Here is a 72,089-nt window from a genome sequence, read left to right as displayed (position 1 = left end):
TGTTTGGAGCTTAAGAATATGATGGAAATTCTATAATGCACATTCTCTAGATCAATCATTATATGGTGATGCATTTCAGAGACCCCTAACAGAGATCATGAATTAGGAGTATGCATAGATTTGGAATCGATGGTGACAGAGCACATGGTTTAAGGATAATACTAACAACTTGTATATTGCACTTAGTTAGAAGTATATGGATTTTGTAAACACATGGAGCATTGTGTGCATTGAATGTGAATTTCTCAAAGATCAATCCAATGTATGAAGTGCATATGCATAGGTGTAAATGGCACAGTTCATGTAGTTGTTTAGTGAATTTGGACTAGATTCAACATGTTGTTGTTTGATTGCAACAGGAAGATGTCGAGCACACACCTCCTGTAGAACATGTTTTGAGCCAAAACTTGGTCCATATTACACCAACATATGAGGACTGTAATCTGAAGCATGATCAATGTGGAGTTTGACAGAGTATAGAGATGGTGCGATTATATAGTTGACAGAAGACAAAGATTGATGGTTGATTTATGTGTTAACAATTGTAGTTGCATGGATTGTTATCTTTATGGTTGATATTATGTGAGCGGGGGTCATATATCAATGTCATATGGCTATGCATAATGGATGTCGAGTAATGTATGCTACTATCTGGTATATTGGGGAAAGATGACGATGTATGAGCTAGGGTTTGGCAACATAATGATCTACAAGTGGTGTATTATTGTCATTAGAGTTGAGTGTTATGTATTGACTAAGTAAGATGTTGTATGATAGTCAAATATGTGTTTTCAGTTGAGTTGACGTATGAATGAGGGATAAGTGCTTGATGTTCTAGAAAGATATTTGGTGAATTAAGGTTTATTCAATATTATATGCTTCTAGGGTTTGTGGCAATTAATTGTATTGCAGGGACAAAGATATATTATGTTATTTTGCAATTGATGAGAGTGTGTATGGTTGAGTATGTTGAGGGCAGAGCGATTGGTTATCATTGAAGCTACTATTAGGGTTTGTTCATGGATGAGATGTTGCAAGTTGTTAAATCATTGATTTATTGTATGTTGATGATTATGCCAAGGTTGAGAACTTGTTATCTTGCATGTTGAGGTTGAAAACGTTTGTTGTTATGAATATTTCCATATATATGATGCTACTACATCTTGTATGGTGAGTTGAGTTTGATTGTGTTGCAAGATTGATGATGAAAATGAGATGCCATTATGGTTTGGTATTATGTTGATGTTATATCTGATTGTATGAGCAATATTGGTGAGTAGACTTACTATTTCTTAGGTTGTGTATTCAGTTATTGAGTAGAATGTTACAAGTGGGTCCAGTTTGAAAATTATGAAACATGGCCTACAAAATTTGAGTTTGTTGTACGTGGATCTAGTGCGAAAGATTCTGAAACAAGGTCCAAAAGAGTCTAAAGGTTGGAGACTTTAGTAAGGGAGTCGTAGCTTCCTTCTGGTGGTGGCTAAAGAACTTGTACATGGAGTGTTGGCTTCCTTCCAGTAGTAGTTGGAGAAACAATTAGAGGTGGTGGCTTCCTTCCAATAGTAGTTGGAGAAACAATTGGAGGTGGTGGCCTCCAACAGGTAGGAACCTGTGCATATACAAAATGAGAAAATAGTCATTGGCATGAAGTAAGTGTTATAGGTATGTTATATGGTGAGAGAAATTTCAATTTTTCACATTAAATCAATATCAATTCCAGATTAGCAATCACATTTAGCATGATAGTAAAATGCAGATAGAACATAAACATAAATCGCAGAAGACAAGCCAAGACAAGAGGACACAAGGTGTTGCGCCAACGAGGGACAAACCCCAATGTGGGGAAACCCTTGATCAATTCTTCTTATATGTTCTTCAATAGTTCATCAAAGAGAGAGAGAGAGACAGTATGTATACATCAGAAGTCAACATTTTGACTTGTCATAATAAGAGCAGAGATCTTCTCTAAGAAGATGACACATGAGGTAGTTGATCCGAACACAAGTGATTCCATCACCTTGTTGTACCTATCACTGTGTTGCACCATGCTGCACCATCATACCATGTCCATCATCACTGTGTTGCACCATGTTGCACCATCACTGAGTTGTACCTCATCATGTTGTACCCAACATGTTGCTCTTCATCATCATGCTGCACTATGCATCATTGTATTGTGCACTATGTTGCACCTATTCATTGTTGTACCCATCACTGTGCACTATGCTACACCAATGATTGTTGTACCCATCACTATGCACTATGCTGCACCCATCATACACATGTTGCATCCTTCATGCTACACTTCAATACATTCATGTTGTTGTACCCTATTACTATGTTGTCCCATCATATCATATTGTTGCACCATTCCATCACTGTTGTACCCAACACCAACAAGATGCTGCAATATCGAGCTGTTGCTATACATCCATGCCCATCATCATGTTGTACCATAGTGTTGCACCATGCTGCAGCAATAAACCATGCTTCTGCAATATACCATGCTGTTGCATCCATCACATCATGTTGTCTTCAAACTTTACTTTCATCAAACCATGAAAGAGTACACACACACACACACACATATATATACATTGCAAGAAGGCAGATCCATATATTGTCTGAACTCTGAAGTCTTTCCTCCGAGAGATCATCTTGTTGTGGCTAGGTGTCTTCAGATTGTTGTACATAACTCTTCAAAACAGTGATATAGGATTGTTGTAGATAACTAGGACAGCGAATAGCCTTCCTTTTGACAGTGTCTTAAGGTCTCTTATTAGACATGCTTTCAGCGTTAGATAGGCTGTACATATGTCTCCTCTTTCTGTTAATAAATCTTCTCACAACCCTGCGGCCATAGTTACCAAGTTCGGCCGTATTAGGCCAAAAAAATTCGAAAATTCGCCGGTACGGTTCGATTCGTGGAAAAATACGGTAAACTTAATACGATACGGACATGTTTGGTTTATGGTAAGTTTTATATTAAAAAATCAAAAAAGCAATGTTTCTATATTAAAATATTACTCGATTCGTGGAAAAATACTGTAAACTTAATATGATACGGACATGTGTGGTTTATGGTAAGTTTTATATTAAAAAAACAGAAAGGCAATGTTTCTATATTAAAAAGATTATTGAAATTTTATGTTAAAAATTTGCAGCTACAGAATGGTAAGTTTTATTAAAAAATAGGAATGAAAATGAATAGTTGCTATTCGAGACGAATTGTGGATTTAAGACTCACTATGCTTTATTGGTAACTGTGATTGTGATGGTTGCGGGCTTTCTCGTGTCTATCCACACATCTAGCCATCGTCTAGCACGGTTCGTAAAGCAGCACTTAGTTGTAATCTCAGTAAAGCATGGGTAAACTTTTATATTCAAAAATTATTGTTAAAAAATGGTAAGTTTTTAATTAAAAAATAAAAATAAAAATTTATAGTTTTATATTAAAAAGATTATAGAAATTTTATATTAAAAATTATAGTTAAATTATGGTAAGTTTCTTATTAAAAATATAAGTTTTTTTTAATATTGTAGAGAAGAATGATATTTATATTTTTAAAAAATATAAAAATTTAAAACTTATTTTTTTAGTTTTTTAACTTTTTAGATGATAGCAATTACCATAGCATTAGGTCTACCACAAAAAAGAGGAGCAGTGCATTAGAAGGGTTTTTTTTTTCTGTCCATATAAAGGATATCTTCATACACACTTATTGTCAAATAAGTTTGATATGATAGGAATAGTGATTAAAACATAAATTCAGTGGTGTGTGGAGACCACTTCAAATTTACTAACATAAATTCAGTGGTATGTGGAGATCACTTCAAATTTACTTTTAATATCCCGTGTTTTATTTTTTACCTTGAAATTGAGATTTGCAATTTTGTTATTTATGTTATAAGATTTTACTTATTTAGGTTTCTAACTTCGCAATTTTAACACATTTGAGAATTTTGTCTTTTGTTATATTTGGATCTTTATAAGAGAAAATAACAAAGAGTATCTTTATAAGAGAAATATATAATGAATTTTCTTTGAATTTTTTAATATAAGAGAGAATTAATGATTTTATTTTTTAAAATTTTGAATATAATGATTATTTAGTTCAATTGTTTTTTTAAATTTAAAAAGAAAAAATAAACAATATGTTAATCATAATTGTATACTCTCAAATTTTTTCCGTATTGAATTTTAGATAGACGAATCTTTTATGTATCGAATAGAATTCGAACTCAAATTCGAATTCGGATTTGGTAACTATGCCTGCAGCTAGGGCACATTGATAGCAGATTTAGGGTCTCATAGATCAGCGTCATAGGGTCTCTTAGACCTGCGTTTAGGACTTCACCATAACTACGTTTATGGTAGCTTCATCATGAACAACGTTTAGGGCAGCTTCATTGTGGACAACGTTTAGGGCAGCTTCATTATGGACAGCATTTAGGGCAGATTTATTGTGGACAGTGTTTAGGGCAGCTTCATTTTGAACAGCGTTTTAGGGCATCATCTCCATGACTGTGTTTTAGGGCATCATCTCCATTAGGGCAACATTGTCTTCTTAGGATCTCTCCTCCCACCAAAACCCAAGACAAATGGAGAGGAAGAGATCAAAAGAAGTGTGTGTACAAATGACCTTCAAGGCACCTCTATTTATACTAAAACGTTGAGCACAAGTGGGGGCAATTTGGTCACTGGCCGACCTTGACGAATTGTCCCATAACACAAATAAATTCATATCTCCATGAATACTTGTCGGAATCGGATGGTCTTTAGATCAATCCTACACCTCTCAACGAGAGGAATCCAAGAAAAATCTCAGCTTCCATAAATAAGATGACTCACATGGAGTTTGGCCCTAGTTGCCAATTTTAAAAGTAAGGAATTGAAAGTGTTTTGCGTACTTGTAGATGATGTTCATCTCCTTTGTCGCTGAATATTCAATGTACCTATGTATATGATATGGCAAAGAGGGTTGGTACATATATGGATAGAGAATGAGTTACACATTATGTCCCTGAACATGAAATTTTTGTGGATCAATCATGAAAAGCCAGTGCATTGAGATCAAGTCAATAGTGCACATCTCAAAAGTGGAAATGTATATTAAACGAGTTAGATTTGTAGCAAAGCATTTAATTGTATGTATTGAAAATGTGATTTACCTATGCATCAATGTGTTTGAAGTTGAAGAATATGATGGATAGTCTACATTGTGCATTCTCCAGATCAATCATTATATGGTGATGCATTTCAGAGACCCCTAGTAGAGATCATGAATAAGGAGCATGCATAGATCTAGAATCAATGGTGATAGGGCACATGGTTTAAGGTTGATTCAGAGAAATTAATATAACAACTTGTATGTCGCGCTTAGTTAGAAGTATACGAGTTTTATAAACCCATGGTAGATTGTGTGCATTGAATGCGAATTTCTCAAAGGCCGATTCAATGTATGAAGTGTGTATGCATAGGTGTAAATGGCGCAGGTCCTGTAGTTGTATAGTCTATTTGGACTAGAGTCAATGTCTTGTTGTTCGATTGTGAGAGGAAGCTTCAGAGTGCACACCTCTTGTAGAATGTGTTTTGAGTCAAAGCTTGGTCCAGTATTACACGAGTATATGAGGAGTGCAATCTAAAGCATGATCAATCTGGAGTTTGACAAAGTATAGAGCTGGTGTGATTAGGTAGTTGACAGAAGACAAAAATTGATGGTTGATTTTTGTGCTAAAATTTCTGGTTGTAGGTATTGTTATCTTTATGGCTTATATTTTGTGTAAAGGGGTCATATGGCTGAGCATAATGATTTCTATTTATTTATTGAAACCTGTAATGTTGAGTTGTGTGTGAGAGATTATTGCTAGATTTTCCAGTATGTTGATCATCATCAAGAAAGTATGTTTGATGAGGTTATGGTCATGTAATATGAGTGAATATGTTGTTGAGATGTATAAGATTTTGATGTCGAGTGATGTATGCTATTTTCTGGTATATTGGGCAGAGATGATGATGTATGAGCTAGAGTTTGGCAGCATAATGATATGCAAGTGTTGTATTATTGTCATTAGAGTTGATTGCTATGTATTGATTAAGATGTTTTGTGATATTCAAATATGTATGATGTCAATTGAGGTGGTGTATGAATGAGGGGAGAAGTGTTTGATGTGTTAGAGAGATATTTTGTGAATTAGTGTTTATTCAATAGTATATGCTACTAGGGTTTGTGGTAGTGAATTATATTACAAGGACAAAGATGTTTTATGTTATTGTGCAATTAATGAGCGAGTGTATGGTTGGGTATGTTGAGGGAAAGATGATTGGTTATCATTGAAGTATTATTATTAGAGTTTGTTCATGGATAAGATGTTTAATGTATTGTGTGCTGACGGTTATGTCAGGATTGAAATCTTGTTATCTTGCATGTTGAGGTTGAAAAAGTTTGTTGCTATGAATATTGCCATGTATATGATGTTGCTACATCTTGTATGGTAAGTGGAGTTTGATTGTGTGTTACAAGGTTGATGATGAGAATGAGATGCCATTAGGGTTTGGTATTGTGTTAATGTTATATTTAATTGTATGAGCAATGTTAGTGAGCGGATTTACTATTGCAGAGGTTTTGTATTCAATTATTGAGCAGAATGTTACAAGTGGGTCCAATCTAAAAAAATGTGAAATGATACCTACCGAATTTGAGCTTGTTGTAGGTGGATCTAATGCGAAAGAACCTGAACAAGGTCCACAAGAGTCTGAGGGTTGGATCCTTCAGTAAGGGATTGGTAGCTTCCTTCCGATGGTGGATAGAGAACTTGTATAGGGAGTGGTGGCTTCCTTCTAGTAGTAGATGGAGAAATAACCGAAGGTGGTGGCCTCTAGCAGGTAGGAGCTTACACACTAGTAAAAACATTTTGTCTCAGTGGTATCATGATGTTGACCGCACCTATACTCCCTTATAGTGATGACATTATGAGGAGAATCTTCGGATTGAAAGTGGACACCTTTCAAGATTTGGATAACAATCATTAGAGAAATTTTGAGGTCTAAAATGGGCCTCAAAACAAAAATGTACAACCAAAAGCAACTTCATAAGAACCAATAGGATTAAAGATGATGATTTCAACCATGGGGGGTGATTCACCATATTGGAAGTTAAAAAGTCAAAAAATTACAAAAATAAAATAAACTATTTTTTCAATTTGTATTTTCAACTTATCTCCCTATGGTTTTACTCAAATTTCGAGAGGGAGCACTCGTTTGATGCGGATTTTAATTCCTCATCCAAGGAGTACCCATGTTGCATACTTTCAATGGACCATGCTACACGGAAAATGAGAAATGCATGAAAAATGTGATTTCACATTTTTCATGTATTTCTCATTTTCCGTGTAGCAGGGTCCATCGAAAGTACGCAACATGGGTACTATTTGTTATTTTTTTGTAGCATAAGAGTTGTTCTAGTCTTGAAACTTTGTGGAGAGACTAAAACACATTAGATCTCCATAACCTAGAAATCATTTCAGTAAATTCCACCTAGAAGTGTCTCAATTAGATTATTAGCAGATTTTTTAATATTTCCTAAGTCTCAACTTAAGGAATAAGGATAAGTAATTAGTATTAATTGAGATAAGGTGTGAATCATCTAGAAACTCACATAGATCGACTGGGAATTAATCTGGGCTCTTGATTAAGTTTTAATCTTCGTTATTGGAGGTCCAACATAAGATTATAAGAAGTTGATGGGTAGATGGAGAACACACTTGTGGGTTTCGATTTATTTGGCTTTCTGATTTCCAGAGAGCGGCAGTAATTGTCAAAAAGTTAAAGAAGGAAGAAGAAACAATGAGCGGCAGAGACAGCGAGGCCGGAGGAATAGTTTCAGATCCAGTAAGTGCATTTGCAAAGAGGTTGAAATTTCTCGAGGAAGTTGTGCAAAGGCAACGCAAAATCTTCATTGGGCAGTTCGATTTGCTAGGGAAGGAAGACATTTTCAGTTCGAGAGGCAAGCAGAGGTTCCAGAGTGTCGGTGAAGCATTTTCCCAATCAGTAGCAGGTAGGACGGCTTGATTAGTAGATGATTCGGAAAACACGTGTGGAAGGAAACTTCAGGATGACGTAGGGTCTGCACATACCCAGTTGGACGACTTGCTTTTCAGAGGCAGTCCAGTGCTGGAATTGCCAAAGTGGGGGTAATTTCCCTCATCTTATTTTTGCCAGTGTTTTCTCAGCATAATAGCAAGGATTTGGCATCCAGATTGTACTCAGAATTTCTCACAGCTGCATAATAATAAAACTCTCAGCAACTGCACCGATTTTCCCAAGTTGGGCTTTGCCGGGAACATCTGTCCAAAAATAATTGCTTCATATTTTATGTGTGTGTGCTAGAATTTTCTCAATTTCGAGCGAAAGTTGCAGTAAGATTTATTCAGTATTTGTCGTAGCAAATAAATTGTTAAATTAATTAACAATTAAAAGAATAATTTCTAGTTTATGCAATAGGATTTCAGTTTTGAAATTTTCACATGAGAGACTAAAACACATGAGAACTCCATAACCCAAAATCGTTTCTAGAAATTCCACCTAGAACTATCTCAATTAGATTATAAGCCGATTTCTAAATATTTCATAACTCTAAACTTAAGGAATATGGTTAATTAATTAATATTAATTGAGATAAGGTGTGAATCATCTAGAAACTCACACAGATCAACTGGGAATTAATATGGGCCCTTGATTAAATTTTAATATTGGTCATTGGAGGTCCAACAAAATATTATAAAAAGAAGTCAATGGGTAGATGGAGAACACGCTTGTGGGTTTCGATTTCTTTGGCAATACGATTTCCAGAGAGCAACAAAAGTTTCCGGAAAGCCAGAGAAGAAAGCAGAAACAGTGAGGGGAAGAGACAGTGAGATCAGAGGAATATTTCCATATCTGGTGAGTGCATTTGCAGAGAGGCCGAAATTTCTCTAGGAAGTTGCAGAGACACAACACATAAGCTTCATTGGGCAGTTTGATTTGCTAAAGAAGGAAGACGTTTTCGGTTCCAAATGTCAGGTAGAGGCTCCAAAGTGCCAGATAAGCGTTTTCCCAGTGAGCAATAGGCAAGACGGCTTGATTAGAGACGATTCAGGTAGCACTTGTGGTAGGCAGCTTTAGGTTGACCTGGGGCGTGTGTAGACCTAGTTGAACGACTTTCTCTTCTTAGGGAGTCCAATGCCGAAATTTCCTGGAGTGAGGATAATTTCCTTCAAATTATTTTTGCCAGTATTTTCTCTACAGGATAGCCAGGATTTGGCATCCAGATTGTACACAAAATTTCTCACTACTGCATAATAATAAAACCTTCAGTTGTTGCACCGGTTTTCCCAAGTTGGGTTTTTCCAGGGACATTTGTCCAAAAATAATTGTCATATTTTATGTGTGTGCTAGAATTTTCTCAGTTTCGAGTGCTATTTTTCGCAGTTTTATTTGTGAATGTTGCAGTGTGATTTATTCAATGTTTTCCATCGCAAATAAATTTTTAAATTAATTAACAATTAGAAGAATAATTTCCATTTGCTGCAATAGGATTTCAGTTTTGAAATTTTCACATGGTATCAAAATCAGTCAAGAAGCTCAGAAGCGGAGAAGAGATTTTTTTTTTCAGAGGGAGCAGCACGCCGAAATTTTGAAAGGTTGTATAGTACCTAGACAGGTAGTGCAAATTGTTGGGCAAGGTTTCGATTTCCAGTTGCAGGTTGGCAAAAAAGTCGATTTGTCCATAATAGTGATTCCAACGGTCAAAGGGAGCAGCAACAACTTAGATTTTTGTTGGGCAGATTCCTTGGTTGGACGTAGAAGGGTTTTATAGCAGAGAATCAATGTCGGATGGAAGAGAAAAGAATACACAGCAGAGGGAAAATTTCTCTCAGGGGGCTTTAAGTTTCAGAAATTTGTTTTTTTTCCAGCAGTAGATTGGCAGTAGTTGAGTGCATATTTTCTCACTCCAAAAGGGAGTGCGTGCATAGCAAAAGCAACAACCAAAAAGAGGAAAAAAGGAAGTTTTAGACAGATTCAGAGATGACCACAACAAGGCTCAGAGATCAGGACAGGTTGGAGGGAGCCTCCAACTGTCATTTGGAAGGCTAGAATGTCCTTCCTTCTGGATGAACATGGCCTGAATGTCAATGCAGAAAACGTGGTGGAAGTTCCCTAGGACCCTGATCAGCAGAAGGAGTACAAGAAGGAAATGGAGAAGACAAAGAGGATGGTTTTGGATGGAGTCCGAGATCATATAGTCTTACACTTGGCAGACAAAGGGATGACCAAGGAGATGTGGGATGCTTTGTTTGAGCTATTTCAAAGTTCTTCCAAGCAGCGGAAGATTTTTCTCCAGGAGAACCTGAGGAGTACCAAGATGCAGAAGGACAAGAGCATAGATGTCTTTCTCACTAGGATTCAGGAAGTCCTATATCATCTAGCAGTCGTTGGGGAGGCACCCCAACCCATAAAACTTGTAATATTAACACTAAATAATGTCTCAGATGATTGGCAGGGATTTGTTCAGAGTATTTTGGGCAGAGACACCTTGCCGAAATGAGATAGTGGTATGATATACAACCGGAGGAGTTGAGGTGAGCTATGCTAAAGAGTACCATTAGCGGCAACAACAACAAGGGACTGAAGAGTGAGAAGGAGAATGTGGCCCTAGCATCTAAGGGTCCCAGTCAAGGGCAGGGGAGCATAAAGAAGAAGAAGGAGCCGTTAAAGGTCAAGTGCTTCAGATGTCGTGAGTTTGGTCACTACAACATGCAGTGTCCTCTCAGGAAGAAGGACAAGACAAAGAAGCAAGACCATGCGACAACATCTGCAAAGATTGACAAGTTGTCCTTCAGGCTGGAGGAACGGTTTGCCATGTTTGCCACCATACCTCAAGGAGAGAGGTCGGACGACTTGGAGTTGTAGTCCCAGAGATTGCAAAGATTAGGCAGGGGCCATTGAGGAGTCCACCTCGCGGATCATTACCTTGCTACAAGGGCCCATAATATTCAGTAGCAGGATGAATTAGTGTCATAGACGCAATCATATTCCAGAGTGAGAGTTGCAAACTAGTAGCAGTCATATGCTAAGGAGTGTAGAGCAGTGTTGATGGTAGAGCAGGTAGCTGAGTGCAGAGTTAGCAGCATCGCAAATTCTTCAGTCACAATGCAAAGGCTAGTAGCAATCTAGACTTGGGAGATAGATGCATCATATTGAACACAGTTGATTCAGTATTTTGGATGCTTCTCAATTGTAGTTGTTGCAGTTCCAACAACAACAGATGAGGGGGAGTTGCAATGCAAATGAAGCGCTGGCAGCAGTATGGCAGTGTCAGCAACAGCACAAATGCAACATCAAAGTTGCACAATGTTTGGTGGGAAGTGGAAGGCAGTCACAACGGCCATACATCAACAGCGGGATAGAGCGTGATATAAAGACAAATTGTTGTAGCAGCAGTAAAACACTAGAACACCTTCCTCGCTAAGAGAGAGTGTTAGTTTTTGTAACATCAGAGGTGTTCTAGTCTCGAAACATTGTGGAGAGACTAAACACATGAAATCTCCATAACCCATAAATCATTTATGGAAATTCCACCTAGAAATGTCTCAATTAGATTATTAGTCGATTTTTAAACATTTCCTAAGTCTAAACTTAGGGAATATGGTTAATTAATCAGTGTTAATTGAGATAACGTGTGAATCATCTAGAAAAACACACGGATCGACTAGGAATTAATTTGGGCCCTTGGTTAAGTTTTAATCTTGGTCGTTGGAGGTCCAACAGAAGATTATCAGAAGAAGTCGATGGGTAGATGGAGAACGCACTTGTGTGTTTCGATTTATTTGGCATATCGATTTGTAGAGAGCAGCAGTAGTTGCCGGAAAACCAAAGAAGGAAGTAGAAACAATGAGGGGCAGAGACATTGATACCGGAGGAAGATTTACAAATCTGGTGAGTGCATTTGCAGAGACAATGAGACCAGAGGAAGATTTCCAGATCCGGTTAGTGCATTTGCAGAGAGGCTGAAATTTCTCTAGGAAGTTGCGTAGAGGCAGCGCAAAAGCTTCATTTGGAAGTTCGATTTGCTGGGGAAGGAAGAAATTTTCAATTCAAGAGGTCGAGCAGACGTTTGAGAGTGTCGAAGAAGTTTGTCCTCACTCAGCAGCAGGAAGGACGACTTGATTAGCAGACGATTCAAGTAGCACATGTGGCAGGTAGCCAGTTGGATGGCTTGCTTTTCAGAGGTATTCCAATGTCGTAATTGCCTAGAGTGAGGGTAATTTCCCTCAAATTATTTTTTTCAGTATTTTCTCTGTAGGATAGCCAGGATTTGGCATCTAGATTGTGCTTAGAATTTCTCATTATTGTATAATAATAAAACCCTCAGTTGTCGCACTGGTTTTCCCAAGTTGGATTTTTATATGAACATTTGTCAAAAAATAATTGTGTCATATTTTATGTGTGCTGTAATTTTCTCAGTTTCATGTGCTATTATTTTTTGTAGTTTTATTTGTGAAAGTTGCAGTGTATTCAGTGTTTGTCGTAGCAAATAAATTGTTAAATTAATTAACAATTAGAAGAAGAATTCCCAGTTGCTGCAATAGGATTTGAGTTTTGAAATTTTCACATTCCTTGGATGAGAAATTAAATTTTTCATCCAACGAGTCCTCCCGCTCAAAATTTCAGTAAAACCGTAAGAAGATAAGTTCAAAATACGAGTTTAAAAAATAGTTTTTTTTTTTCCACTCTAAAATTTGGTGATGTAATCTAATCTTTTAGGAGGCCCATTTTAGACCTTAAAATGTCTCTAATGGAGGGCCCTACCTTTCGAAAGAGGCTAAAGATTCTAGAAGTTGTGGCCTTGGTTAGATCTTATGACCTCATGTTTGAGTTGGAGTGTGGTGACTTGATCATGCAAATATTCCAATGCTTCTTCAACATTAAGAAACATCATCTTGATACAGTCATAACACACATTTTTTCCTCATGTATGGGAGACCATGACGGCATTTGCAGGAGTTTTCAGTCTAAATTATTGGCCCTTTGCTTAAGAGAACAATTGGTCTCACTTACTGCTTATGAACTAGCTGAAAGTTTGGTTAAGCAGAACATTGGCATGTTCAAGAGACGATTGACCCAGGAGGAGTTGTGGAGTATTGGTGGTGAGCAACCATGTAGCAAGAATGAACTGATGAGGAAGGGCCTTTGCTTTATTTGCCAGGAATCTTGGGGATGTGACCACTCATGCTTGAGTGACACCAAGGAGATCATAGGGGTAGAGAAAGAGGAGATTCTTTTTGACTTTCAGGATGAGGATTCTTCTTTGGGTGAGTCCATGGGTTCATACAAGGATGCCTCTGAGGAGTATGAGAAGTCATGTGGAGTTGTTGACAGTAGGTCAGATCTATATTTCGATGTGTATAGTGAGCAGTCAGTGGACCCTTTGGGAGGCATTCAAGGTGATGAGTCATCAATGACGTTTCAGCATGAGCATCATATGGTGGAGCATGAGTCAACTAAGGATGACATGCATAGTATGCATGATGAGCCTTTTCTAGAGAGCAAGTTAAAGGTTCATGTTGAGCCCGTGATAGAGGAGGATGAACAACCATCTTTTGAACTACCCATTGATGAGGAGAAGATAAATGCACAGACAACCAGCAAGGTTATAGAACCTTCAGACCCTTGTCATCAAGAGGTGTTGGAGCCAAACAAGATAGTTTTGCAGGAGATTGGTAGATTGGGAGAGCATGGAGTTTCCGGTCAAATGAGGAATGATATTTTGGAGATGGTGGTGAATCCATATTTGGTCCTACCCATTGATGAGGTGCAGATAGGTGCGTTGGCAGCCAGTAGAGTTACAGTATTTCCAGGCAGCAACCCTCTTCAGGAGTACATAGACAGGCTTTGTAGCACAGGTTACCTACTTTTACGCATTATATTGAAGAATGTAACTAGGTATGGTCTTCATAATTGTATATGAGTCATAATGAAATATATTTATCAAAAGAAAGAAAAAGAAATTTTATTATTAATTAAATTGACTTATTAAAGCATGGGTTTCATGCTTGGATCAATTGTTTTTAGGCAAGGTCTCCATTGTAGACCTCTAAGGTTTATGTCAAGTGTCCTTGTCCATGTCGTATTGTAAATAACTCTTCTCGGGAATTATTTTTCAAATAAGAAAATTATTTTATTGTAAAATAGGTCATTTAGGCCTCATCCACGAAGTTGGCCTCAAGGAAGTCAAGTTGGCCTCAAATAGGGTAATTCAACCTCACTGCAAGACTATATATTGGAGCATCTCAACCTCATTTGATACACTCTCTCACATCAAGTTCGATTTACAGTAAATTATAGTAAACCGGTTGCAAAAAATAGTGTGAAGTTGTAGGAGAAGAAGGAGAGAAGATGGAAGAGAAAAATCGAGTTTTTGGGCTACCTTTATCTCACACGTGCAAAGATATTGAGCTGAAGCTAGGGCAAAAATTCTGTCTCTATTGCAAGATCAAAGTTCTGAAGCTGGGGGTCAAAAATTCTATAATAGTTGCAGTAAAATTGGATCGTAGTTTCTGGGATGTTGTTGGGCTGAAGCTGCTAAACAAAAGGAGAAGATTGAAGGTTGCTGCATAATATCAAAAGGCTGACTTCATGGAGGAGGAAGGTATTTCTAGGGTATTGGTTGCCTTAATGTCATATGAATCTACTCAAGGAAGAGTTCTTGACTATGTTTTCCCCTATATAGGAGTTTTTCCCTGGTTGTCTGCATACATCTGGTGTCTTTGAGCTTTGTGTTATTGTTTTGGTAATTTCTTGATGAACTATGATAAAAGAAGAACACAAGAAATTTAATAAGAATATCACAATTAATTATCATCATAAGAAAAATTTTATGTCTTTCTGATTTTCCAACATGGTATCAGAGTTAAGGTGAAGAAGGAGGAAAAAGGCATCATGAAGATCTACTGAAAAGAAATAAGGAGTCTTAAGAAGTTGAATAAGGGTTAAGGAATCATATAAGGGGATAAGCCTACTATCTTCAAGAACCATGTCTAACTCATTAAAGGGAGAAAACAAACTAGAAGGAGCCTCCAACTACAGGGTATGGAAAAAGAGGATAGATCTCATCCTCGAGAAGAATAAAGTTTTGGATCTAGTCAAAGGAAAAGTAAAGAAGCCTACAGATGAATCAAGTGAAGCAGAGAAAGCAAAGTTTAGAGAAACAGAAATATTGGCCATGAGCCTAATAGTGGATGGAATAAAGGACAACCTCATTCCATATATATCCAACATAGATTCCGCTCAAGAAATGTATGAGGCCCTATCCAAATTATTCACAATCAAGAACATTGGTCAAATTGCAAGCCTCAAGAATGAACTAAGAACTATGAAGATGACAAAAGATGATACTGTGGCATCCTTCTTTGTAAAGATAGCTAGAATCAAAGATGAACTCCAAGCAAGAGATGAAATAGTACCTGAAAATGAGCTCGCGATTACTTCTCTTCTAAGATTACCAACATCTTGGAGTGCCTTTGCATCAGGGATCAATAGTTGGAAGGATACTCCTACATTCGAACAATTATGGAATGCATGTAGTCAAGAAGAAGCCAGAATATCGTTAGTAAGCAACAAGGAGAATGAAGAGGAGAACATCTCAAATGCCTATTCTGCTCATCACAAGAATAAAGGAACCTTCAAGAAGTTCAAAGGGCCAAGGAAGAAAATAGACCTATCCAAGATTGAATGTTACAATTGTCACAAAATGGGTCACTATAGAAACAATTGTCCTAAGAATCCAAGGAATAAAAGGAAAGATAGGGATCAAGCAAATGTTGACGATGAAGATTCACCAAAGAAGAACAAGATGGAATAATCTGAAGTCAAAGACTTATTTGCTTGGGACTCTTAGGGACTCTATCGCATACATATCCTTCTACTCTAAGTTTTGAATGGTTTTCCTTTATGTTTTGATTTTTGGTACTTGCAGGTCTAAAATGCTTTGGAAGAACATTTTTGAATTGTTTTTATAAAGTTATAGGTATCCCTCAAGATTGGATTAAGAGGGGACCCTCAATATTTTAGGAAAGATAAGTATCTTACTTCTTGCATTATCTTTTTATATTTGGTTTCTGTCTTTTATCTAGATGTGTTTGTATTATATGCTAATAACATATCTTTTTATATTTTCCTCGTTTAGGAAATCTTGTTGATGCTCAAGGGTTATGGAGGAGACCGCAAAGGATAAGCTTGAAGCATGCTAGAAGCTCTATTGCAAAAGAAGCTCTTTGATGACAAGGTTACTGCATGTTTCAGTGGGCAGTGGGATGTGTACTAACAATACGTCAACATTTAGCAAAGTGGGGTTAACCTCAACCTATGCCAAAGATTGGATTGGAGTGAGGTGATGAGTTGGTATTTGATTGATGGAGTGAAAACTATCGCTAAAGGCAAAGCACAACTAGAGCCATGGGATAAGGATGTTATTGATTGGCCATGGTGGCATTGGGATCCAAGATGATCAGTTGATGGCAGAACGAGTCAGAGATCAGTTTGGGATCCATGTATTGAGGCATCCATTCATGTTTGGTTAGCGCAGAGGCAAGGTGTGGCACAATGGTTCATATGGGATCCGAGTATCAACTTGCAGATGCCTCTGTAGTGGACAAATATGGATTGCTTGAGGGCAAGCAATCTTGGGGTGGGAGGATTTGTCATGTCCCCATTTTTATTTTCCTCTATAGTACAATTAGGATGGATTTCCAGGGCATGGGATGGCCAGGTAACAGGAGCAGGTTTATGTCATCAAGGGTTCTAGGGGAGTTTTTGTTGAAGAATCTAGGGTGAGTTAACATTAATGATTCTTCTAACTATGATAACTGCTTGTGATGTCTTTTTACTTATTAGAATTAACTTCTTCTTATTATTATTATTGTGTGTTCAATCATCAAACAACTACCAAAAAAAGAAGATCAACAAGATATAAGTACACAAGATGTAGGCTCCAAGCCAAGGCAAAACCTCTCATCTTGAGAGGAAATCCCTTCAATCTCTTCTTATAGATTCTTTATTGATGAATACCAAGACCTTTGACCAACACTGAAGCCCTTCCAACACCAAGATCAACTTCGCAATAATATGCTTGCTTTACTGCTTTCGAAACCCAACAAAATCTCTTCCCGCAACACTTCTTCGACCTCCAGCCATAGATTTTCGGCCCTGACTGCAGATCTGCAACTTCAGCCCCCCCAAAAACAGTTGCTACTTCGCATGTGTGGATAAGAACTGCTTCTTCTTTGCCTCCAGCTACCTCGCTTGACCTAAATTGACTTTTGGATCTAGAAGGGGACTTTGTTGACCCTTCTTTCAGCGCTTTTTCATCATATCAAACCCTCACAAGGAAACCTTAGCTTGATTGTGGAAACCCTAGCTAAACACTACAAAATTTCAGCCTCCTTCATGTGTGGAGAGAAAGAAAGAGAGAGACCCAAAACACTTCTTCTTCTTCTTCTTCTGCCTTCTTCGCTATCCTTTTCTGCTTCTTCCTTTGCTTGAGAGAGAGAGAATTGATTATTTCCAAATGAGGTCGAACTGCTTCCTATATATAGGCTTCCCAGGGTACGAGTTCTAGCTTCTAGGCCAATTTGACAGGCTGGCAGGCCAACTGGGTCTTGGAGGGCTCAGTGAAATACAAAAATAATTCTTTTTACAATTTACAAGATGCCCGATGGGGTATTCATATTATGACAATGGCCCTATTTGATTTCTTGACCTAGGACAATCCTAGAAGCACTTTCAATTAGTGCTTGACCTATAAAACAAATTTCTTGGGCAAGAAACCCAAGCTCAATAATAATAATAATAATCATTTTTCTTTCTTTTACAAAATACAAGAATCAAAAGTACATTTCATATTTATGAAGACCGGACCTAGTTATACTTTCTTCAACACTCCCTCTTAACTAGGGAGGTATTCATAAATGGTACATGGATATTCTCAATACTGAAGAGATCTCATAAGAAGAGTTAGATTAGTAATCCATTTGTATAGCATCATTATAACCAACATTGTCACATAGCAAGGCCTTGACTAGCAACTCTATCTCTTAATAGATCAAAGCACAATGTTGGTGTAACCAATGATTATAGACACCTTCATCATTGTCTCTCAAGGTACATACCCACCCGGGTGTTCACCGAGTATGATCTTCTAGGACTATTCTTATCTTGGGTCCCCAGCCCTCAAAGAATATCAGTCCTCTTGCCTACTCTTATCTTGGATGCCCTACCACATCCTCAAAGAGTATCGAATGCCAGATGATTACTCAATCCTCCATTCTTTCTTCCAAAATGAAGACAAGAATGATGTGTCTATCTCTCCCTCTCAACTAGAGAAGATATGTCAACCAATCCAAGCTTGTTTCTAAAATACACAAGCTTCTTATTAGGAAGAGATTTTGTCAAAATATCAGCGGTTTGATCATCAGTGGGGATATACTCTAGCCTCAACACACCATCTTGTACCAACTTTCGAATGTAGTGGTACCTTTTGTTTATGTGCTTCGTCTTTCCATGAAATATCGAGTCCTCAGATAGTTTAATACATCTGGTATTATCACAATGTATTATGGTAGGGTCCAACGGTCCTGCAAACAGATTAGATAACATCTTCCTTAACCATATCGCTTCCCTACTCACTTCATAGGTTGCAATGTACTCGGCCTCAGTACTACTCAAAGCCACTGTCTCTTGATTTCTGCTCATTCAAGAGACCATGGAGGATTCCAGGCAAAAACATTCTCCTGCAGTGCTTCTTCCATCCTTCTCGCTGCCTCCCCAATCAGAGTCAACAAATCCTTCTAGATGAACATCTTTTCCTTTTTCGTACTTCAGGTAGTAGTGGACGGTTCCCTGCAGATATCTCAATATATGCTTGGCATTTATCCAATGATCATGTCTAGGCTCTATTTGAAACTGACTGAGAAAATCCACTGCAAAACATATGTCTAGCCGAGTATTCACCAGATACATTAGTAAGCCAATCATTTTTCTGCACTTAGTAGGATCCATTGGATTGGATTCAAAATTCCTTAACATTTTCAAGTTTGTGATCATCGAAGTTGTCATGGGTTTGCATTCCATCGTATCAAACCTTTTCAATAGCTCGATCACATACTTTCCTTGTCCCAAGTAGATTTCATTCGGTTCCTGCCAGAGTTCTAGTCCCAGATAATAATGCATAAGTCCTAGATCCTTCATATCAAATTCGGTTGCCAACAATTTCTTACATTCTTGAATTCTTTCTTCAATACCAGTTATTAGAAGAGCATCTACATATAGAAGAATGATGACAGGTTCATAATTCTCTACTTTGATGTAGAGATTGGGATTTGTCGTGCTTTTTCTAGAAATCCAACCTTTGCAAGTATGCATCCATTCTAGCATACCATGCCCTAGGAGCTTGCTTGAGGCCATAAAGTGCCTTCTTCAATTTGTAAACATGAGTTCCTCTATTCTTTACTTCGAATCCCAATGGTTTTTGTATGTAGACTTATTCATCTATGGTACCATTCAAGAATGTTGTTTTGACATCCATTTGATGTACCTTCCATCCCATTGATGCTACTAGAGATATCAGATATCGGATCGTGATATACCTTGTTGTGGGAGCAAAGGTCTCTTCATAGTCAATGCATTCTTCCTGAGAGAAACCTCGAGCCACGAATCTAGCCTTGAATTTATCTATGCTTCCATCTGCAGCATGCTTGATCTTATACAACCACTTAGGGGTTACTATTGATTTTTTTTCTAGTCTTTGGAAAATTTCCCAGACTCCATTCTTCATTGCATTCTTCCGTTCTTGGTGTTTGGCTGCTTCTTCGAAAGTGGAAGGTTCATCTTCAATGAGCTTTGACGTATATGCTGCATATCTTGAGTATCTTTTCAGTTTCTTGCTCTACCTGAATCTTCCTCTTGCGATGTGACCTTCTGCTTCTTGAAGTGTAGAAGTTAACCAATTAGGTCTCTTTCTTCTTTCAGGGAGAGAGATGGGTTCACTGGGACCTTCTTCTTCATGATGAGAGACTTGTTTAGTAACTTCTTCCTCAAACATAGGAAGATCCTCCTCATCAGAATCAAATGAGAGATCTTTGGATTTCTTGAAGACAATTCTCTCATCAAAAATTACATCTCTACTTACTTCTATGTGATGTCCTTCCTTTATGTAGATCTTGTACGCCTTGAAAGAGTTGCTATATCCAACAAATATTCCTTTCTTGCTTGTTGGATCTAGCTTCTTCCTTTTGTCCTTGGGAATGTGAATATATATAGGACACTCAAATATCCGGAGATGAACAATATCTGGTTTCTTCCCTGTGAAGGCTTCTTCTGGAGTTATATTTCCAAGTGACCTGTGAGGACTTCTATTTTGGATGTATACTGCAGTCTTCATTGCTTCTCCCCACAAAAACTTCGGTAGATCTTGATCATGGAGCATAGCCTTGACACTTTCTTCTATACCTCTATTCTTTCATTCAGCTACTCCATTCTACTCGAGATTAAATGGAACTATAAGATCCCTCTTAATCCCTGCCTCCTTACAGCAAGCAATGAGTCCTTTGGATGTATACTCGCCTCCATTATCTGACCTTAGAACCTTTATCTTTCTTTCAGTAAGATTTTCTACCTCTGCCTTCAATTCTTGAAATTTTATGAATATTTTGTCCTTGGATTTAAGTACATAAACCCATGTTTTCCTTGAATGGTCATCGATGAAAGTAACATAATATAGATGACCTCCAAGTAATTTGGACATGGGACCACTTACATCGGAGTGGATGAGATCTAGAATCTCTTAAGCTCTAGATGTAATATGTGCAAATGGTTTATTTGCATTCTTTCCTAGGGCACAAGCTTTAAAGACTCCTTCATGGTCTTCTTTGAGATTTGGTATTCCATTTACAATGGAGTTTAGAGTTAGCAAGATCTTGTAATGAAGATGGGCCAATCTTCTATGCCGAAGTTCACACGGACTTATCTCCATGTTGATAAGTGCTTGACTTAGAGGAGATGAGAGTCTATAGAGTCTTACTTCTCAAACTCCAATGGTTCTAGCTTTTTCAATGCTTGAATCTTTAGCCCAAACCACTACTTTACCATTTATAAAAGCAACTCTATCTCCTTTTTCTTCTAATGATGAAATAGAAATAAGATTTTTGCACAAACCTAGAACATATATAATGTTGTTGAGATGAATGTTACCTCCTCCTTCCAACTCAATTGATGTAGATCCAATGCATTTTACCGAATAGCTCTTATTGTCACCAAACTCCATAGAGTATGAAGACTTTTTGGATAGGGTTTTGAGTTGCTTGTGATATCCAGTCATGTGTCTTGAAGCTCCACTCTCTATCACCCATATACTTTCATCTTGAAATTTTCCGATGAGGGTTGAGAACAATCCTTCATTCTTTAAAGATTTGAGATTTTTGGAAGAGAGGAGACTATTCCATATCGCCTTGAAACTTTGCTTGATGAGACTTGCTAATGATGAACACTTCTTTTCAAGCCTTTTCGTAATAGAATTGACCTTCTTCATGCCCTGTATGAACCATAGCTCTAATACCATGTTGAAGAATCTAAGGTAAGATAACATTAATGATTCTTCTAACTATGATAATTGGTTGTGATGTCTTTTTACTTATTAGAATTAACTTCTTCTTCTTATTATTATCATGAGTTTTTCAATCATCAAACAACTACCAAAACAAGAAGATCAACAAGATACAAGTACACAGGATGTAGGCTCCAAGCCAGGGAAAAACCTCTCCTCTTGAAAGGAAAACCCTTCAATCTCTTCTTATAGATTCTTTATTGATGAATACCAAGACCTTTGACCTACATGGAAGCACTTCCAAGACCAAGATCAACTTCTCAATAATATGCTTGCTTTACTTCTTTCCAAACCCAGAAAGATATCTTCCGGCAACACTTCTTCAACCTCCAACCACAGATTTTGGGCCCTAACTGTAGATCTACAACTTTGGCCCCCCCGCAACCACTGCTACTTCGCATGTGTGGACAAGGGTTGCTTCTTCTTTGCCTCCAGCGACCTCGCTTGACCTAATTTGACTTTTGGATCTAAAAGGGGACTTTGTTGGCCCTTCTTTCAGCCCTTTTTCATCAGATCAAACCCTCACAAGAAAACCCTAGCTTGACTGCAAAAACCCTAGCGAAAAGCTGTAGAATTTCAGCCTCCTTCGCATGTGTGGAGAGAAAGAAAGGGAGAGAGACCCAAAGCACTTCTTCTTCTTCTACCTTCTTCGCTATCCTTTTCTGCTTCTTCCTTTGCTTGAGAGAGAGAGGATTGATTGTGTCCAAATGAAGTCGAACTCCCTCCTATATATAGGCTTCCCAGGGTACAAGTTCCAGCTTCTATGCTAACTTGACAAACTGGCGGGCCGACTTGGTCTTGGAGGGCTTAGTAAAATACAAAAATAATTATTTTTACAATTTACAAGATGCCCGATGGAGTCTTCATATTATGACAATGTTCCTATTTGATTTCTTGACCTAGGACAATCCTAGAAAAACTTTCGATTAGTGCTTGACCTATAAAACAAATTTATTGGGCAAGAAACCCAAGCTCAATAATAATAATAATCATTTTCTTTCTTTTACAAAATACAAGAATCAAAAGTACATTTCATATTTATGAAGATTGAACCTAATTATTCTTTCCTCAACAGTTTTGAGGAGTTTTTCTGGGATCTGATGGCATTTGCTTGGCATATTCCATCATCTGCACAGTATTTCTTTCGTTCCATTGCATTCTGACAACTTTCATAATACAGGGTTATTATTAGGCATAACTTAATTAATTACACTCAACATTGTATTCCAAGAGGAATATTTCACAAAACACCTTAATGTAATAGCTCGTTGGAACCAGAATGAGAAGATCTACAAGATGAGATGGTGGGAAGTAACTTTCAGTGGCCTGAGGAGAAATGGTGGCTGATTCACCATTTTCCCAAATTAAAATGGTATTTTAATTAAAATAAAAGGAGGGAAAAGGTGCTAAGTGATTAAAATAATAATAAAATAAAGGCTTCTAGAAGGGTCCATTGATCTATAAAAGAGGAGGAGGAGACCATTTGAGGACATCCTTGAGTTGAGTATTTTTTTGTGGAGAGGATTGGAGAACCAAGAGTTTTCAGATTACGCAATAGCCTCAGGGCAGAAACCCTCGGGTGATTTAGTGAGAATGGGTGAACACCCATCTCTTCCCTTGGTGAGTTCATCCAAAATTCACAAGAGAGCTTAGTAGTTGCACTGTCAGTTTTGAGACGACCAATGAAGCATTGGAGCAGATGGCAATCTTCTGTTAAATGAATGGAAATTTTTATTTAAAGTATTTGCTGAGTTGAATTTCAAGAAATCTCCAAATTTTCCCATTTGAAACATTACATAAATGCACATACAACTTATAAAACAATTAGCTAATTATAACTTCTACATGCGCAATTATTACTATCAATTATTCTAATTAGACGTTCCTGCATCACATACACCACAAACATGGGCACCCAGGGCACCACAACCTTTTCTACCATTCTGCCTGCATTCTACACCTAACTCAGTCAATACGAGATTTTATGCAAAATACTGTAAATTTCAATCTGGTTTATATTGACTAGTCACAGTCCCAACAACCCTTTGTCAAAGGTAAGCGATCAATCTTTATCTGGCAAACAGGTGGCATTTCTTTGGATAGATTGGAGTAGGTACCATATCAATGATGATCACAGTGAGGATTTTGGGTGGATGATTGCCTTCTGCAAGATGGCAGCAACGCAAACAGACCATTGAAAATCCCAACTGTAGAGAACTTGTAGATACAAGGCTCCAAGTGTTAGAAGGAGATAGGTATCATATTTGTCCCCAAACTGCATATGCCTATGAATCTAAAAATAATATTTCGGTTCAATGTTCCTACAGAATAAGGGTAACTTACATGGAATAATATATCAGAAGTAAAAAAGCCTATGAAAAATAGCACTGAATTTAATTTGTTTTAACATTACCGGTCAGCTGATGCACTCGGGAATCTTTGACCAGTATTTTTATTAGGTGCAGCAAAGATTGCATAATAAGTAAATCATCTAATATGAATCAACTGCTCATAAAAAATTATTCAGAAAAAGGTTTGTGAGGACCACTTTGCCTCCTTTCATGTAAGAGCAGTTAAGTTTTGATCTTATGAAGATGCAGCTTTGCACTGGACTCTTAAACAAGGCACGATGTAAAGTGGACTTAAATTAGCTGTTTTCCCATTTTACACTAGAGTAAAATACGTAATAAGATTCACTTGGTGGATACCAAACATCTTTATGTATCTCAAGTTGCTTCGCAAGCCTCGTCAAAGTAAGCTTAATTATTAGACAACAAAGAAGAACAAGAGAGCAATACATGAAATTTTAAGCAAAATATTATTGGAAAAACATTGAACGAAGTTTGATATTCCTGCTAGTAGTAACACTAATATTAATATTTCGGCTATCAGGAAGTAATCCTAATATTGTCAAATGATTCAAATTCCAAATTTAATTCAGATCACAGAAGCAACAGAAATTGTTGTTGCTTCACTTCGTATTCAGCAAAAGGCTATAAACCCAAGAACATTCAGTATTATAAATAAGGCCATCCAGATCGAAACAATACTTCCTTTTCATATCAAGAGTATGAACTAGCACCAGGTAACTTTTTTCAAAAATCCTGTGGTTTTCAGACATCTACCAGTATTTTGCCCAGCTGCACCTGTGCCTCTGTTGTCAAGTGAAGTTTTTCCTTCTTGAGGCAAAGACCTTAGGCATCCGCACAGTAAGCATTTGGATTTATAACCCCTTGGTGTGCTTTACAAGATCCAGTCTACTCTACTGTCAGATGCCAAGCGGCTTTAAGTGTCTCAACACTGTAAACGTAGACAAACAAAACAAAACAAGAAAGCATTGCATGAAGTTTTAACGAAAATAATATGTGGAAATCATTGAACAAATTTTGATATTCCTGCTAGCAGGAAGCAGGTCTAATATTAACAGATGCTTCAAACAAGAACTTTTATTCCAATCACAGCAGTGGCAGAAATTCTCGTTGCTTCCAATCACATTCAGCAGAAAGCTCTAAAGCCTGGGAACATTCAGTACAATCAACAGGGCCAACCTGAGCAAAATCAGCCTTCTTTTTTTCATCCAAAACTGCCACTGGATTACCTTTGTCAGAAATCCTGTGGCATTCATAGACATCTGCCAGCATTTTTCCCAGCTGCACCTGTGATTCCGTTGTCAAGTGCAATTTGTCCTCCTTGTGGGGAAGTCCTTTGGCATCAACACAGTAAACATTAGGGATGCTAACACCCAGCTGTGCTTCCCTCACCTTCTGCACAAATTCACTATAGGGAGGATCACCCACAGTTATTGCCACCTGCAACAGACCACATTCAAAATTACACATTAAACAAATGTATATCCAAGACATTTATGCTTTGTTGATCTTGTGGCTCCGGTGTTGGAAAATCAGAAAGACAGAAAGATTTTCTTATGTTGATAATTACTTGTGATATTCTTATGTTCTTATTAACTTTCTTGTGTTCTTCTTTTATCTTAGTTCATCAAGCAAATACCAAAACATTAGGGATGCTAACCCAGTCAAGAACTCTTCCTTTAGTAGATTCATATGACAGTGAGATAATCAAGACTCTAGACCAACAGACCTTCCTCCTCCACCAAGTCAGCCTTTTATGATGCAGAGACCTTCAATCTTCTCTTCTTGTTCAGCAGCTTTAGCCCAGCAATATTCCAGAAACTTTGATCCCAGTTACTGCAACTACTGCAGAAATTTCGATCTCCCAGCTACTGTAGATCCCCAGCTTCAGAACTTCTGCAACAGAGATAGAATTTTGGTCCCAGCTTCAGCTCAATAACTTCGCACGTGTGAGAGAAAGGTAACCCAAAAACTCGATTTCCTTCTTCCAACTTCTCTCCTTCTTCACCAGCAACTTCGCACTTTTTACTGCAACTAGTTTACAGCACTTTTGCTGCAAATTGAACTTGTTGAGAGAGTGTGACAAATGAGGTCAAGCTGCTCCAATATATAGGCTTTTGGTGAGGTCGAATTACCATGTTTGAGGCCGACTTGATCTCCTTGAGGCCAACTTGGTGGAGGAGGCCTAAATGACCTATTTTACAATAAAATATTTTTTTTCTTTGACAAATAATTTCCAAGAAGGGTTCTTTACAATATGACATGGGCAAGGACACTGGACATAAACCTTGGAGGTCTACAGTGGAGACTTTGACCTAAAAAAAATTGACCCAAGCAGTGTTACTTGGGAGCGGGAGCGGGAGCGGGGAGCGGGAGCGGAAGCGGGAGCGGGAGCGACCATTTTCAGAAGCTCCCGGTTTGGGAGCGAATCGGGGAGCGATTTTTTAAAAATATATATATTTTTTATATTTTTTAATTTTTGATACATATATGTCAACAAAAACATGTAGAATGATGAAATAGACATAAAAAACATAAAAAAACATAAATTGATCATTGAACCATATCACATCAATCATCTAGAAATTATAATCGTCATCAACCTTAGTAAAATAATAAATTAAAATAACATTCAATTCAATAACATTTATCATCATTGATCACCAAAGTAACAAGTTGTACTTGTAAGCCAAGTTTAACCATTACAAGAAGTAATATCGAAGATATTTCTAAGTCCTAACTTCTAACTGTTAACATGATATGAAATGTTAAAAATTTATAAAATGAAACATGAATAATGAGATGAAATGAAACAACTTTAGTCTTTCACAAAGCATCATATTCATAATTCACAATCATTACCAATGAGTTATAATTGCCAAGGCCCAACTTCAAACTTCAAATTTTCATTGTCACAGTCACCAGTGATATAATGTTTACAAAAAATATCATAATGTCATAATGATATGAAAGAGTCAAGAGTCAAGAGTCAAGGACTCAAAACTCAACACTGAACAGTTATGAAAACTAAAGTGACAAGTCACAAGTCTAATAGAAACTAAAAAAGACAAGTAAACTGTAAATCTACAAGTGGCCCTTGCCACGAGAGTCTCCAGGAGTATAAGTAGGTCTTGGCGGTCTTCTAGGAGTCTCCCGCCCAGACCGACGACCAGAACTAGAGCCTCCACGCGAGGGTGTCGATGGAGGTGGCGACAGCAATGGAACAAGACTCGGGCCCCGAGAACTGGATGGTGGAGGTGGAGGTGGCATGGCTGCTGCAGCTGCTTCAGCTTCATCCCGTACAAGCTCATCTTCTAGTTCTTCCATATGTACAATGCCATCTTCCAAATTGTCGTCCTCAGGGTGATTGTCCCAAATTTTATATGTGGGATCTTCATTAGCCCGATCACAGTAATGGCTCAACAACCTCAAATTGTAGTGCACATAAACCAAGCTTTCTGCTCGGTTTTCGTTGAGCCTGTTTCTTTTCACATTATGTATATAACTGTAGGTGCTCCAACACCTCTCTGCAGAAGAAGAATTTACAACCTGTGCAAGAACTTTCAATGCCAATTTTCGCAAAAGTCCGTCGCCGCCATATGTTTCCCACCATGTGAGAGAATCAAATTTATCTTTGTCGTCCATTGCATGGAAGTTACCATACAAACCACTGCCAGTGAAGTATCTGCCTATTTCAAGGCGCACAGCTGCACATTCCTCCCTGTCAGGCACCAACTTTTCTAATGCATCCAGATATCCTTTAGTTACCTCTCGATCTAAATGGGGTTTGGTCCTAACACCACCCCCTGCTGCAGGTTTGCCCAACCAAGAATCTGAGTAGTATTTTGGCGTAAGGATATACGCCAAGCAATGTAGTGGAAGGTTAAGCCTTTTCCACCGTTGACACACACAATCGTGAATCAGATTGTACAAGTCGGGATCTCTGTTATTAACAATGTCTTTTATTTCCCCCAACATGGTATCCATTTGCTCATACACCTCACCAATCACTGGTTTGTCTGTATCTGCAAACCGAATCATGTTATAAATTGGCTTGGTGAAATCCAATACCTGTCTCACAGTTGTCCAAAACTGCCCATCAAGAGCGGCCTCCTCCACCGTTTCAAAACCTGCAATGTCAGCTACATTTGTAGCCCTTTCCTTTAACACCTGCCAATTTGGACTTGATACCATGCTAGCTAAACCCTCTCTTACCTTCAAAAGGCGCCTGAAGGTGAGGTAATAGCTACCAAATCTAGTCCTCGCAATCTTCAGCAACTCCAATCTCGAGTGACTGCGGAAAAGGCCATGGGTATTGCTATGATTTGTAATAAATTTTATCATTTTTTTTCCTTTCTTGTACAAATCACCAATCCATTGGTATTGTTCATTTTTGTTTTTGACAATATCATGCAACAGAAGGTTCAATGTGTGAACCAAACATCCAGACCAAAATATGTTCGGGTATCTATCCTCAATAATTGCTCCCGCTGCCTTACAATTAGGAGCATTATCAGTGATGACTTGGATGACATTGTATGGGCCAATACGCTCAATTGTTTCAAGCAATGCTTCTGCAATGTTGATAGCGGTCTTGAACTTGTCTGAGTAATCATGTGCAGCTAGAAAAATGGGACCACTTCGGGACACAGCGAGAACACTTATCAATGGCTTGCCTTTTACATTTGTCCATCCATCAGATACAATGGACACCCCATTGTCAGTCCAAGAACTTGTCATTTTATTCAAAGAATGTGATATTTTTGCTTTTTCATGATCAAGGCCAACTGTTCTTGCCTTGTCATACCCAGGGCTCTTGTATCCTTTAGGGGCATCATTTATGGCAGAAACCATTTCGTGCCAATAAGGTGAGCGTAGAACATTGAATGGTATCCCATTTGCATAGAGGAACCTGTAAATTTTTGAATCCACATCATTCCTACACCCCTCATCAAGGAAATCTGATATGGTTCTACGGCGTAAAGATGATGACCCTGAGCCTCCATGTCCATATCCACTGCCTTGGGAGGATGCTGAAGGAGTTCTTTGTGAGCTTTCAAAGAAACCCCTTGATCTTTTTGCTTTGTATTGGGCGTCCTCCTCTTCCTTTATGTATTTGGATCTATCTTCTGTTGACACCTTGTCGCAAGTTCTGATTCCTATTTGTTTCTCTCCATCCCATGCCCTTTTCCCGCAAAGGTGTCTTCTCAAACGGGTGTATGAGCCTGTGAAATCAGAATTGCAATGGGGGCAATGAAATTTAGTGGTTCCACCCCCTCTCCCTGCTTCAGGCCTCTGAACATATTTCCACAATGGAGTTTGGTCTTGTTTAGTTTTTTGACCCTCATGTTCACCCTCCTCCACATCCTCCTCACTGGGGTTTTCACCTATTTGACTTCCTCCGGCTTCTTCATCCACCTCTTCAGTTTCAGGCCCCCTCCGTTTCCTACTCTCCACCACCATAATAACCAGAAAAGGGACCAGGAAGAGGAAAATGCCAATAAAAATCCCCAGGTCCATCGTGTTTGATGTTTGTAGGGTTTAAGTCTTGAATCTGCAAATTAATTTAGTTTATTGGGATTAATTCATTTAATTTATTAATTTAATTTAAATTAATGATCTTTAAACTCAAACAGGTAAATTAAACTAACCAAACTAACCACCTAACCAGCTAAACTAACTAAATGATTAAGTTACTTACCTCTGCAAGCTTGCTCCTCGCTCCTTGGCACTTGCTCCTCGCTCCTCAGCTCTGGCTCCTTGCTCCTCAGCTCTTGCTCCTTGCTCCTTTGCTCTCAAACTCAAGCTCAATCTCATTGAAATGATTTTGTTTTGGCCCATTGGGCTTATAAATCCAAAAAAATAAGTTAAATTTTTTGTTTTTTTCGGGTCCGCAGAATTTTTTTCCGCCAAATCGCTCCCGAATTTTTAAAATTCGCTCCCGGAGCGTTTTTTAATGCCCGGGAGCGATCAGGGAGCGATCGCTCCCCGATCGCTCCCGGGCATTAAAAAGCGCTCCGGGAGCGCGGGAGCGATCGCTCCCTGAAGCGCTCCCTCACAGACCAGGGAGCGCAAATTTTTTTACGGGAGCGCGCTCCCGAAAATCGCTCCCGTCCGGGAGCGATTTGGGGAGCGCGCTCCCGACCCGCTCCCGAGCCGCTCCCGCCCGGAGCGCGCTTCGGGAGCGGGTTCGAAGGGGGGGGGGGCGCTCCCCTGCATCACTGGACCCAAGCATGAAACCCATGCTTTAATAAGTCAATTTAATTAATAATAAAATTTCTTTTTCTTTCTTTTGATAAATATATTTCATAATGACTCAAATACAATTATGAAGACCAAACCTAGTTACATTCTTCAACACTCCCTCTTTACTAGGGAGGTATTCATAATTACACATATATACAAATTCTTGGAAGATCTCAAACCACGAAGAGTTTAGGTCTAAGTTGCAGGAAACGTTGGAGAAGGGTCCGTTTCCGGCCAGAAACGAAACGGAAACGAGGAAACTCGTACCGTACGGCTTGGAAACTCATTTCCGGCCGTAGTGGCCCATTTCTTGAGGAGGAAACGTGGCCAGTACGGCCGGAAACGCGTTTTCAGGCCATACGGTGGAGTTTCCTCTTCTAAGTTGACTTTTTCTTGTATTTTCTTTTAATTATTTCGCTTCTAATTTTTTATTGGGCGACTAAAATCTTCTGGATGCTTCTAGATGCCTCTCAAGTTATAAAAAAGAGTATTTTTTTAGTGGGGTAGCCTAATGTTCAAGCCTATGGCCCTAGTGTTGATATGCAGTTCATGGTAATGTTAAATTTTTAAAGTAAAAGTGACATTCTCTTTTATTTTTCATTTTCATCCTTTTACTTAAATTTTTAACATTACCATGAAATGACTCAGGATGTTTGAGAGTGGTTTCGCCCTCATTGGATTTCATATGGACAAAGTAGAATTTTAGATTTCACTCAAAATCCAGTAGACTTATCTATTTTTCAGGATTTCAGGATTGGGGGGATTGCAATGTTTCCATTGGATTTTGTTATGTACTAGGGTATGGAACTTGTATTTAATCAAGAGAACCAAGCCCTCTATGTAGGAGAGACTCCCAATAATCAAGAGCACGTAGGGTACTAGGGTATGTAACTTGTATTTAATCAAGAGCACTAAGGTCGTTCGACTATGTAGGAGAAGACTCCAAATCAAGCACGAGACAAGAAATTAGAAATTTCTCATCGCTGATTTTGGATATTGCTATTTTCATTATGTGATCATTCATGAGTAAATGTGATGTAAATTTAGAAACTTATAGTTTATGCATTGACAATTGACAATTTAATCATAATGTGATAAATTAGAATTTATCATATATGCTTTATGATTGCACATATTTCTTAAATGTCCTAATATATATATATATATATATTACGTTTCCCCGTTTCCAAAATTTGGGGGGTCACGTTTCGTACCCGTGCCCGTTTCGGAAACTCGTACCCGTTTCCCCGTTTCGTGCAACTTAGGTTTAGGTACAAACGGTGCCACGGACTAAATTCCTGACCAGGGCAATCTACCCATGTGGGACTAAGATGGACTAAAGCTTTCAACCTCTATGTTATGAATAAAATATATATAAATAATATAATATAAATAATGATGGTAATTGTATAATGATTAATTAATTAGTAATTATTACTGAAGAGGCAATGTCTAAATGGGACATGAGCTTCCATGAAGAGGCACCTACCTAGGGTATATAAGCATGCCCTCACTCTCATTTGTATCATTCTCATTCATACATTTTAATATATATTCTTATATCTCAATGGAGATCTACATATTCCAAGTCTTTTGGAGTATTTATCTTGAAGAATGAACTTTGGTCGTTCCACTCTATAGGTACCATCAGGCTTACTAACCATCTACCCAGGGATCTAGGTGTGTAAAGCAAGGTCAGAGCTTTATGACCAATGCCACTATCCCTACTTCAGGAACTAGACATCAACACACAAGTCGACCAAATGTCCTCCCAGGCATTTTGTATTACACACGATGCCTCAACACTCCCGATTATTCAAATCGGTAACAAAAAATCTCTCCCGATCAAACAGATCGGTAACATCAAATAAATTAAGCATGCAAAACATGATTTCCAAAACTTCGAGAGATTTACCTGTACAAACACAACCCCAATCAGTAACAAACTTTCAAATACACATAAGTAAACACAAACCTTCGGGGTCTTCAATCATCTTGATGCCACTTATATCAAGTTATTCATATGCAACTAGTCGGAAACTTTAATTTCTTCAGCAGTACCCAGACATCCTCAATATACATTCTCCAATTTTTTCTTCAAGGTATCCATCATAATATGCCCTCCCTCTCAACTTGGGAGATATATCCTTTCTTTTATCCAGGCTCCCTCTTGACTTAGGGAGATCAACTACTTTCTATAACATCGGAGAGTCTATCATGGCTTCATTCCTTCTTATCAAAGTTATCTTGATCATCATTCATATAACTTCCTTCATCGTGCTTACCAATCAAGTCAACTTTACTCATGAATATCTTCAACATCTTGAAGATTATGTGCCTGCATAACTTAAACAACAAGTACAACCAAATACATATATAGAAGCATGAAGTTAACTATATCAGAATCATGGAAGCATTATACTTTAGACATCAAATACCTAAACTTAATTAGGTTCATAATTAGCAAGAGACACATACTTCTAAACTTCAACTTCTTACTAGGGTTTTGTTATACCCTAGATTACATCATTTAAAGTAAATCAAGATATCAATCTCATTATATCTAGGGCCTCAATATTACTTTCAGAGATATGATAAACTCTACTATGATATATTTCAAACCCTAGAATCCATTTTTGAGACAATAATGCCTTAGATATCAATAGTCAAAACCAATTATAGCACAATTTTGATCAGGCTATAGTTTCCAGGCTAATGAGGTTGTCATTTATTCCATCCAATTTAATTTAATCAAATAGCCTACAGATGAATAAGTCAATTTAATTAATAATTGAATTTATTTTCCTTTCTTTTGATAAATATATTTCATTATGACTCAGATACAATTATGAAGACCAAACCTAGTTACATTCTTCAACATTCAGAAGGTCTTCTGCATAGGCTTGTCTCTAAGCATGTAGGAGAAGAAGTCATCTTCAGGTGGTGTTTGAGAGGAGCAACTAATAGACCTCTTTCTTAATTTTAATTTAGAAAAAGCACATTAATTAATTTAATTCATTAATGTTGGTTAATTGAGCAAATTTCTAGGGATAAATAATTATTTATTTAAGTCACTTAAATCTAATCTCGACCACTGATCTAAGTGGGTTAGGATTTAATCCTAGCCATCTATCACTTTGGAGATTGAGGTTTAGGGATTTTGCTCAATTTGAAATTACAAAGAAAAACTAAGGTAGAGGATGAAGTCGCACACATTTTCTTGTTTAAAAAGTGATGTTCCTGTGAGTGGGAGACTCAAGTGACTGAGGAGAAAGAGGAAAGTTTGCAACTGTTTTTTGAAAGGAGAATATGTGAGGGCCAACATTTTTGAAGGGGGAAGAAACTTAGAGGAGAGAGTGGAAAATATCTTGAGCAAGCCGAGACTGTGAGAGAGGGCCAAAACTTCCAACGGTTGGGCCGAAAATTGGAGGCCGAGTTTTCCTTGGACAGGCTAAAAATTCCAGTGTGCAGGTTGTATGGCTAGAAGGTCTGAAATTTGTAAGTAAAGGGATGAGATTTGCTAGGGCCAATTCATCTTCCAGAGCAACTATTTTCATGAGGCCGAATTCTTCCTTGGTCCAAATTTTTCTTGAAGCTTGAGGTAGCTTTGGAATGCCTTGTACATAGGCTTGGTGTCTTAAGCATGTAGGAGATTATTTATTGCTCTTTCAGGTGCTTGTTTGATAGAGTAAGTGATTTATGTCTTCTTTCTTAAGTCTAACTTAGGAAACGTACAATAATTAAAGTCAAATAATTATTGTGGACTATTAATTCAATTTCTAAGGAAAAATAATAAAATTATTTGACTTAGAAATAATCTCAATTGTTAATCTCCTAGAAAGGATATTAGGCTTAAGAATTTGGGTTTGATGAATATTATAAAATAAGCCTAAGGGAGAGGTGAAGACACACAAGTGGAGAAAGTGATTTTCTCAAGAGTGAGAGGCACAGCTAGACTGTAGCGCAAAGGAGGAAGGGAGCAACTGGATTCAAGAGCATTTCTAGGCTAAATTATTGGAGATTACAGGGCCAAAATTACTAAAGCGAGGAGGAGGTTGAATTGTTGGAGAGGCCTATTTGCTAAGGTCAAATTTCCTGAGGCATAAATTGTTCACAGGGAAGGCGCAGGGTCGAGTTGCTAGTGAGAGGTGGGCTGAAATTCTCCAAGCTAAATTTCTTCAGATGCTAAGTTCCAGTGGGTCAAAATTCATAGGGCTAAACTCTTCCAGTGGGGTCAAGTTGCAGGTTCCAGTCAATGCATATTTCCTTGTAATTTCTTTGTGGGTTGAAACCCTGATTTTCCTTATATTAATTAATGACGGGGAATTGTTGTGAGTGTTTATCTATTGTTATGGTCATTATCTCTCTTTGTTTCATCTCCATTGCATATAAATTTTTAGAAGTTAAACTACTATTAATTTTATTTTCAAAAAATTAAAATTTATTTGGATGATAGAATAAATTTCAAGGAATAAATAATTGTTGCAATAAAATAAATATGGGCTAGTAGCCTAGTACTAGGAGATTTAACATGAAATCAAAGCTTCCAGTAGTGAGAATTTTTTGAGTACAATATATGGATGCCCAACTAGCTATCCAATCAATAAAATCTGACAAAAATAATTTGAGAGAAAATTTCTCTCACTCCACAAGCAATCTTGGAACACGGCTCCCTCTGAAAGTTGGTCTTCCAACCCTTGCATAGGCAATTCTATGCTGCCTCTACGCAGACCCTCACACGTGTGGCTAGAAACCCTCTCTAATCAAGCCGTCCTGTCTGTTTCTATCTGTTAATTTTAGGTATGTTCTATGCTTAGAGAAATTTATTTCAATTTTCACAGTTAGCTCCATATCTTTTCCAGATTAGCAATCACATCAGCATTAAAGTAAACTATAGATAGAACATAAACATAAATCGCAGAATACAAGCCAAGACAAGAGGACACAAGATGTGGCGCTAGCCAGGGACAAACCCCAATGTGGGGAAACCCTTGATCAATTCTTCTTATATGTTCTTCAATAGTTCAGCAGAGAGAGAGAGAGAGAGAGAGAGTACGTTTACAACAGAAGTCAACACTTTGACTTATCTAGATAAGAGCATAGATCATCTCTAAGAAGATGATACATGATATCAGTTGAAGACATGCTACTTCAACTAATTCTCCAAGGCGACTCCTTCACCTATCATTGTGTTGCATTTCGTCATCATGTTGCACCTCACCGCGCTGCATCATGCTGCACCCATCATCACTATGTTGCATCTCATCATGCTTCATTAATCATGATTGTACCCATCATTGCACTGCATTATGTGCCATTGTTGCACCATGTTGCCATCCTGTCCTATGTGTTGGCTACACCTTGCTTGCTTGTTGTCCCTTGCTTGCTTGTTGTCCCTAGCATGCTTGTTGTCCTTAGCATGCTTGTTGTTGCATGCTAGTTGTCCCTCGCATGCTAGTTGTAACATTGCATGCTTTGGCGTATTTGCTGCTAAGTACCATACAACTGTCCCAATGTTAGTTAGTTATCCCTTGCATGCTGCTCTCCTTCGGAGACAGATGCTCCAGCTGTTTCGGCAGTTCCCAGCAGTTCTGGTAGTTCCGGCTGTTCCTGACAGTTTCAACAGTTCTGGTTGTTCCCGGCAGTTCCGGCAGTCCAAACAGTTCCGACTTTTCCGGCATTTTCGGCTTTTCCGGCATTTCCAGTTTTTTCGGCTTTTCCGGCAGTTCCGACATTTTTGGCTTTTCCGGTAGTTCTGGCGTTTCCGGCGTTTCTAGTAGTTCCAGATTTTCTGGCATTTCCAGCTTTTCCGACTTTTCTGGCTTTTCCGACAGTTCCATCTTTTCCGGCTTTTCCGGCAGTTCCAGCTTTTCCGGTGTTTCCAGCTTTTCCGACATTTCCGGCTTTTCCAGCAATTCCTGGCTTTTCCGGCAATTCCAACTTTTCCGGCAGTTCAGACTTTTCCCGCAATGTCGGCTTTTCCGGCTTCTGGATCAGGGCAACATTATTCCTTAGGATCTCTCCTCCTACTAAAACCCAAAGATAAGTAGAGAGAGGAAGAGATCCAAAGTGTGTTGAAATGACTTGAAGGCCACCTCTATTTATACTAAAACGTTGAGCATATGTGGGGTTTATTTGGTTGCTAGCGGACCTTGACGAACTGTCTTATAATGCAAATAAATTCATAACTCCATGAATACTTATCGGAATCGGATGATCTTTAGATCAATCCTACACCTCTCGATGAGAGGGATCCAAAAAAAATATCAGTTGCCATAAATAAGATGACCCACATGGAGTTTGGCACTAGTTTCCAATTTTAACACTCCCTCTCAACTAGGAGAACTCCATCCGTTGATCCATCTGTCCGACTGTACTATCTCTGCCATCAATGCCCTGCACTGCTCTGCTCTGCTGAGCTTTGCTCTGCTTTGATCTTCTGAGCTTTGCTCTGCTCTGCTCTGCTTTGCTGAACCATGAAGAAGAAGAATTGATCGAGAATGTCTCATACCATTCTCTACTGACCCGAAGTCAATTTCATCTGAAGAGAGTGTGTCACATCACTCTTACCGACCCGAAGTCAGTTTTATTGATCCCAGATCAATATCACAAGACAGTGTCTCAAACCACTTGTACTGATCCCAGATCAATGTCACAAGAGAATGTCTCAAACCACTTACACTGATCCCAGATCAATGGAGGTCATCCTAGCATAGGGAGTACGGTAGATACAACGATGCGTCCATCGAAGTACTACTATGGTCCTTATCCTCATTTCTCTGCTCATTGATCAGATGAGAGGTACTTCCCATGAGTCCCAGACTGCATGGGTAGGATGCCTCGACAGGAGAACTAATCATTCTGTCCACAGGAGAACAAATCATCCTGTCAGTGGATGCCACAGAGAACTAATCATCCTGGCCCACAGGAGAACTAATCATCTTGTTCCACAGTTTCCATGGAGAACAAATCATCCTGGCCCACAGGAGAACTAATCATCCTGTTCCATAGTCGCCACAGAGAACAAATCATCCTGGCCCACAGGAGAACTAATCATCCTGTTCCACAGTTGCCACGGGAGAACTAATCATCTTGTTCCACAGTTGCCACGAGAGAACTAATCATCCCAGCCCACATAAGAACTAATCATCCTGTTCATAGCGCACCACCAGGGGAGGCTGAGTCGTCCTGTGGTCGTATGTTGCTCTAGTAAGTACTCCAAGCCCCCCAGAGCTCCCAGAGCTCAATGCATGCAACATGCAGGACCCTTATAAGAAGGTCTCTCAACGACTCCAAGTCATTCAGGAAAGTCACAAATTTGACCTTTCCCCAGGGCTTTGACAAAATGTCTGCAACCTGTACATAAGTCTGAATGTGATGGAGCCTCCTCACTCATCAACTTACCATATCGCAGATAAGGCAATATCTGATGTCTATCTGCTGGAGCAATCATCGAATACGGGATTCCTCAATAATCGAATCCCCCCTCTGGTTGTCACAGAGAATCACAGTGGTATTCATCATGTGTACAAACAACTCACTTAGGAGCTTCTGCAACCATGCAGCTTCACACGAGATCATACTCGTAGCTATGTATTCGGTCTCGGCGGTGCTTATAGCAACCGTCTTCTGCTTCCTGCTCATACATGATATCGAAGCAAAACCCAAAGAGAACCAGCACTGAGAAGTGCTCTAGTGACCCTCCACACTGCCTGCCCAGTTAGCATTCGAATAATCATGCAGTTTCATATTTCCAGCAGTGTATCTCAATCCATAAGAGATTGTGCCCCGAAGATATCTCAGAAGATTCTTGGCACCAATCTAGTGAGGCTCAACCAAATATGAGCTCACCATGCTAACTGTAAAACATGTCCGAACGGAAGTTCACCAAGAACATTAACGCAAATGAGTTTATGAAACTCAGAGGCATTTCCAAAATCTGGTCCGACATCACTACCATATAACTTTTGAAAGTTAAGATCCTCGAGGTAGTCACAGGCTTGCAGTTTATCATTCCACATCCGGAATCCAACTCCCTCTTACTTCTGCAAATGAGAGGGTCTGCACCTGTCAGAAATAGGTCGTCCTCATAAGGTGCCGGTATGAGAGGTCTATCATCCACAACCTTCGGGTAATGGTTTGGATCGGTTTCACTCCTAGTGAATCTCAGCTTCATCAGACAGCTATCAATCCTCTCATACTACGCCCGGGGTGTTTTGCTTCAAGCCATAGAGGGCTTTCTTCCACCTGTATACATGAGATTCTCGATCATGAATCTCAAACTCCTTGGGTTGTTCCAAAATTGTGGACCTGATGCATGAGGGGAATGGTCCCCTTATAAGATTTTCCTTCGGTACATCTCAAACATGTACTTTCATGCTCTACTTGAATTCAAACATCCCTATCACCATTTGACTCACATCAGGTAGGGCGCCATAGGTAGACCTCCAGTGTTATAGATGCGATATGTCAATTGACATGATCCCCAATGGACCATCCTGCAACTTGATACAAATTGCCAACCCTGAACCCATGAGAAAAAGCATCTTTGAACACGTACCTTTCCATCGATGAATGCCACCCTGAAACCTTTGACTTCCATTTCCGAGATGGACACTAGGTTCTTCTTGCGATCAAGTACATAAAAGAGATTCTATAAATGAATCGAGTTACCCTTATTCAATTGAGAGTTAACATTCCCTACACCCTTTCCGAGATAGGTGATATCGGCTCCAAGTATAATCCCACGATTGTTTCCATCTCTACCAAATTAGAGAGTGCACCCATCTATCCAATGAAGTGCCTTGAAGCACTACAATCTATAAGCCAGATTCCCAAAGAATCTGAAGGAGAGAGCCAATACAAGATAACGCTTCTTTATCTTATCAGAAACAACATTTGATTCTTCATACCTGGGGTTCCTTGCTTTCTATGAAGAGTCGGCCATTTCCTTGATGACCTGCATTACTTGTCATTCCTTTGATCATTGAAGATGTCCCTAGAATGATTGTTATCATCATCAAGTGATGTGTCCCTGCCATTCGGACACTCCTTCGCATAATGGCTAAACTAGTTCTCTGCCTTTCCTTCAACCCTGAGATCCGGTCTGTAAGGACCAGATTCAGACTATTTACATTTTTTTTTGTTAACAGCAAATACAACCAGAAAAGAAACGCATTGAAATTTCAAATTTATTTAGCACACACATTCATGACACTCATTTCAGGAAAACATATCATAACATTTACATACGTTTAACTAATATCAATAGTAATGAAATACATGTGTACCGTTCACCAGAAGGCGAGACTCCACTTGCTCTGCTGTTACTGGTATTCCCTTGTAGTCGGTCACCTCCGCGAGTGAATGATGACGCACTTGATCCGAATGCAAAGACCCACCGGTTAACCGCCGAGCCTACTCCTTGGGTACTCTTCTTCCCCGCGGACCCCCGAGCTGCGATGGGGTTATACAATGGAGGAAAACACTAGCTGGTAGAGGAGAGCACACCTTGGCTCAAGAGTCCCCTCTCTAAAATCCTCTACCTCACCAAACTCACTATAGCTTCATAATCGCTGCTCTGACATCATCTCATCCGTCCAACAATAGGGTTCCCAAAAGTCCCTTCTCCCATGGCTTGCCCCTTCTTTTATAGGAGTCCTCATAGGTGACACTTGTCATGTCATGCATAATTAATTATTTTTTTTATAATTCAGTAGCTTGATTATTCACCCACCCATGTGTCATTCTCACATCAAGGGTCTCCCAAAATTATTTACTTAAATTTTTATTTAAAACTAATATTTTCCTCACCTCAACAAGATTCCTATTTCTCCTCCTAGTTGTCTCTTTATTCCCCCCTTTTATTCCTTAATTTGTGTTCATTACTTGAAGTCAATTAATGAGTCAAGATTTTATCCCCAATCTACTCCCTAATTTAACTCAGGTTATCTCCTAGATGGATATTCTTATGATGGTTGTTGACACATGGAGCTTCTCTACATTTTTCTAAATTTAATTTATTATTCTCATTTTAATTCACCTTCCTCTTTTCTTAATTAGGTTTAAATTAGTTTTAGGATTAATCTTTATCCTTACAATTATGTTTGTCTTTCCTCTTTTTCCTAATTAAACCACATAATCTTTCTAGTATTTTCCAACATGGGAAGGGTAGAGTTTTTAAGGTACTCTATTTTAATTCTTCCTATGATCCTCCTTATTCCAAGTTTTATTTTTTATTTAATTACATTGGTTTCTAATCATCATTTACCCTTGATGTAAATTTACCTAGTTTTCATTCCTTGCTTATATTTATTTATTATTATTTATTTTTAATGATTCCAAGGATGCCAAGTTTGGTTGTGCCCTTCAAGAACTTCCCTAGAAGTTCCAAGGGTGCCACACCTAATAGTTTATTTGTGATGCCAAGGGTGTCAGTTTGGTTGTGCCCTTCAAGAACTTCCCTAGAAGTTCCAAGGGTGCCACATCTAGTAGTTTATTTGTGATGCCAAGGGTGCCAAGTTGGTCGCGCCCTTCAAGAAATTCCCCTGAAGTTCCAAGGGTGCCACACCACTTGCCCTTCAAGCATCCAGTGACTATGAGGGGAAAGTATAGTGCAACGTCATAGACCACTATCATCTCCTATGTTGCCTGCTATAGTGAGACTAATGGTGTCGGGGATCAAGGAATCCGCCTTGATGCGCGCCCCCCGGTAAAGTCCTCATGAGCGACCCAACTTTGGGACCTGCCCTCATGGCATCGTGATCTTCATGGCGAAGGTGTTTCAACCCTTCCATCCCAAGTCACGGTGGGAGTGCTAGTGGGTGAGATCAGGGACACTGTCCCACCCCTCCCATGTAGTTCCATCCACCTGTACAACCCCATCACCCATATGTGAGTCATTCGGTCAAGCAACTCATATGTGCCTGCAACCATTACCATATCATCAGAATATAGATAAACATATATAGCAGGTTTCAAAATTGATTAGAATTTCAAAGATAAAATAATATAATTTTTCATCAAACCGGTGTCGTCAACTCGTCATGTGCGAGTGCCTCTGGTGATTTCCTGCCATACTCAATAATAATCAGTAACCAGGTTTTTCAGTGTTAGTCATTGTCATAATAGCATTATTAACAACTCCTAGCCATTCACATCATTGTTCATCGTGAACTAGAACTAATATAAGTAGCCAACGTAAGGAGCACGTCCATCATAGATATCATCAACATAACATCAGTAGAAATAATACATATACATCAAAGATATCATCATCATAATATCGAATAGGAAATAAACACATTCATCACGTCCACTAATAGTAGAGTTAAGTGTTTGGATCCCCGACCTGAGGTCCCCAAAGAATAAAATGTGGGCCTTAGGGCTAAATAAATGTTAATGACATATCATTGTCAGTCAACTAGAGCGGGGCACTACACGGTCTTCTAATGAAGTGATCTTTAGGTAGGCCATATTCCGCTGCGCCATTCTGATAATATTCTCTGCTTTGACTTCACCCTTGATGAATTTGAAGAGGGATGAGGAATCCACTGATCCTTTTGTCCTTTCCCAACTGTCTTCGGTGATTGCTCTTTCACTCTTGCTTGGGCATTGTCTTCACCTCAACTCTGATACCATGTTAATTTTAGGTATGTTCTATGCTTAGAGCAATTTATTTCAATTTTCACAGTTAGCTCCATATCTTTCCAGATTAGCAATCACATCAGCATTAAAGTAAACTACAGATAGAACATAAACATAAATCGCAGAATACAAGCCAAGACAAGAGGACACAAGATGTGGTGCTAGCCAGGGACAAATCCCAATGTGGGGAAACCCTTGATCAATTCTTCTTATATGCTCTTCAATAGTTCAGCAGAGAGAGAGAGTACGTTTACAACAGAAGTCAACACTTTGACTTATCTAGATAAGAGCATAGATCATCTCTAAGAAGATGATACATGAGATCAGTTGAAGACATGTTGCTTCAACTAATTCTCCAAGGTGACTCCACCTATCGTTGTGTTTCATTTCGCCACCATGTTGCACCCATCATCACTATGTTGCATCTCATCACGCTTCATTAATCATGACTGTACCCATCACTGTACTGCATTATGTGCCATTGCTGCACCATGTTGCCATCCTGACCTATGTGTTGGTTGTACCTTGCTTGCTTGTTGTCCCTTGCTTGCTTGTTGTCCCTTGCTTGCTTGTTGTCCCTAGCATGCTTGTTGTTGCATGCTAGTTGTCCCTTGCATGCTAGTTGTAACATTGCATGCTTGGTGTATTTGCTGCTAAGTACCATACAACTGTCCCAATGTTAGTTAGTTGTCCCTTGCATGTTGCTCTCCTTCGGAGACAGATGCTCCAGCTGTTTCGACAGTTCTGGTAGTTCCGGCTATTCCCGGCAGTTCGGATTGTTCCCGGCAGTTCCGCATGTTCCGGAATCCGGCATTTCCAGCAATTCCGGCTTTTCCGGCAGTTCCAGCTGTTCTGGCATTTCCGGCTTTTCTAGCAATTCCAGCTTTTACGGCATTTCCGGCTTTTCTGGCTTTTCCGGATTTTCTGACTTTTTCGGCATTTTCGGCATTTCCAGCTTTTCTAGCAATTCCAGCTTTTTCGGCTTTTCCGGCAGTTTCGTCTTTTTTGGCAGTTCCGGCTTTTCCGGCAGTTCCAGCTTTTCCGGCTTTTCTAGCAGTTTCGGCTTTTCCGGCATTTCCGGCTTTTCCGGCAATTCCGACTTTTCCCACAGTTCCGACTTTTCCGACTTCTGGATCAGGGCAATGTTATTCCTTAGGATCTCTCCTCCTACTAAAACCCAAAGACAAGTAGAGAGGAAGAGATCCCAAGTGTGTTGAAATGACTTGGAGGCCACCTCTATTTATACTAAAACATTGAGCACATGTGGGGTTTATTTGGTTGTTGGCCGACCTTGACGAATTGTCTTATAACGCAAATAAATTCATAACTCCATGAATACTTATCGGAATCGGATGATCTTTAGATCAATCCTACACCTCTCGATGAGAGGAATCCAAGAAAAATATCAGCTGCCATAAATAAGATGACCCACATGGAGTTTGGCCCTAGTTGCCAATTTTAACACTATCACTGGAATTGACTCTCTGAACCTCTGGAAAACTTTCCCGACCTCTGGAAGCTAAATCGACCTCCTCTCTAGCTAAATCAAACTGCCCTGTTGAAGCTTATGCGCATCCTCACTATGGAATAATCCTGTCACTTGTTGTTGCCTCTTCGGAACTAGAAATCCTCCTCCGAACTCACTATCTCTGCCCCTCACTATCTTTGTGTCCCCTCTTTGGCTTGAACTCTCCTCTGCTGAATCACTGCAACTGGGAAAGTCGATCACTGCCAACAAACTTGACCTCAAGTGTGTTCTCTATCAACCCCATCGATCTCCTCTTATAATCTCTAGTTGGATCACCAACGGCCACGATTAAATCCTTATCGATGGCTAAGATCATTTCTGAGTTGATCTGTGTGATTTTCTAGAAAAATCTCACCTTTCTCAATTAATTATTGTTAATTAATCATTTTTCCTAAGTTTGACTTATTAAAATTTTAATTATCAATTAATTAACTTAATTGAGTTGCTTCTAGGTGGATTTTCCAGAAACGGTTTCTGGGTTTGGAGTCCTAGTGTTTCTTAGCCTCTCTGATCAAAGTCGAGACTAGAACACCATCCGATGCTACAAAAACTAACAACAATATCTCACTTATCAGAGTTGGGGCATGTAAGAGTTCCTTTATTTTAGATGAAGCATTAAATGCTTGAGGAATAGGGTGATGGCTAATGAGGGGGGTGAGCTCATGCTAGGCTTTTTCCCATGTGCTAAATAAGTGCCATCAACCTTTTTCATTTTACATTTTCTTTTTCTTGTGGCTTTGTATGCTTTTATCATTCTTTCAATTGCGTCAACCTTTGGGGCCAAGTTTCTAGGCCCTGAGACAAGGATCTGGATATAGGGTGCCAATCCCAATGACCGATGACAATCAATCCAAGGATTGGACATGAATAATGAGGAAGGATGAAAAGTGGTAAAGTATTGATTATGCGGAAACGTTATAATATTGTATCAATTTGTGCCTCCCCAGTAATGCCCTTCTTAAACCAAAAGGCCTTAAAGGAGGTCCCACTAGAGTAGAGTCAAAGACTAACCTCCCGAGTCAAGTGTGGGAACAACGATACAATCCAGAGTGGTCAACCATCTAGTTTGTCCCATGATTCATGCTGATATGCCCATAACATTAAACAAAAGTGCATGATTCCTAAGGTCATTAGAGTAGCTACTAATAGATGACCCACTTTTCTTCAAAAAGAATGCCAAATGGGTGAGAGCACTAACTAGAGCAATAAGTCGAAAACTCTACCATAATGCTATCTGATGACCATCATAGGGTTGTTGGAACAAAGGAAGGAAGATAGCGCTGATCTTGAAGGAGAGTTTAAACCCTAGGAAAGCCATAGAAAAAATGTCCTATTCTTGAAGGTGACTTTAAACCATAGAAGACCCTAAGAAAGAGATGATCCAAAACCTCTAGTTTCGTAGTCATAAAGAGGCCTTATGTGATGCCACTAGCCAAAATCTTTGGATCCACAAATGGAGTGATCCCTTGATTCACGGGTTTACACCCTAGGGAACCATAAAAGGAAATGATCCAAAAGTTGTAGTTCTGTAGCAATGAAGTGATGCCACTAGCAGAAAATCTTTGGATAAATTGCTGAATTGAGTGAAGTTCACACCTGCTCTAATAACATGTTGAGATTTACAAGAAATAGTGCAAGAATTGAATGGAAACAACATAAACCCTAACTCAACAATAATGATAAAATAAATCAGCACCAGGGCAGACCAACTCTTGAAAAGAAAACAGCCAGGGGTGCAACCCTAGCGAGAATAATAACCCAAGAACAAGTGTATTAGAGAGACAAAAAACCCATGAACGAAAAAGAGCGTTACACTTGCTAGGTGTGCCTAGGCAAAACACTCTATTAAGAATGAATGAAGGAACACAATGATAAATTACAAATAAGAGATGAGCATATATACACAGCTCAAGGGATAGCGCACTTACATATTTTCAACGACTTGCAGATTATACATATATCTGTTTCGGCTTCTTAACGTTTGGTGTGAAGTGAAATGAACCGCAGGCCTTTAGCAATAAGTTCAGAGGTTACTCAAGAATAGCATGGTAGCACTGTCTGATTTGTTTGATCTGTATGTGGCTCTGAGGCGTTGCTTACACTAGAGGGGAATATTCAGGTCACAAGTATTCAAGATGGAGGCTAGAGTGATGGAAGGAGAAACAGTGGGGATGGATTGCTGAAATGTTGGGGGGCTAATTATATTATGACTCTTTGACGTCTTGTATTGTTCTTGTGAAAGTAAAATCGAGTTTCTAATCATTTTCCCTGTCGAGACAATTTTGTCCTCCCAGGAAGATCGAACATTAGTTTTCTTTTAGTACAAAGCACATAATTTACAGAGCAGGTCAGGCCCCAAATCTTTATTCAAAGAAAGAAAAACTTTAGGCCGAGGCACCCCTTTAGAGCAGAGAATACGCTGTACAAAACCGATATCGAAAATACCCAATTGAATAAACAGAATGAGAAAAGTTGAAAACCCATTACCTGGATGAAAAGGAGATCGGGATGTTGCAGATCAGAGCGGAAATCATGGATAAGTCTCTCGAGATTATGCTTATAACTATTAGCATTCTTCTCAGATTCTGTATCACTTTCGCCTTGATACCACAGAATTGCTCTCAGAACGCCTCCATGATTGAGAGCTGCCTTGGTTCTAGTTATCATATTCTTGTAGAGTGTGCTGCCCTTTTCCCATTCTTTGATCGCGGTACCTCCAATGGCACAGGGAACTAAACCAATACGAGCTTTTTCGGGATCTTTATAATGCTTCAGTATAGTGTTTGCAAATATCATTCCAGGACCTACTCCACACACTTTGTCTGCATTCAACGTTCAGCAAGAAGCAGTAATACCAAATTGTTATGCATAGCTTCAACTCTGATTTATATACATACACAGAGAGAGAAAGGGTACACGTACTTACGTTTATCTATATCGGCATGCAAAGGATCATGAGCTTGCTCCCAATGAAGATGTGAGTTGAGCCTGAGAATTGAAGGGTGTGCTTTGCATTCTGGAGGAAGGAAATGATCCCAATGAGAACCATGAACTCCTCCCCTGCCCGACATGTTGCTCTGTCCTGAGAGAACGAAGATATCCATTTTCACTGCCTTAACAGTAGTAACTGTTCTTAGGCATTATATATAGAGCCAGATACGATCAACATTACATCCTGTCACATATCACGCACAGAGATTCAGAATTTTTTTGACAGCGAGCTAACAGTCAAAGGCATTTGGGTCAACAATGGGCTGAGCCGGAACCCCATCCGTTGGGCTAACATTATCCACTCTGTCAGCATACCTGTCGCTGCAAATTCTGGGTAGGAAGTCCGTAAACAGTAAGAATTGCCTCAGTTGATTAATGCCCTCAACTTTGTCCGAATCCGGCAAATTATAGATCTGAGTGATCCGCTGTTAGGTTTGTATTTCTGATCATCCAGATGGATTCAAAGATATTTAAAATCCCAAAAATGGTATTTATGAATAGATGAGATTACATCTTTGTCATAGCAAAACTGCAGTTTCGAAGTTGAAATGCCACGGAAAGAGAAGTGGAGACGTTTAAATTACGCGTACCATAATTCGTCGTAGCTTAGTCTACACAAATTAGCCGGAAAATTGGACTGTGTGAACACTGTGTGAACATGTTCAAGATCTTTTGTTTTGATCTGTGACCTTTTTTGGTTTCAGTTTCCTTCTCATTATAGGCTCAAAGGCAGCGCCTTCATTGTCATCAGGAACAGTATTTTTAGCTGGTCTGTTATGACCCCTTAGGTTACAGTTTATTATATTTTTTTAAAGGCAGCGCTTTCATTGTCATCAGGAACAGTATTTTTAGCTGGTTTGTTATGACCCCTCATGTTACAGGTTATTATATTTTCTTAATATAATTTACATCTTGATTTTTTCTCTGGAAAAAAAAATTAGCCAGAAAATCATGGAAATTCCTTTGAAATTATGATAAATTAGGCAAAAAATTTTGAAAAAATTGTTATTGCTGTCAAAACTTTAAGATTTTGAGTGAGCTTTAAGATTTCGAGTAAGTTTTTAATGCTGTAAACACTTTAACATTTAAGATTAGGCAGAAAATTTTGAAATTTTGGTTATTGCCATCAAAACTTTCAGATTTTGGGCGAGTTTTAAGATTTTGAGTAAATTTTTAATGCTGTAAACACTTTAACATTTAAGATTTTGAGTGAATTTTTAATACTGTTGAATCTATTTCGAATTAAAAAAAATCCCATTCAAACACTTCAACATTCTGAGTACAATTATTTTTATCGGATTCTGACAAAAATTCTACCGTTCAGGCCAATTTTCTTCAATGTCATAAATGCCTTTATCAAAGGAGCCATGCTGATTGTAAATGCCTTTGACAAGGGGCCATGCTATAGCAAAATTATCTGTAATTTTGATTAATCCTACTCGATTGCATTTTTAATTTTTAAGGTTGGTTTGGAGATTTTAGAAATCCCTTATCGCAGTTTTAAAGTAACGACATCGTAATTTTTTTGGGCAAGTTTCACATGTAAAAATGTACATATATCCCAATAAATATAAAAGGGTCTGGTTTAACCGTTGTATGTTTTGTTTTTTTAGATTGTTATTTTTAGGATTTAACTAGTATTTTTATAAAATGTATAGTATTTTTATTAAATGTATGCACCACCAATTGTCTTTAGATGTAAAGGTACATTTAAGGAATGTAATATTTAAAAGATTATCTAGGCAAGAACACAACCCACCATTTTAATATCTTTTGAAATCTCAATTGTAAGTAGCTAAATTTATATGTGTGAATACATGATTCAAATATTTTTACTAATATTTTTAAATCATTGTTTGATAAATTATATACAACAATGAATTTATAACAAGCTCAACATCTATTATATAGATACAAATAGAAACCACTGTACAAAATGATAGGCACATTTATTTTTCTTCAATCATTCCCTCTTATTTTTCGACTAAGAATAACACGTCATAATGCCAAGTATGCAATAAATTATAAACATCAGACTCTAATATTTATATATTCCCAATGTTTTCAACAAACAAATGAACATTTTAATGTTAATCTCAACTTCTTTTCTTGTTGAACAGATCAAAAGCAGGTTATCCAGGACTATTACCTCCAATGGATTCAGAAGTTGAAGAAGCTTCCCTCCCACCTCAAAGAAGCCCCGCAATCTGAGGATGTGATTCATGTGGAGGCTCAAGTCAAAGCGCTACACCACCATTTCGAATCCCACTACGACACCCTTGACCTTGCAGCAAGGCAAGATGTGCTACAAGTAATGACGCTCGCGTGGAGAACAATTGTTCATCTTCATTCGATCATTATCTGAATGTGTATATAATGATTTGTAAATGTAGGGTTATATTTTTCATTCAGAAGTTGAAGAGGCTTTCCTCCCACCTCAAAGAAGACTCGCAATCTGAGGACGTGATTCGTGTGGAGGCTCAAGTCAAAGCGCTACACCACCATTTCGAATCCCACTACGACACCCTTGACCTTGCAGCAGGGCAAGATGTGCTACAAGTAATGACGCTCGCGTGGAGAACAATTGTTCATCTTCATTCGATCATTATCTGAATGTGTATATAATGATTTGTAAATGTAGGGTTATATTTTTCATGTCTCCTGGTAGTCTCCCAGTCCCTATACCCACATCTATAACCTCTGTGGAATTCCCTCCTTTATCGCAACTAACTCTTTCCATTTTCAGAAGCATATTGTGGTGTGAAACTTTGTCATCCCAAATGGAGAAGAAATCGGCTTCACTACTCATATAATCAATCGCAGTAGAGATGGTGTTGATTCCCATATGGTTCTGCACATTTACAAAGTAGTTGTCGTCGAATGTATTCAGAGTCATTGGATCAAGTGACGTTAACATTTGCACGTTTCCATTCTACGGGCACGTGCTTTGCAAGGTGGACAAATAGGAAGAATTCAGTGACGGATGTGGATTGCACGTTCCGCTAAAATATTAAAAATGAAATGAAATGATATTTTAACATCCACGAAACTAAAAATAGTCTATGGGACCATCACTTTCCTACTTTTCGCCTTTTGCAATTCAATCATTTTCTTATTCAAATTGATGATGAGTTAGCCCAACCTTCCAACAATCCCCTCGCTGAAAAAACAATGCCAAGAACCAATGCTAACATATTCTCATAACTTTCTCTGATGTCTATGAACACATCACATTCCAAAATGAAATGTTTTCCCGATTCCACTGCCCCAGATGTGCAAGTACATATTCATTCTTCCCAAGCTTCTTTAGGCCTTTTCCACCATCATGTTTCACACCGAAGTTGATGTGAGTTGGTTCTTAATTGAGCAATAAGAACCTTTTCCCTTCACAGAATGCTAGCTCCAATTTACTCTTTTTGTTGGAGATCACACGTAGGGTTGAATTCCTCAATGTAGTACTTCTTCTTTCTACCCAATTTTTTTCTCCATGCTGGTTAAAAACTTCTCCACAACAAAATTCTTTAACTTCTTCCTATTTGTGATACAAGTAGTGAATAAATATTCCATTTAATCTTTTAAAAATAACCAATTTCAACTTTACTATTAATTTATTAATTTCTTATTTTCTTATTACTGTGATATATGCTCATCAGCTCTTTGAAATTATAAACAAAAGTGGTCCTTTTAGAATCATACTTGAACCAATGTCACCCGATTCCGGTTCGGATTAGAGTTTGGCAACAATAATGTTTGATTCAAATTCGAATCTAGCAATGAAGTTAGAATAAGGTTCGATTATATAAAATATATAATTCAATTTTTTTAAATTTATAAAAAGAAATTATTTATATATAGATATATATATATTAATTTTTTTATTTTTTTTTGAAGATGGTAAAATCTATCAAACTCAGGTGTCAAACCAACAATGAGGACAGCCATCTGTTGCTGCTATCTGCGAATGTCGGTTTGACTCATCACCGTTATCAAGGAAAACCACGCCACCTGTAATAACCCACTGGTGGTCCGTAACGGAGCAGGTTTTCACTCCTGCCAGATGCCTCTGGGTCTTGCACTGTTAACCTGTTTCCTTAGGTCGGAGAAAGACGAGCTCTTAGCCAAGCAGAAACAGTTTTACGGAATACTCCAGACCGATATTAATTTTTATTTTATATATAATTAGATTATATTATGTTAGTATTTTTGTAATTTTTAATAAAATATAAATTATATTAATTTATAAAATATATTGTATATGAGATATAATAATTTATAATATTCTGTTATAAACAGAAATTAGTAAATTTTATTAATATTATGAATTGGATTAAAATAATTTCAGTCATATGACCTGTGGTAATTTATAATATTATTCTTTGTGATAGATATAAATTAATTCCTCAAGATTCCAGTGGTGGTTGCAGTTTGTGGGAATTCAGTGGCTGATGCTTACTGGAGATGGTCGTTCATTAGGGATTCCTGCTCCGGCCAAGCGTGCTCGTGGGATTTCTGGCTGTCGTGATGTTCCTGGATATTTACTTGATGTGGCGGGTCGATCATTTCTACAGGAATCCAACGCCCCTGGAGCTCTGGATTCTCATGTTCGAAATGGGCTTCCATATTCTGGTGGGGGATTAACATATGGTGATATTGGTGGTTTGGGAGGCTCCCTCGGGAGAAGGTTGGGAGGCAGTGGAGGTTATGGAGGATTGTCAGGTTCGTCCCTTCCGGACTCTGTTTTAATGGGTCAGAGGCTAGGCATTGGAAGTGCAGATCTTGGAGTTGGGGGGAAATGAGGGAGCCTACGTTTGGACTATCAAAGGTCAGGGCCGCAGGGATTGAAATAACGTTTGAGAAGGCCTGATGAGCACCTTCAATCTGCCGCATCGAATACCCTCTTTACTGAGGGTCTTCCTGCTGATTGTACTCGCAGGGAAGCTGCACAAATTTTCCGTCCATTCATTGGTTTCAAAGAAGTTCGATTGGTACAAAAGGAGCCTAGACATCCTGGTGGAGATCGTCTTGTGTTATGTTTTGTTTATTTTTCTGATGCAAGATGTGTTGCAACTGCCTTAGAAGCGTTACAAGGGTATAAGTTTGATCAAACTGACAGTGAATCATCTGGTTTAAATTTGCGATTTGCACGTTTCCCTGGTCCACGTGGGCCATCTGGTTCTTCTCGAGATGATCCTTATCGTGGAAATCGTAATCATGACGACTCTCGTGGTCGCTTTCGACGTTGATTTTACGACTGTCAAATAGGTACATGCGCTTTTACAGAAAGATTTGTTGGTTGATCGAGCTAGTTTTGAAGGAGCGAATGTGGCAATCAAGTATCAGTATGTGGTGTCGTCGGTGTTAGTTTAATGCGGGATGTATTTTGGCCTAATTAGAACCAAAGTGGCTAGAACGTAACGCTGGATCTGTTTAGGTTAAGGATTCCAGTATTATGGGACATAGTTTAGTCTTTTCGACGATATAAATTAATATAATTAACTCAATGAATGGAATTAAAACAATTTCAATCAAGAAATCATACCGTAATTGCCACCCGCAATCTACCTCGCGTAATTTGCGTCGACCCTCTGTCGTTCCATAAGCCGCCCCGCATAATTCGCTTTGATTCTCTGTTGACTCGTGCACAGATCAAAGCAATCATATGGCTTATCAGTTTCGTTAATGGCCAGGCCATTCTCATGGTAACGCAGTAAAAAAGGTCGACGGTCATTATTCGTTTTTGAACTCATGTGCTTGCCCTCTCCATTGATAGTCCTTAGAATTGGTGGCGACATGCGGCTTCTTTAATTAGACTTTGCATACCCATTCGAATTTGGGTCGAATCAATATTAAAGTTCGTGGAACCCGAACCAAAATTTTCAAATTCGCATACCAGGTTGGATACACCGTTTTTCCGATTGAATGTGATTCTTGCAATCTTCAAAAGAATTCATCAAAATCTGTTGATTGTCTTCGCCGAGAAAGAGATGATTGTTAGTTTTTGTAGTATTGGATGTGTTCTAGCCATAAAATTTTGTGAAGAAGCTAGAATAAATGAGATCTCCAAAACCCAAAAATTGTTTCTAGAAATTCCACCTAGAAATGATTTAATTAGATTATTAGTTATCTTTTAAATATTTCGTAAGTCAAACTTAGGGAATATGACTATTTAATCAGAATTAATTAAGTTATGGTGTGAATGTTCTAGAAACTCACACAGATCGGCTTCAAGTTAATCCTAGCCATCAATTAAGATCTAATCTTGACCGTTGAAGTCTCAACATAGGATTATAAGAAGTCGATGGGTTTGGAGAAATCACTTGTGCAACTCGATTTCATGAGCAGATCGATTTCCTGAGTTTTAGCATTCAGTGGCCGAAGGGAGAGCCAGAGAGATCGAAGCAGTGAGAGAGGAACAGGGACAGTCAAGCCGGAGGAAGGATTCCAGTTCCAGTGAGTGCATTTGTAGAGAGGCAGAGGAGCCACAATGAGGCTGATGCGGAGCAGCACAGTAGCCTCTAGAGGCAATTTCGAAATTGCTGGGGAGAAGCTGAATTTTAGTGCCAGAAGCTGGGCAAAGGTTCCAGAGGCAAGGAGAGACTTTTCCCAGACAACAGTTGGTCAAACAACTTGAGGAGAAGTTGTTCCAAGCTTAGCAACAGCGATTGCGTTAGGGTGACGCGATGACTACGCAGGGGTAGGTTGGACGACTCAATTTGAGTTGAAGTCAACGTCGGGATTTCCCTGTGGAGTGAGGAATTTCTCCTCACTAGATTTCATTGCCAATATTTCTCTATAGGATTGCCAATTTTGGCATCCAATTGTACTCAGATTATTTCACTGTTGCTTAGTATTAAAACCCTCAATTGTTGCACTGGTTGTTCGAGTTTGGTTTTTTGGGGGACATTAGTCCAAAAATAACTGTGTCATTTTATGTTTGTGTGTTAGTATTTCTTCTAGTGTTTATTTCTTCCACGGCTTTATTTGTGTAAGTTGTAGTGTGAATTATTCAATATTTGTTGTAGGATATAGTAAATAAATTGTTAATTTAAAATAACAATTAGGAGAATAATTTTTGGTTGCTACAATAGAAACCAAAGGCTTCCAATTTTTCACAAGGATTGTACCCTTGGAATATCCTCTGCAGTCTTGAAGGTCATAGGTCCATCTAGTAGCACAACAACCCGTTGTCATAAGCAATCAACGTCCAGGGTTGGCCAAAAAAGCCAGACTCCCAAAGGGCGCATCGGGCTTGTAGGTAGAAGGGCATGTGAGTTGGGCGGGTTTTCAGCGGAACGAGGAAGAAGTAAGACGAAAATGAAACTTTACATACCATCCAACCACGAGATTCAGATTGCCACGTGCTTAAAATGTATTAGTGGGTGGAGGACGAAAATGAAAAGATCTTATTAGTCGAACTACCCTGTCAAACTCATCATAGGAACACCTTCGATGTAAGGGCGTGTGAGTGGGGCGGTTTTTCAGCGGAACAGGGAGGAAGTAAGACGAAAATGAAACTTTACCTACCATCCAACCGCGCGATTCAAATTGCCGCGTGCTAAAAATGTATTAGTAGGAGGAAGACGAAAATGAAAAGATCTTATTGGTCAAATCTACCCAGCCAAACTCATTATAGTAACACCTTGGATGTAATAAATATTTAAAAAAATTATGAACATTTTAATGATACAAATTACATGATTCATAAGCACTTACTAAATTTCAAACAACTTAACATTAAAAATAAACCAAAACCTAAAAAGTTAGGGTGAACCATAAATAAACACCAGAAATCTCTATTTTAAATTGATCCCTCGGCACTTGTGAAAAGACGTCCACTTCAATGTAAAGTTATATGATAACGAGAATCTTTTCTAAAGTTTCCATGTGTTATTTGATAATAAATTATCAATAGCCTAAACAGTTTGATTTCAAGCTGCAAGTTCTTTGCAATTTTTCAGGTTATGATCATTTGGGTTTGCAAAGGTTTATATTGGGCCGAATCCGTATAAGATGCACCCAACGAAAAAGGGGTCCTGAGCATCATGCACAAATTACTGTCGTAATTTTTCATTTTTTCTATACAATTCTTTTTCCCGTTGATCTCCATTTTCCATTTAATAAAAGATTCAATTTTTTCAGACAGATTGGTTTCTACAGAGTGAGTGGGCTCTTTTCTTTATAAATTTGCCGAGTTGGCAGACCAATTGCACCAACGTCATTCCCATTCCATTTTTACACAATACCTTTTGGCAAAAATACAAATGTAGAGATCATAAAGTATGAAGACTACGATGATGGGATGCAGATTCACAAAAGACTGATTCTAGAATCTAGATACTCCTTGCACCACATTTAATCCTGAACGGTCATGGTCAATTTTGTTGTTGAATATCATTTTATGTGAATAATCGGTGATCAATTGTAGACTGCTCCCCGAGTCCCCACCTCCTGAGAAACCCATGTGACTTGAGATGAGGTATGGTATCATATTTGGTTTATTCAAAGATAGACTCCATTAGTTTAAAGATAAAGTGCACCACCAATTTTCCACCTTTGTTCAGAATGCAGAGAATATTTCATATACCACATCACCAGTTTTTGAGTCTTGTAGCAAGTGCCTCTAAAAGTTTTTGCGTTTTTTGTGGCATTTTGAGTGTGTTAGGATTATGAAACAAGAGAAGTGGTGGTGTCTAAAGACACCATTGCTCGGATCCCAATTTGTCATCAAGACAAATTTATCTGGAGCCTTTCCACCTTTAAATAGGCTATATTCCACAGGAATATTATCTGTCAATACCATGGGTTTTCATAAACCTGGAGCTCAGAAACCACTGATAAATTAACTGAGTCAAGTTTCCCTGAACTGCCATCACAGAGTGCACAACATAGTCCGATTTTCTAAGATCAGACTGAGTAGACCAAATATGTCCACTTCAACTGTGCAATTCAGTGTGCACCAAATCAGTTTATACTTTCCTAGTAAAACAAACAGATCCTCCTATTCCTCCAATTTTACTTATCTTCTGCTTCCCTGCAAAGTCCACCAAATAAACACTCTATTATCCTGGTGCTCCAAAAAAGGCCCTTTAGTCTCTATACATTACATGTGAAGTAAATACATTCCCTACTTTTCCAGAGCATAAATCAAGCCTTCTTTTTCTCCACAGAAGTCTGTATTTTAATGAAAAGATCCTTGATGCAGAAGCATCCTTGGATAATTGGCAATCCCACATCACCGAAAAGACTTGGGTTCAGTTTTACCATTTTGTTGAATTCCAGTAAAAGTTTCTAGTATTTAACAAGGGGAAAAGGGGCCAAAATGCAGAGACTGAGGTATAAATCTAGGAGTCTGTTAGATTGGACATGGTGGCCAATCATTAGAGATGATAAGAACCCAGTTGACACAGTCAAGTATGATTTGCTAGAGAAGATATGGACCCATTAACTGTGATCAGCAAACCCCAAGTGTTCGAAAAGCCTATAAAGGTGCCATTGAAATTCATTTGAAGGCAGATGGAAGTAGCTCAGCAGCTCATGAGCTTTGAGTATCTCAATAGCATGGAAGGAAGTGCCAGCTCAGGAAAGCAGATCACAAATCTGAAATAAACAGGCCTAATAACAGGGTGATAGTAGAACTCTATACCTGCATTTTGATATGTTGATTAATACTTGACATTGACCAACGTTTGACTGTAGTCCTGATGTCCTGTTATGGAATTTGCTTCTGTCAAGTTTGGCAATATATTGTTTGTTGGGCATTTTCCCTGAGTTATTTCTGCTGTAAGAATTTGTAGCTGGACAGAACAGCTTCAGGCCTATGACTGTATTGATGTTGGCTCCGGTATTTATTAACTCAAAGTTATTGTTATTGGCAGCATTGTTTGGCTAGGCACTGAGTTTATGAGCTTGGTTAAGGGAATGAGCTTTTCTGAGTTGCTAGCAATTAAATAAATTTAGAAAGAAATTCAATTGTGCAGCAGATCCCATATTTATGTTGTTAATTTTGATAGCTCAGGTAGGTACTTCTACACAGGCCTAAGGGTCTAGGTGTGCAGAAGTTGCCTACAGTCTCCCCCTTTAGATACTTGTTGTAGTGTGAGCAAGTTGTTTTTTTAACTTAAACTAACTTAGGAAAAGCACATAAGTATTATGTTGGCATATTGAGCTAAAGTAAACTTACAAAAAGTAAAGTGAATTACTTGAGAAATTAAGTTTTAATCTCAGCCCTTGATCTCAAGTGAGGCGAGATCTAATCTCAGCCGTCAATCACTTTGGAGATTAGGGTTAGGGATTTAGCTCAATGTGAAGTTATAAAAGTAAGGCTAGGGAAAAAGAGAAGATACCATACAGCAGCACAAAATTGAGAGAAGCTCCTCAATGAGTGTGTTGGGTCCAAGGAAGGGGCAGCAAGGAGATCTATATCAGCCAAGGAGGGGTTGATCAGCTGGATCAGATCTAATGTTGTATGCATTTCCTCAGTTGGGCCATTTTCCCAGGAAAGGAACCCAAGTAAATTCATAACTTAATGAATAATTCCAGTTGAGCAGAATCTGTTGTGTCATTTTCATGATTGAGATTGGTACTAGTTGCTTTTGATGCAAGAGCATCCTGCTCAGAAAAACCATAGCATTTTAGTAAGCATAGGGTCTTGTGTTTCAAAGGACTTGATTCCCTAAAGAGTGATTAATTATTTATTTTCCTATGTTTTTATGAGGATTGTATAATAGTGAGGATATTGTAATGAAATCTTCTCGTTAAGAGAGATTTCAAAAATAGTGTGTGAGTTAGAGGAACTAGGAGTTAGTTTCATGATTTTAGGGATTAGATTAGGATATTTAAGATTCAAGTGAAATTGTTTAGGATCTGAACCAAAATTGGTTAACAGAATCCTTTTGTGTATAATTTGTAAGTCTCGAAGGCTTAAAGGGAGAGTTAGTGAGAGAGTTAGTAGACAGGAGGGTTGGATTGTGAGCCTATGGGCATTGAAACGAGAAAGGGCCACTGATACAGACCATGTAAAGGTAGATCAGGCCAAAGCTAGATTGTAAATAGGTTTTTATTTGTATCTGTACATTTGTTAATGAATGAGGAAATTGAATTCATTGTGATTGTGTGTGTCATTCCTTTTATGTGCTGAGTGATCCGTAATTGGAAATTTATGGTTTCTATGTGATAAACCATGATGAATGAATTCAAGTTGAATTTCTGAAAGTCTTTCTGAGTGACAAAAGACTTACCGTCTGGGTAGAATCCGTGTTATTCCAATCGGATTCAATAGATGTATGTACAGGTCAAGTAAAGAACGAATTACGAAATCTAGAAGAAGGAAAATAATACAGAGAGTATTATGTATTCTAGTTCGAAGTGGTGTTCAAGAAACAAAGGTATAGTTGAAGGCAGAGTAAAGAAATCAGAGAAGTCTCGGCACACTATTTCTAAGCAGAGAAAGGAGTTGGCAAAGTTGAACTTGGTTTAAAGTCGATTTGGAGGTGAGAAGGAAATTTAGTGGAAGCGCCAAGTTTGGTGGAAAAGTGAAACAAGCCAAAGTGAAATGCGCAACTGCGGATTGAAGCGTCGTACTAAATCCTAGCCGTCGATCGCATTTTCAACCGCTTACATCATAGTCAACTACGGGGGTTGAGCTATTTGGTATTCCGCGTGTTAGTTGAAGGGCCGCAGACCGTTGGATCACTACTGACGCTGACCGTTGGATTAATATCGCATCGCATCAAAGTGAATGAACCTTGGCCGGGAGAAGTTGCGATATGTGATATGCGATGATCGGGTGGATCAATGACCGTCGGATTAATGGTAAGATCTACGGCATAGAGTGAAGCGCCTGCGCAAAAAGGGAAAGTCAACATGGAAAGTCAACGTGGGAGGATCGTTGTTCAATTGTTGTTCAATTGTTGAGCGGACCCGAGAAGTATATGGACGCGAGTTTATTTTATTTGAGGTCCGGTCTTATGCATTCAGGTGGGACCGGCGTTCATTGGCGGATTATATGTTAAAGCATTGTTTGGTGATTGGTCGGGTTTGTGTTAAAACCCACCAATGTAAACGCTTCCGATTTGTATAGGTGGGCCATAACCCACAAGTTTACAGTAAGGTGATTATGAAAACCAGGGAAATTGCCTTTAGGCGGGTTTTCTTGCGTCAAAGTGGTATTAGAGCAAGGAAAGGTTTCATGCGAGTAGAAAGAAGACTTTGCATGCAAAAGGAACAGGTAAATTTGTTTTTGAAGAACTCAGAGCAAGAACGAAACAGTGAAAGAAAACTCAGCAAAGGAGTAATTGTTACTGACAGTTAGAGCTTTACCAAGATAAAGCTGGTAGATTGAAAGAAAGAACCAAATTCTAAATTTGATTGACAATCGCTGAATGTTGAAAATTAGCGCAGTGGAAATATGGAGATCTGCTGAAACAAGATTTGCAGGAGTGGTGAGATCCCGAAGACAGGCAATGGTATGCAAGTTTGTCTAATGATTAGCAGACATCGAATGAGTGAGAATTTAGAGCAGGATTACAGTAGTTAAACTGTAAGAGGGACTTTTGCAAGTTCATGAAGTAGCGGAGTTTGAATATACAGTTGAATGTTGGATAAAAGAATAGTCCATTCAAAATGCAGGTGAATGGTAGAACAAGATCATGCAGAGATCTTGAAGGTGAGATGATATGTTTTTATTTTAATTTGATTTGAAGATTGGAGAGTTTGTGGTTTTTTATATTGTTGCACAGATAATAGTATAAGAAGGTGAGAAGATTGCAACAACCTAGAGCAAGGAGTGCTCAATTGGTTCTAGAGGAAAGAACCAAAGAAATGCCAACAGACTGAGCTCAGAGGAGAGAAGATTAGTGAGACATATGTAGCAAGACGGACTTGTTACTACAAGGGTTTTGTTGAAGCTCACAAAGGCAATTCCACAGAGGATGTGGGTAGAATTGCTAAGGGATGAAGGAAGCTGGTAAGAGTTTCTAAGTGAAAGAAGAGGTGGTCAGAACCTAGTATTTCATTGTGAGAGGACAGTTGTGTTCTTAAAGTGCAGATGAGTTGAGGCCTAGAAGGAGCAGAGGAAATGCTCAAAGAGGTTCCAGAGACAGAAAACCAAGTGCTTGCCAAAAGACCAAGTATAGAGGAAAGCTTGGTGAGGTAAGTGGCAGCAGGGAAGACTTGTTGTTGCAGAGGCTTGTGCAACTCATAGTGAAGTGAGTGAGGAACTCATAGAGATGGAAAGGATGATGACTAGTGACAGTCATAGCAGAGGTTCTGAAAGAGATCACAGCAGAGGACAAAAGAAGAAAGATGCCAAGGCAAATGGCATGAGAATGAGTGACAAAAAATATGATAGAGAAATGGCTGAGATGGCAGTTCAGCTTGAAGTATTAATGGAAATGTTACAGAGAAATGAGATGGACCAAAAATATGGTTATGTCATGAGAAAGAAAGTGAAGTGGCAGAGGCTACAAGAGAAGAGGAATCAGCAAGTAAATATGTAGTTAATAAAGGAACTGAGGGAGCTTGAACAGATTATAAATGTCAAATTGGAGACAGAGAAGCTCGAAAGAGTTGAGCTACAGCAAAAGGAAAACGCTGGAGAAAGTGTTGAAGTTTTGGTATGTGAACCAGAACATGGACCATTACTTTTTGAAAGTAATGAAGAGACAGAGGAGTTGAATCATATGAATGATTCAAAGCAGCCAGAAGACTTGATGACTGAAGCATCAAATGAGACCATAAGGTCTTGTGTTTTTAAAACTGATAATTTGTGTATGGTTGCAGGTTTGGAAGAAGATATGCAGTCTTTTAAAGCTGTCAAAAATATGGAAGAATACCTTCCAGAAGATGAAAGTTTTGAAGCAGAGTATGACAATGAGACTGGAGAAGAAACAGTTCACTACAGTGAACAAGTGCAGAGAGGCATCATTAAAATAGATGGTGTGGAAAAGAGACTTGCTGATAGTCTCAAGGATTCTTTGAGTTTGAATCAGCATACTAATGTGCTGATAGAGGAGTTAAAGGAAAGATTAGAGCAACATATTGAAAGGTTTCCAGAGTAAGAAGAGGTACAAAGGTCTTATATTTTTTATTTTGTTAATAGTCTTATGATTGCATATTTTTTTGCAGAAACTAGAACATATTTGGCACAGGTGGACAGCCAAATGAAAGAAGAAGAGAAAGAACATCTACTGAAAGATGTTAAGGAAGATTTAGTAGAGGAAGAAGGACCATCTGATGATTGGTCAATAGCAAATGAAGAAATGGGAGATTGTGTAAAATTTCCAAATTTTACTCCAAGTAAAATCATTGAGTTATATAGAGAGTTAGACCTTCAAAGAAGAAAGTTGGAAAAGCAGAGGATAAACGTTCAGGATAAATTGCTAATGAAGGATGACAAAGAAATTGTCATAAATGATAGTCAAGAAGAAGTTGACAGGTACAGTAAACAGAAGCAGAAAATTATCTTGAAAGACAATATGGCAGCAGCTGAAAAGGTGCAAGACAACAGTGAACAAGAGAGTAAGGATGAAAGGGTGACAGTAAAAATGAAAATTCAGCAGTTAAGAGTTGAAGGCAATCAGCAGACAGAGGATATACTAGACAAAGAAATTGAGTTGGTAAGAAGGTTAATGATGAAAGTGTCTCAGAAGAAGACAACAACAAGAAAGGAAAGAAGCAACAACAAGAGGAAGACAGTGGCAGACTATGAAAGCATGGCAAGTGGAGCATTGCAACATAAGGTATGGAGACCTAGAGAACAGCTGACAAGCAAAGACAGATTACAAAATAAAGTCTGGGATCCAGGAGGAATCAATTATCTAGACTTATGACCAGGAGGTCATAAATTTTCTTACCTGGGGAGTCTGATGCAGGAGCATCCTGCTCAGAAAAACCATTGCATTTTAGTAAGCATAGGGTCTTGTGTTTCAAGGGACTTGATTCCCTAAAGAGTGATTAATTATTTATTTTCCTATGTTTTTATGAGGGTTGTATAATAGTGAGGATATTGTAATGAAATCTTCTCGTTAAGAGAGATTTCAAGAATAGTGTGTGAGTTAGAGGAACTAGGAGTTAGTTTCATGCTTTTAAGGATTAGATTAGGATACTTAGGATTCAGGTGAAATTATTCGGGATCTGAACCAAAATTGGTTAACAGAATCATTTTGTGTATAATTTGTAAGTTTTGAAGGCTTAAAGGGAGAGTTAGTAGACAAGAGGGTTGGATTGTGAGCCTACAAGCATTGAAACGAGAAAGGGCCACTGATACAGACCATGTAAAGGTAGATTAGGCCAAAGCTAGATTGTAAACAGGTTTTTATTTGTATCTGTACATTTGTTAATGAATGAGGAAATTGAATTCATTGTGACTGTGTGTTATATTCCTTTTATGTGTTGAGTGATCTGTAATTGGGAATTTATGGTTTCTATGTGATAAACCATGATGAATGAATTCAAGTTGAATTTCTGAAAGTCTTTCCCAGTGACAAAAGACTTACCATCTAGGTAGAATCTGTGTGATTCCAGTCGGATTCAATAGATGTATGTACAGGTCAAGTAAAAAATGAATTACGAAATCTAGAAGAAGGAAAATAATACAGAGTATTATGTATTCCAGTTCGAAGTGGTGTTAAAGAAACAGAGGTATAGTTGTAAGGCAGAGTAAAGAAATCAGAGAAGTCTCGGCACACTGTTTCTAAGCAGAGAAAGGAGTTGGCAGAGTTGAACTTGGTATCAAGTCGATCTGGAGGTGAGAAGGAAATTTAGTGGAAGCGCCAAGTTTGGTGGAAAAGTGAAACAAGCCAAAGTGAAATGCGTAACTGTGGAGGTTAGGAGTCTACGGGTGTCTTGATCGGGGTTGAAGCGCCGTACTAAATCCTAGCCGTCGATCGCATTTTCAACCGCTTACGTCATAGTCAACTACGGGGGTTGAGCTGTTTGGTATCCCGCGTGTTAGTTGAAGGGCCGTAGACCGTTGGATCACTACTGATGCTGATCGTTGGATTAATATCGCATCGCATCATTCATGAGTGAATGAACCTTGGCTGGGAGAAGTTGCGATATGCGATGTGCGATGATCGGGTGGATCAATGACCGTCGGATTAATGGTAAGATCTACGGCGTAGAGTGAAGTGCTTGCGCAAAAAGGGAAAGTCAACGTGGGAGGATCATTGTTCAATTGATGTTCAATTGTTAAGCGGACCAGAGAAGTATATGGACGCGAGTTTATTTTATTTGAGGTCCCGTCTTATGCATTTAGGTGGGACCAACATTCGTTGGCGAATTATATGTTAAAGCGTTGTTTGGTGATTGGTCGGGTTTGTGTTAAATCCCACCAATCTAAACACTTCCGATATTGTATAGGTGGGCCATAACCCACAGGTTTATGGTAAGGTGATTATGAAAACCAGGGAAATTGCCTTTAGGCAGTTTTTCCTATTTTAGCTTTCTACTGAATTTATTTGGTTAATACCCTAGCTGGTGCTTTTATTCATTAGATGTAAATCCACTCGAAACTAATTGTTTATTTTCTAGGGTGAGAAAAACAAACATGGTATGAGAACGTAAACTCTGAGATACCAATCTCTTAATCACAGGTGTCAAGTTCGTACTGGATCGTCGAGGCCAAGTTCAGCCACAATTGTACAAGGCATAAATTTCTTTTTAAGAGGGCTAAAGTAAATCAGTTGTATTGCCGAAGAGAAATTTAAAAAGAAAAGAAAAGACAATGTCGATTTAAAGATTAAGAAAAAATTGGTGGTCGACAAGGTTGTCGGGCCACCAGATCAGCCACAGAGGTTGCCAGCCAAAGACAAAAAAAAAGGAGACCTACAACCGGTGGTCGATAGCCATAAAGCCACCATCTAGTTGCATTGCCGCTGACAGGACTGGCCACAAAGCAGTCAATGCAAAAAAGGGGAGTCGCGAGCTAGGCACGAAGGGCACATGAGCTTCCAGCTGTTGATTTCTGGTAGCATCAGATGTGCTCTAAGCCTCAAAATTTGCAGAGAGGCTATGACACATGTATTCCATAATACCCAGAAATCGTTTTGTGAAATTCCACCTGGAGAAGGTTTTATTAAAATAATTAATTATTTTTAATGGATGCCTAAGTCTAAACTTAGGAAATCAAAATAATTAAAGGGTGTTAATTAAACTGAGGATGAAACTTCTGGAAAAAGACGAGGATCAAGCCAAAATGATCTGAGCCATTAATTAGAATCTAATTTGGGTCGTTGGTTACTCAACGAGAAGATTATAAGAAGAGGCTTGATCGGCATTTGGAAGACACATCGAGTTAGAGATCAGAGATCGATTTTCTCAAGAGAGCTGCACAGCAATTGCCGAAAAAGTGATCTAGGTGATTTCTTGCAGTGAGGGGCAAAGATAGTTTTCTAGTTGGAAAGTTTTCTTGATCTAGGGATACATTGCAGAGGAGGCAGAGAGAGATCCAGAAGAGGCAGTGCAGAGCCACACTAGGCAGCGTAGAGCCACACTGAGGCAGCGCAGAGCCTAAGAGGAGATTCGAAATTTTCTGGAGAGTCGAGTTCTAGAGCCAAAAGTTGGGGTGTGAGACTGAAAGGGCAGAAAGTCAAAGTTCCAGAGGCAAATCGATCAGCCAAAGGAGTGACGCAGTCCCCAGAAGTTGTGATGCAGAGCAACGCAGTGATTGCACAGAAACTGCGCAGAGGCAGCTAGGGGCTAGCCATTCAGTGGTTGGATCAGTATTGGATCGCTAGTGATAGTGTGAGGTATATCTCACTCATCTCTCTGTCAATCAGATTCTCTGTATTGGATAGCCAGTAAGGCATCCAAAGATTGTATTCAGAAATTACTGCTTAATAATACAAACCCTCAGCTGTTGCACCAGTTTTCCCACATTGGGTTTTTCTGGGGACATTGGTCCAAAACAACGGTGTCACTTGTGTGTGTTATTTCTTTCTTGCTCAGATTCTTGTTTCCGCATATTATTTAAAGTTGTGAAGGTTGCAGTTGTATTTACTTCAATATTTATAGTAGAACACAGTAAATAACTTGCATCGATTAACAAGTAGGAGAAGTAATATCAGTTTGTTGCAATAATGATTCGGGTGGATTCTCGAATTTTCACATGGTCTCAGAGCACAGGTGAAGCAAGAAGAGCAGACCGAAAGAGCCCAGTGCTGAAGAGGAGGGAGATCGAAGTGTTGCGTATGCAGCGAATCAAATCCCCAGAGGGATTGCGCAATCCAAGCCAGGAGGGAAAGATTCTCAAGGAAAAATCTCTCTCTGAGTGAGATGACAAAGAGGTAAGATTTCCAAATCGAGATTTGTCAGCGGCAGAGGGAGCAGCATAGCAGCAGATTCAGCGCAGAGCAGTTTTCTAGTGAGACGCATTTTTTTGCAGCAGTTGTTGGGGCAAAAAAATGTCAAAAGAGGGAAGGAAACACTACTTGAGGAAATTTTCTCCTCAGAGAATTCCTAGCCAGGGAATTCGATTTCTCATTGCTGAGCAGCAGTAGAGAGGAGCATATCTACTAACTCTAGCAGGGAGTGCGTAGGCCAGCCCAGCAGCAGCGTAGAGGAGAGAGGAGGCAGTTCGACATTTTGTTGGCAGAGATGGCAGCTAACGGGCTAAGAGATCAAGATCGGTTGGATGGAGCATCCAACTATGTGATCTAGAAAGCTAGGATTTCGCATGATCTCAAGATGTATGTCAACGATGTGATAGTTATACCCGCTAATGCAGGTCCACTCAAGAAGTACAAGGCTGAGATGGCGAAGGCCAAGCGATTGATCATCGATGGAGTGAGGGATCACGTTGTATGTCACATTGTTGGCAAAGGGACGACCAAAGAGATGTGGGATGCCTTGGCCACGCTATATCAAGGATCTTTCGAGCAGCGGAAGATGTACTTGGAGGAGAAGCTGAGATCAACAAATATGGAGAAAGGGGAACGCATTGATCTGTTCCTATCAAAGCTTCTGGAAGTCCGAGATCAGTTGGCCGCTGTAGGATCAACACCTCAGGCTATAGAGATGGTAAGGTTGGCCCTAAATTCAGTTTCAAAAGAAAGGCAAGTGTTTGTCCAGAGTATCCTGGGAAAAGAGAGATTGCTAGATTGGGAGGGAATGTGGGCCGCTCTTCAACAGGAAGAGACAAGGCGAGACTTAGTCAAGTGCAAACTTGATGGCAGTAGCAACAATGGGACAAAGCCCAAGTAGGAGGAAGAGAATGCAGCCCTTGCATCAAAGGGGCAGCAGGAGTAGCGAAAGAAGAAGAAAGACGTTTTTAAGATTAAATGTTTCCGGTGTGGTGAATTTGGTCACTACGCTACGTAGTGTCCTCTCAAGAAGGACAAGGACGAGAAACATGATCTGCATGCTACAACTGCAAAGATCAAGGAAGAGGAGTTCGCCATGATTGCCTAGATACCTCCAGGGGAGAGGTGGGGTGATCTAGTATTGTAGTTCGAAAGAACTGCAGATGGGTAGGATCCTTGAGGAGTCCACCTCTTGGATCAATACCTTGCTACGGGAGCCCATATCAAAAGTAGCAGGATGGACCAGGGTCAGTTGGTGCAGAGGAGTGTCGGAGTGACAGTTGCAGTGGCTAGGAGTGCCAAAGTCTGAGCAGCGCAGAGCTAGTATTGGCAGCAGTGCAGTTGGCACAGAGCAGAGTTAGCAGCAACGTAGTTGCTTCAATGACAGCGTAGATACTAGCAGCAAACAGAACTCCAACAGCAAATGCATCACGTTGAACACCTTTGGTTCAGTATTTTTGTTGTTGTTGCAACAACAGCAACAATAGGAGAGAGTTACAGTGCAAATGCAGGGTTGGCAGTGGCACGACCAGCAGCAGCACGGATGCAGCATTTGCGCAGTAGTTGGTGGGTAGTGATGTCAGATATCAGCAACACCGAGGGAGATGTTACAGAGAAGGGTGATGCTTCAACAGGCTTCATTACTAGAGCGAATTCCTCGCTAAGAGGGAGTGTTGATTTCTAGTAGCATCGGATGTGCTCTAAGCCTCAAAATTTGCAGGGAGGCTAGCACACGTGCATTCCAAAATACCCAGAAATCATTTTGGGAAATTCCACCCAGAGAAGGCTTTATTAAAATAATTAATTATTTTAAATGGATGCCTAAGTCTAAACTTAGGAAATTAAAATAATTAAAGGGTATTAATTAAACTAAGGGTGAAACTTCTAGAAGACGATGAGGATCAAGCCAAAATTATCTAAGCCATTGATTAGAATCTAATATGGGTCGTTGGTTACTCAACGAGAAGATTACAAGGAGAGGCTTGATGGGCATTTGGAAGACACATCAAGTTAGAGATCAGAGATCGATTTTCTCAAGAGAGTAGCACAGCAGTTGTCGGAGAAGTGATCGAGGTCATCTCTTGCAATGAGGGGCAAGATAGTTTTCCAGTTGGAAAGTTTTCCTAATCGAGGGATACATTGTAGAGGAGGCAGAGAGAGATCCAGAAGAAGCAGCGCAGAGCCACACTGGGTAGCGTAGAGCCATGTTGAGGCAACGCAAAGCCTGCGAGGAGATTCGAAATTTGCTAAAGAGTCGAGTTCTAGAGCCAGAAGCTGGGGTGTGAGACCGAAAGGGCAGAAATTCGAAGTTCCAGAGGCAAATCGATCAACCAAAGGAATGATGCAGTCCCTAGAAGCTATGATGCAAAGCAGCGCAGTGATTGTGCAGAGGCAACAAGGGGCTAGCCATTCAGTGAATGGATCAGTATTGGATCACCAGTGATAGTGTGAGGTATATCTCACTCATCTCTTTGTCAATCAGATTCTCTGTATTGGATACCCAATAAGGTATCCAAAGATTGTATTCAGAAATTACTGCTTAATAATACAAACTCTCAGTTGCTACACCGGTTTTCCCACATTGGGTTTTTCCAGGGATATTGGTCCAAAAACAATGGTGTCACTTGTGTGTCTTATTTCTTTCTTGCTCATATTCTTGTTTTTGCATATTATTTAAAGTTTTGAAGGTTGCAGTTGTATTTGCTTCGATATTTACAGTAGAACACAGTAAATAACTTGCATCGATTAACAAGTAGGAGAAGTAATATCAGTTTGCTACAGTAGTGATTCGGGTGGATTCTCGAATTTTCACACTAGACAGCCACACAAAACAACGAGCAACAAGGGTTCACAGCAGGAGCGTTGTGTTAATTGGAGTTAGAGATGGAAGGGTTCTACTAACTTTAAAAAGTGCACTAAATTTGGCATAGGGACCCACAAGTGAAGCTAAGGCACAGTTTTACTTTCTCTACATTTTGACATAAGAAAATTCTAATTTTCCTATAGTCAAAAATAGAATTGATCTCAACCATCTATTGAGTTTTTAATCTCATCCGTTTATGAAAGTTGGAAGGCCAATTCAACCTTATAAAGAGAGGAAGGGCATAGACTTAGCATATTATTATGCACTACAGACTTGTGTGTTTTGGCTCAGCGCGAAGAAGAGATTCCAGTTCAATGCATTAGGGCTGAGACAGAGGCCAAATAGCCTTAGCGATTTCTTCAGCTAGTGTGCATTATTTCCAGGGCCAAGTCAGCCTTGCGCGGGAGGGCCAAATAGCCTCTATGAGTTCATACAACTGCATATGCAGAGGCCAAGTTGGTTAGAAAGAAGCAACACAGTGTGTAGAGGGTCAGTGAATTGAAGGGTAATTTTTCCCGGGATTTGTAATCAACTTTTGAGATTTTTTGTTGAGCGGATTAACATAAAAACATACAAGTTGGCAGGTTTTCCCCAGTTGGGGTTTCCTGGGTAATTTTTGGTTTACTGTTTATTTCAGTGATGATAATATCGGCAAGATATCGCCGATAATCGAAAATATCGTGATATTTTCAGTATTTTCGGCGAGCCGAAATATTGCCGAGAAAATATCGCGATATTTTGGCTCCTGAAAATATCGCGATATTTACGAGATATCGTCGATATCTCGGCAAAATATCGCGTGACGATAGAAAATATCGTCGAACAGCCTAGGCCGCGGCCAAAAAAGGGAAATTTGTCTTTTTTTTCTTCATTTCTGTTTTCGAGTGTTGGAGAAGGAAGGAGAAGAGTTTTGTGGTGGTTGTCCAGGAGGGATTGAGGACCAAACAACGATTATCACCACCAAGATTTTTTTGTGGATCAATGATTGAAGAACAGTGAGACAAACTTCATTTCTTCCATTAACAAGTATGTTCTTAAAAACCCCTATGTTAATGATTTTTTCATAGATTTAGGGTTATGCTTGCTTGCCTCTTTGCCTACCAACATTTTGTTTTTTTGTTTTTTTCCATTTGCTATGATTTTCATGTCCATGAGCCAATGCAAGGGTTTTCTCCATATTTGGACAGCAAGCTTCATTTTTTTTTCAACTTTCTTATGCACCCACTTATTGCCATTTTTCATTCACATTGCAAAATGCAAATAATGTAGTAATTTTTTTTAAATGAGGTGGTTATTACTTATTTTTTTGTGTTGGGGGGTTTAATGCCAATTTTTTGTTTTTTTTTGTGCCCTAGGTTTGAATTAGTTCACTACAAATGTCAAATATGCCAAAAGCCTTGGACCCATTTTGGGAGTATGGGGAGCCTATTGGTGGGGCAAATCGAGCATATATATCATGCAAATTGTGTGGGACCAAGATGTCAGGAGGGGTTACACGATTGAAATACCATCTGGCTAGACTCCCTGCACATAATGCAGATGTAATGTGTTGTATGGTTTCTAGTGCGAAGGTTATACAAAAAGCTCTTGAAGCAATTGTTGAACAAGACAGAAAGATAGCTGCTAGGGAGAGGACACTGGTCTTAGATAGATAGTTGCTAGTTTTATTTGTTTTGCTACATATAAGTTTATAACTCATGATGATGAGATGCTTTTATATATGTGATGTTATTGTCTGAGTCCTTGATTGGACAATTATCAGGGATCAGCAGGATATGTGATGTTATTTTGTTTGAGTCCTTTGATTGGACAATTATCAAGGATCAACAAGATTTGGTATCGCCTTTAAAGTTTGATGTATCATTTCTATTTGACATCATATATATCAGTCCTTTCTTCATATTTATGTGCCAATTTGTTTAGTTCATGTTGTTATTGCTTTATATGTTTAAAAATTTGAAAAAAATGAATATATTATGCATTTTTTATGCTTGCCGATATTTGCCAATATTTTCACCGATATTGCCGATAAGATGTTTTCTGGACCCTTACCAATATTTTGACGATACAAATATTATCAACACTGACTGACCTGGTCCACCTATCAAACTGGCTTTTGAACTGGAACCAGAAAAACGGACTGGTCAAATCTCAATGAGCCGATCTTTAAAAAAATACCTGAAATAATTTTTTTAATGAAAAAAAAAAAGAAATTTAAAGCCATGATTCCAAACTAATAGAGACAAAATATGCAAAGTTTGCTCATCTATATACCATGTAAAGGTGAATATATCAGAGTGGCACCGAGTGCATGTAATGTCCCCAAGGAACAAAGTAGCCTATCGAACTCGTAGGCTATATTCATTGATAAAGGGGAAAACCCCAAAATACCCAAGTTTTAGGGCAGCTAGGGTCAAAAAGCCGAAAGATGGGGTTTGTTGTGAATCTCACTCAATTGATTAAGGAGAAAAACCCCCTCAAGGAAATCTATAAATACAAGAGGGTTAGATTCAATTGGGGCATCATTGGATTGGATTATTTGTCTCTATTTTAAACCCATTTTCTCTTTGGACTAGTTTCAGTGGAGGTGATCCCACCCTACCTAGTCATTTTCTTTTGTTTTGGCATAGGGATTTAACTATCTAATGGAGCAACGAAGTATTTTGAGAAGTATATGAGAAGGAAAGACCCTCTGAGGCAGGCCGAGACTCTCGTGGAGTTGAAGATCATCTCTCTAAGGCTGGAATTGAAGAACAGATTCAAAAGAAATGTTCTATCTGGAAATTCTAAGGCAAGTTGTCCAAGGTTTGGAGGGTTTGCGAGTTTGTTTGAGATAAACAAAAACAAACCTCTTAATCTTCTGAGGCAGGTCGACACCTTTCTAAGATTTGGACGAGGGTGTTTTTTTGTTCTTTCTGCGATTCAAGGTTGGGGCATGCAAGTCTGTTATGAGGTATAGAAAAAGTGAACCATTTGAACAAGTCAAAGTTTTGAAGTTGAATGTTTCCAACGAATTGATCTAAGATAGGTCGAAGTACTCCTTGAAGTTGGAAATTCACACTTGGAGCAAAATCCATTCTGTTCTGAGGGCATGCAGAAGACTGGCCTAGCCTAAAGCATATCCGAGTCACTTGGAATCACTTTATTCCGAGACAAATGCAAAGGGTTTTTGGGGTAACATTATGCAAGAGAAATCATGTATCCTGTACAAAAATTTGTTTGTCATCTGAGGCAATGTGAGAGTTTGTCCAAGGACTATAATAGACCGAAAAACCCTAAAGAAGTTGCAGAGGCATTAAAGTTGGACTGGACGAATTCTTCAAGGGTGTTGAAGTCAAGAACAAGTACGATTATTAGCCCAAGTGAGTTGGTATCCTCTCTGAACAATATTCACAAAGGGATTTCTAGCACTGCGGAGTAGATTAGGTGAACTCAAGTCTTTATTCCAAATATAAAAGTAGTTTAAGTCTTGGTGAACTTGGGTTTCACTGGATTATTGAATCTGGATCATATTGCATTGTGCAATTTGTTATAGTATTTTGAATGTTTATTGTGTTGTGGAGAAACAACATTGCTTTCCTGAAGATGACATTATTTGAATTTCTTGGTCATTATTTGAAATAAAAAGAAGAATTTGTTGGAAACCCTCATAAACCCTAGGGAAAAATCTCCTTAGGTTATTATAGTGGTATTAGAGCTAGAATCCTGCTAGCTTAGGAGGGTGTCAACCTTGTATACTTCCAGGGGATACTAGTAACATTACAGATAGAAAGAAAAGGTTAACTGAAAATCAGCCATGGGGTATAGGGACATCTATAGATATTATATTCTCGTTTTAATAGTGGTACAACATAACTTTCTCAACATTGTACATTAGAATGTCATTCTAAGTGCAACGTTTGATGGGATGAATTCCTCAAATAATAAAAGGAAGAAATTGTACTGAACTTCCCTTTTCTTGGAAGTGGAGTATATGATGGGATGATTAACTTTCCAAATTATTGTCTTATCTCCTATGTAGCTTAATTTGTGATTGTTAACCAATCCAAAAATTTTTGGACACTTAATACAAGAAAGCTAAACAACACATGAAATAGATTAGGATTTGGAAGTTGATCACCAAGGTCCTCTTGAAATCTCCTTTTTTTTTCCAAAATATCACCATCATTCATACGTGGAGTTTCTTTGTTTGTTGAGTTTGCTCCCTCATCTAGCTTTCTATTAATGAAATGCATTTGTATTTGTGAATCACATTCCTAGCTATGAAAAAATTTTCTTTTCTTAATTAGGTGGTTTTAGTATTTAGACCATTAAGGAAGCTTGTTATAAGGTCCATAAAATCACATATTTTAAATCCACATTTCAGATGTTTCATGATACCTAAGTTAATTATGTTTTTCTTTGTTGTAGTTATTTTTACTAGAGCCTACCCACGAAGATTTGAGCCTA

The 72,089-nt window shown here is 38.8% G+C and overlaps 1 protein-coding gene and 1 pseudogene across 3 annotated transcripts; one reads left to right on the top strand and one right to left on the bottom strand.

Annotated features, from left to right (window-relative positions):
- Positions 1 to 24,629: 24,629 nt before the first annotated feature.
- Positions 24,630 to 47,223, bottom strand: LOC149146619 (putative carbohydrate esterase At4g34215). 3 transcript variants are annotated; one of them, XM_089447017.1, is made up of 4 exons: positions 47,069 to 47,223; positions 46,414 to 46,920; positions 45,975 to 46,309; positions 24,630 to 25,507 (listed from the first exon to the last, which is right to left on the bottom strand). In XM_089447017.1, the coding sequence occupies exons 2-4, from the start codon at positions 46,589 to 46,591 to the stop codon at positions 25,154 to 25,156; spliced, it is 867 nt and encodes a 288-aa protein (XP_089303143.1). In that variant the 5' UTR covers positions 46,592 to 46,920; positions 47,069 to 47,223; the 3' UTR covers positions 24,630 to 25,153. The 3 variants fall into 3 exon arrangements, with proteins under 3 accessions (XP_089303143.1, XP_089303144.1, XP_089303142.1); XM_089447018.1 differs by lacking the exon at positions 47,069 to 47,223 and having other exon boundaries at positions 46,414 to 46,662; positions 46,794 to 47,042; XM_089447016.1 differs by lacking the exon at positions 47,069 to 47,223 and having other exon boundaries at positions 46,414 to 47,042.
- A 1,258-nt stretch (positions 47,224 to 48,481) lies between these two features.
- On the top strand, positions 48,482 to 51,721 carry LOC149146618 (RNA-binding protein 2-like; annotated as a pseudogene).
- The last annotated feature ends 20,368 nt before the right edge of the window (positions 51,722 to 72,089 follow it).

Source organism: Pinus tabuliformis, chromosome X, assembly GCF_031772625.1.
Source record: "Pinus tabuliformis cultivar Carrire ecotype Pingquan chromosome X, CPIR1, whole genome shotgun sequence".
Lineage (NCBI taxonomy): Eukaryota > Viridiplantae > Streptophyta > Pinopsida > Pinales > Pinaceae > Pinus > Pinus tabuliformis.
This window is presented reverse-complemented; position numbering and strand designations above follow the sequence as displayed.

Coding starts and splice junctions, on each gene's coding strand:
- LOC149146619 (XM_089447017.1), bottom strand. CDS start 46,591: ATGGATATCTTCGTTCTCTCAGGACAGAGCAACATGTCGGGCAGGGGA. Junction 46,310..46,413: donor GCATGCCGATATAGATAAAC/GTAAGTACGTGT, acceptor CGTTGAATGCAG/ACAAAGTGTGTGGAGTAGGT. Junction 25,508..45,974: donor CCGATCTCCTTTTCATCCAG/GTAATGGGTTTT, acceptor GGTCTGTTGCAG/GTGGCAATAACTGTGGGTGA.